A 69976-nucleotide genomic window follows, 5' to 3' on the forward strand; every position below is an offset into this window, starting at 1 on the left:
ACCGACCGCCGTACAAAGGCATTAAAGGCCAGCTACTCCGCCACGGCTCAAAGGACGGGCGGCGTCAGACTGCCACTCCCGCAGTGGATGTGACCGGCGTCCCGTCCACTGACCCCGGTCACCGCTCTGCCACCCCAGCCGCTGTAGCAGCACTGTGGGGCATTCAACGCGGTACAAGACAAGTTGGCGCCGCCCCCGTTACTGTTCCGCCGACATCAACCATCCGAACTCACCTCCCGCAGGGGAAGGGTCTGGCGATGGCACGTGTCCTCCCGAGAGGGGCACTCTGCATGCGTGGGCAGGGCCCCGGACCTCTCTCTTGTGGGGTCCGGGACTTTTATGCGCCCCCGGACCTTCTAGTACGCACGCTCGCACCCCGACCAGGGGGTCCGGGACCGTCCCACGCCATTACTACCGCTGGGACACTGCGGGACGACCGGCACAATCTTCGCAGGGCCAAGGACGGAGCCCAGGACGACAGCAATGCGCGCCGCCTTCCCACAGTACACTTTCTACAGTGTTCGACCACTATACCCGCGATTCGGGGGAAAACGACGACTTCCGCGCCCCTACACTCATGTACGCCGCCCCTCCTTACAACTATAAAAGGAGGGGGTGGGCTTCCTTTTGCGCAGGCTGATAAAACTTTCTCCAATCTAAGGTGAGCAGCAGGTTCTCTGGTCTTTCTCCCTCAGAAAGGTCTCTGCACTACTGAGCACTCACCTCAACCGACTCCACTCCTAGCAGAGACTTGGGAGCTTCCCTCCCTATCTCGCTTTGCTTGTATCCCCTACTACAAGCACTCCGGGTGCAAGATAATACAGTGCCCTCGCACACCCCCTTTGCTGGACGTACGGCCCCGCGGCCGGAACCAGGATAAAACTGTGCGTTACTGTGTTGCCTCTTGCATCATCATCTGGGACGAGGAAACACGCGGCATTTACTAGTTGGGATTCAGGCCCCTCGGGTCGGAACACCGACAGGACCGATCCGAGACCTAAAGGGGGTACAGAGGGTCATGGGATGCCTAGCATCCCTTAGCCGTTTTATCTCGCGTCTCGGCGAAAAAGGCTTACCCCTGTATCGACTCTTGAGGAAAACCGAGCGCTTCACGTGGACCCCCGAAGCATAAGAAGCACTCGAAAGGTTGAAGGCATCGCTCACTCGAGCTCCCATTCTCACACCGCCTACGGACGGCGAGCCCCTCTACCTGTACGTAGCCGCGACGACCCAAGTGGTCAGCGCGGTGATCGTGGTCGAAAGACGAGAGGAGGGTCATGCTCTGCCTGTCCAACGACCGGTATACTACATCAGCGAGGTGTTGTCTGAAACTAAGACACGCTATCCACAGATTCAAAAGCTGCTCTACGCAGTGGTTTTGGCTCGGCGCAAGCTGCGCCACTACTTCGAGGCTCATCCCGTCACTGTGGTCTCATCTTTCCCCTTGGGAGAGATAGCCCGCAACCAGGAGGCCGAAGGTAGAATTGCCAAATGGTCTGTGGAGCTGATGGGAGAAACACTCACCTACGCCCCTCGCAAGGCAATCAAGTCCCAAATTTTGGCTGACTTCGTGGCAGAGTGGACGGACACTCAGCTGCCCCCATCACAAATCCAGGGCGAATGCTGGACTATGTACTTCGACGGGTCGGTGATGAAAACCGGCGCCGGTGCCGGCGTCCTCTTCATCTCACCCCTCGGAGAGCACATGCGGTACGTGATCCGCTTGCATTTCCCTGCTTCGAACAACATGGCGGAGTATGAGGCCCTCCTCGGTGGCCTCCGCGTCGTTGTCGAACTTGGCGTCAAGTGCCTCGACATACGCGGGGACTCTCAACTCGTCGTCGATCAAGTCATGAAGGAATCTAGCTGTCATGACCCAAAGATGGAGGTGTACTGCAACGCAGTACGCCGCCTCGAGGACAAATTCGACGGCCTCGAGCCCAATCACATCCCGCGCAAGTACAACGAGGACGCCGACGAACTGGCCAAGATAGCCTCGGGGCAGACCACCGTCCCCCCGAACGTCTTCGCTCGCGACATCTCCAAGCCCTCCGTCGAGTTCAATCAACCGACGGAGCCAGGCCCCTCATCCGTCGGGCCCTCCGGCGGGAGCCCCCCAGCGGACGGGGTCGAGCCCATGGACACTGACTTCGGGACAACCTCCGCGGACGAGGCCGAAGCGATGGAAGTCGACGAGGCCCCCACTTCGCGAGACTAGCGCGTCCAGTACCTTGACTGGATGATTCGAGGGATCCTACCCTCGAACCGCGCTCAGGCGCGGCGCCTCGCCAGGCGGGCCAAGTCCTTCGTTCTAATCGACAATGAGCTACACAAGCGTGGCCCCTCGGGTGTCCTGCAACGATGCATCCTCATCCCCGAGGGCAAGGAGCTGATCCGCGACATCCATGCTGGCGTTTGCGGCCACCACGCCGCGCCACGCACCCTCGTGGGTAACGCGTTTCAGCAAGGCTTTTACTGGCCCACCGCGGTCGCCGACGCCACTGACGTCGTGCGGACTTGCGAGGGATGCCAGTTCTACGCTCGAAAAACACACCTCCCGGCCCATGCCCTACAGACGATCCCCATCACGTGGCCGTTTGCCGTGTGGGGACTAGACCTCGTCGGTCCGCTGAAGAAGGCGCCCGGGGGCTTCACCCACTTGCTGGTGGCGGTCGACAAATTCTCCAAGTGGATCGAGGCTCGACCCATCGGCAAGATTAAATCCGAGCAAGCAGTCCAATTCTTCACCGACATAGTCTTCAGGTTCGGGGTCCCGAACTCGATCATCACCGACAATGGCACCCAGTTCAAATGGCAAGAAGTTCTTGGCGTTCTGCGATAGCTTCCACATATGTGTGGACTGGTCGGCTGTGGCACACCCACAGACGAACGGGCAAGTGGAGCGTGCCAACGGCATGATCCTCCAAGGACTAAAGCCAATAATCTTCACCAAGCTGAACAAGTTCGGCCGGAGGTGGCTCATGGAGCTACCCTCGGTCATCTGGAGCCTGAGGACGACCCCAAGCAGAGCTACGGGTTTCTCTCCATTCTTCCTCGTCTATGGCGCCGAGGCCATCCTCCCCACCGACTTGGAATACGGATCGCCAATGCTCAAGGCATATCAAGAGCAACGAAACCAGCAAGCTCGCGAAGACTCGCTGGACCAAGTGGACGAGGCTCGAGACATGGCGCTCCTCCACTCTGCGCGCTACCAGCAGTCTTTACGAAGATATCAAGCGCAGAGGGTCCGGCGCCGAGACCTCAACGAAGGGGACTTTGTGCTAAGGCTTCGACAGGACAACAAGGGCCGCCACAAGCGCTCACCTCCATGGGAAGGACCGTACATAATCGCCGAGGTACTCAAGCCCGGCACGTACAAGCTGGCCAACAAAAAAGGCGAAGTCCTCACCAACGCTTGGAATATACAACAGCTACGTCGTTTCTACCCTTAGCATTTCAAGCTATTTCTATATTGTTCGTAATCACATTTTCAATTTCCCGAAATAATAAGGAAGCACGCTTCACTTATCACTTTCTGGGAACCTTCCCGACCCTCGAGGGCTCGGGCGCGCACGAACACTGAGGTACGCCCGGCTTTACCCTCGGCAAAGTCGAGCCTCCCTCGGGGGCTACTACGGGGGGAACCCCCGAACATCCCCAAAAAGTCGCCAATGTTTTTCGAAATTTTCCGTCTCGACCCTAAGCTTCTCGCATCCTTGGAAAAAAACGGACGCGAGGCGTAAGCAACTACGGTACGGGGCTGGCCGAGTCGTGGGGCCGCCTACGCCTCCGGGACACGGTACCCCCTCACTACCCTACGCCTACGTTGCTTATGAATACGAACTTCCTCGCAGATGTTTATCTACATCGCATACGAAGAACACGGAAATAAAGTAAAGAAATATAGGCTCGAACGCACAAGGTCTCGACGGGCCACACATTCAAATTACGAAAACAAATTTCTTATATTCATAAGGTGCGATTACAAGGCACGACTATGATATATTCACTAATCTATTTACATGGGCTTCGAGGCCCAACTGTCCTACAGGCTACCATCCCCCCTTGCGGGTCTTCAGGGGCGTCGAATTCGGCGATGGGAGGGATGTCCGCCTCAAGCTTCTCGGTGAGGACGGTGGCGAATTCCTCCGCGGCTGCGTCGGCTTCATCCATGATGGCCGATGCGGCGTCTGCGTCAGCATCATCAGGGACGACTTACCCCGACGACACCCTCTGGAGATCCATGAGGTAATGTGTCGAGGCCACGGCGAGAGCCCGCAGGACACCGAGGCGGAAGGTACTCTTGGCGTGTTCGGCAATCCGGCCGCCTAGCGCACGCAGGCGGCTGATCACCGAACTGCCCGAGACGGCGCCCTCCCCCTCGAGCTCTTGACACACGCTCACGGCGGTCTGCTCCAGCTCAGCAAACTCCATCTGTGCCGCCATGAGCGTGGTGTGGACCGCTTCCTTCGCCGCGGTCTCATCCGCCACCTTTTGCCTCAGCTCTGAGCAAAGGAAATCGACATTAGCCACGAAAGAAAGCAAATCGACGGAAAATCGATGGTACTCACCCGCCATGTTCTTCTGCGCCTCCTCCCTCTGGGTATGGGTGGCCTCCTCGAGCGAGGACAAGGAGGTTTCTTTTTCCTTAAGGCTAGCCCCCATGTTCTGGAGGGCCACCTCCCTTTCTTCGAGGGCCACACCCTGTTCCTGGAGGGTCCCGGCGAGCGCAACCACGGCCACCTCTTTGTGGAGGAGCTTGGCCTTCTGCTGCTAGAGAGTGGCGCTGAGGCATTGCAGCTCGGCGCTCTGTGCCTCAGCCTCCCGAGCTCTTTCCTCGAGCGCCGTCCGAAGGTGCTGCAGCTCGGCAGCTCATGCCTCGGCCTCCCGGGCCTTCTGCTCCGCTGCCGCCCTCTGTGCGTTCCGCTCATCGATGACCCGCGCTAGTTCCTCCTCCAGCGCCTGCTGACGCGCCCCCAGATCGGCCATTTTTGTGTTGGCATCGATATTTTTGAGCACCAGCTCGGCGTTGTGTTGCCCGAGCTGGCTCTTCTGGGAGTACAGCCGGTTCATCTCGGCGCTCTTCTCGCGCGAGATTTCCCTCAGCTGCTGCAAAGGGGGACGGCGCAGGTGAAGACGCGCAAAAGCTAAAACCGAACCCGAGCAATTTCCGGGGGAAAATACTTACCTGGCTGACCTGGTAATCCGCATTCTGATGGAGCTGATAGGCGCGGTCGAGGGCCTGCAAGATCTCGCACCCAACGCCCATCTGCTTGTTCCAGGCCTCCTCCTCCTCCTGCTCCTTGCGAAGGAACTCTGAGGGGACACCGGACGGGACGATCACCCCGAGGTGGCTCCCCTCGGACGACCCCGCTTCGAGCACGCCCGCGCTGGCCGACGCGATCTCGGCGATGTGTGCGGCAGCACTCGCCGCAGCAGCGGGGTCGATATCCATCGAGTCCCCGTACTCCTCGCTGCTGTCCGGCAGCTCCACCACCGCCGTCGCGCTGTCCTGCGCCGTTGGCACGGGCACTATCGCGACGGTACCCTCGTCCCGGGCCTCGGTGGGCTCCGAGAAGGGGGCTCCTTCCACCCCTGGCGCCTCTTGCGCCATGTCCTCTGTGAGGCCCTCGCCCTCGGCCCTCGAGGGCTCGAAGACGAGGGTCTTCTCCGCTGCTTGGCCGGCTGGGCGCTCCTGCGCGTCCCCGCCAGCTTCTCCTTCTGTGTCCGGTCGGGCGGCGCTGTCCACGTTGCCCTGACCGGCCTCAACTTCAATGGCCGCTTGGGCGGCACCACCGGCACCGCCCTGGCCGGTCTCCTCGGCGTCGGCCGCCTGAGCAGCCGCCTCGGTGCCACGCTGGCTGGCGTCGCTCTGACCGGCGTCACCCTCCTCCTCCCGGGCTCGCTGCGCCGCCTGGGCCCCTCGGGCCACGGCCTCCCGTAGCCTAGCGGCCGCCGCCTCGAGATCCACGGCGGGCGGGGGCTGCGGCGCCGTGTGCGGAGTGCTGCGAGACCCGGTCTTGAGAGCCTTGGCCGGGGCAAGCCGCACTGCGTCCTTGGGAACGGCCCCGAGGCTGGAAATCAAGAGACGCAAGTTGAGCAGGATCGATAAATTTACCAAATACATAACAAAAAACGGAATCCAAAATACTTACCCAGATCGAGCACTCATGCTCCGCTTCCTCGTGACGCTCCTTCGAGCCCGGGGCATCGAGCTATCCCTCGAAGACTGCCCCGAAGGCACCCCCCTCGTGTCGGCCCGATGGCTCGAGGCTGCCAGCGCGGACGACTCCTCTCCCGCCGCAGCCTCGTTGCCACGGATCAGCACCTGGGGCGCAGGCGACCCCTCGCCGGCCGCCGGTGAGGATGAACCCTGCGCCGCACCCTCGAGGGAGAGGTTTGCCAATGACCCCCCCTGCGGCCCTCGGCTCCTCTGGCGCCATGGTCGCTCCCTCTTCTTCGTCCCACAGGTAGAACGGAGGGGGGGCTCGCGCGCGCACCTTCCCCGTCGCTCCTCAGAGCGTGGTCCTCGGCATCCGAGGCCTCCTCCTCGTCCTCCTCCGAGGACTCAGGTGTGGAGGGCTGCGGCTTCCCCTCCGCGCGAGCGAGCTTGCACGCCTTGTCGTGCCTCGCTTTCCTCTTCCTTTTCCCCTCGACCTTCGCCTCCGCCGCGTCCTTCTGCCTCTTCATCTTCTCCGCGTGGAGGCGATTGATCAGGCGCTGTTCTGGGACCGGGGGCCTCGAGGTACCGCACCTCAACCCCAGCAGAACACGCCCGAAGATGGGGTCAGGAAAAGGGGACTAAACGACGCACGACGAATTCGAAACCCAAAACTTACCAGAGAAATGTACCCCGGCTCGAGGCGCATCTTGATCCTCCAAAGATCCTCAGGATTTTGGGGGAAATCCGCCACCGCATACTTTGCCCTCCGAGCGGCGTTGGTGTGGGAGAGAAGCTTGCTCTACGTCCTCGAACCTTCCACCTTGCTCCCAGGGGTGAGCTCGAAAATCGGCAGGGCCCTTTCCACGAGAGGGATAACTCTCTGCCGGTGGAAGTTCGCGATGATGGCCGCTGCCGTCAGCCCCTTCTTCGCCAGACGCACCAGCGCGTCGATGAGGCCCTTGAGTCTGTCCTGCTGCGTTGGGGGCGACACCCCCCAATCCCACTTCGGCGGTCGCTCACGAAGAACCCTGCCGGTGAACGCCGGGAGCGCGCCATCGAAGTTCCGAAGGTAGAACCACCCCCGGCTCCACCCAGCGTTGTTCATCGTCATCCTGCTGTGGATGTAGAGGTTCCTCCGGGAGTGGCGCATGTGGAAGGTCAGGCCGCCGGCGTGCGCGAATCGCCTCGGCTGGCCCCGCCCGCTCTCCACGAAGAGCTCGCCGCGGAACAGATGGATCCAAAGATCCCAATGCACCTCTATCCCCAGGTACCCCTCGCAGACGCCGACGAAGACCGCCGCCTGCGAGATGGCATTGGGGCTGAAATTGTGAAGCTCTGCTCCGTAATGATCGCACAATGCCCGCATAAACTTGCTGACAGGGACGCCGAAGCCTCATTCGTGGAGGCGCATGAAGCTTACGACGTAGCCCTGCAGGGGCTTTGGCTCGGTCTCGTCTGGGTGCGGGGAAATCCACGCCGGCGCCCCCGCGTCGGGGTTCCGCGGCAGCAGCTGGTCGGCGACCAGCTGCTCCAGAACCGCGACGGTGGCGGAGGACTTCCCCCACGGCAGGGGCTCCTGGATGTCCGACATGTCTTCGATTCGAGGGGGAATGCGGGAGTAAAGGGCTCAGGGATGACTAAGGTGTGCTTTCTCTCCCTCTCCTTCCTCTTCCTCCTTTCGCTCTTGGCTGCGGGCTTAGGATGCAGGGGAGGCAGAGAAGGCGAAGTGGGATGAAGGCAAATGGCCAGGTGAGCCCAAACAACCCGTCCCTCTTCGTTTTATTTCACCACGACGGGCGCAGCCGCAGCCGCGGCCCAAATCTACCGCATTGAATGCGGTAGATTTTGCTATCGCTGACAGCTGGGCCCCACGACCGCGGGGTCTCCCACGCGCGCACGCAGCGATTAATGCGGCGCGATAACCGGCGGGCACGGCACGACTGTTGCGCAATCCCATCCGTCAGCCGCCGCCCACCCCGCTTCATCTGCCCGAGGCTGTCGCCTGAAAAGGCGCGCCCACACCGCACCGCACGAATCGGGCCACGTCGCCCACCACCGGCGGGAGACCCGCCCGCGCGTGACTCACGATCTTGTGATGTTTTCGAATCAAGACAGAATATTCCTTCGGGGGTCTCTTTACCCTCGAAGGAATCGCATTCCGAGGCCTTACTGATCAGGGGTTCGAAGCCTGGCCCTTCAGGGGGCTCGACAGGCGCCCCAGATCGCTAGAGTCAGGGACTGCAGGGATGTGCCATACAAGCTACCCTCGAACGCGGAGTTCGAGACATCCCACGCAGTGTTCAAGGCCAGTCGAGGGTGCCTAGAAGGGGGATCCCATCGAGGGAGAGCATCGAGCCCTCGGACCCTATCGAATGGGTCCGAGCCCCGCCTAGCGAACCCTCGCAAGCGCTTTATAGGACGTGTCTACGGACCACGAGCCGACCCCTATCGAACGGGGCACGGACGTCCGCTTGAACAACCCGCTAATAGCTCACTGAAGCAGCCATAGCTCGCGGCCCGGGCATGGGTAACATGGTGCGCTTCACCCCTCCTCCCTGCGGAAGGGCGACGAGGGTCGTAGTCAAAGCCGAGGGTTTCCCCTGAACGCCTTCACACGGGCCTGGGCTCGGGGGCTCCTCGCACACCATGGTTCAAAACCACACCCTCGAATAAATCGACAACTGTCAATCGTGAAGACTCCACGTGTCTGAACCAAACCCTCCGCTGTTGACGTTGCTCCCCTGATGGTTAAGCTGAACGCCGGGCCACTGTACCAGCAGAATGCCGAGGCCGGCTGAAAAAGTGCCGATGCCGGCTGAAAAAGATGCTGGACGGCCATCCCAGCAAAGCTACCCAGCGGAACAATGTTTTTTAGCCCTTGGACGAGTACAAACACTCCTCCAAGGCCTCGGGGGCTACACCCGCGGGTGCGCTGACGCGCCCCCGCGAAGGTGACTTCACGCATATTCAAGGGTCGTAACTCTATGTACGCCCCTATACCCTCGGTAATCCTCCCCATGGAGGAGAAAGGGGACTTTATTGCTCAAATACGAATAAAGATTACAGACGGTTACCGGCGCGAAGCTATCGAAAGATACAAACAAGTTGCCACCTACGTGGCAATTTTTCCTGTCTTGGGGAGGAGCAAGCGACGAAGAAAGGCACATAGCCCTTAGCTGACGCAACAGCGAGGCTGCTAGGGATGCGAGGACCAGCCCCCAGACCACACGGGTCCAGCGGGACGTTTTCCTCCCAAGCCTTCTTCTAGCGTCTTCTCCACCGAAGACCATGCGGGGGGTCGAGCTGGCGGACAGCGCCCTCCACGCCGTCTCCCCGAGGGCAACCTCGTCGCCTGGGGGGACAATGCAAAGAACAGCCGCCCAACCTGGCACTAACGCCATGGTCAGGCGCCTCCATCCCCCTTCAGGCTAGGGGACATCGCAGGAGCAGGACCCCACGGGCCCAATGCTCTTCTGCTGATCCCACTGAAGCTGAGGGATGGAGCGCACGCCCACTCCGGTCTTCCCCAACCGCTCGCAAGCATTCCTCTAGCGCCAAAAGCCTAAAAAAGCCAGGCCGCCCCATCTGGGGCCGGTCACAAAAAGGCAAAGGAAACATTACAAGAATTGGGCAATGCTGGAAGAAAGAGCTGGGAGGTTGGAGAGGACAGGGAACCCCACGATCCCTATTTATAGCTGCGCCAGGCGTAAAGCTTCAAGCTTGTCGAAGAGCGGAGGCTTGTATCGCCCGTGATGACGCGGCGCTCCACGAGCAAAGGCTGTCCTCGGTCACCGCGCCGAGACACGACCGAATGAAATAAAGCGGAGCTGAGCCCCTCGAACGGCGCGCCGCAAAGCAACCAGGAATGCCGGGGCCAAGGCCCTACGCACGGGACAGCTCGATGAAAGCACCAGCTTCCAAGCAGCGGGTGCCACCGTCGCCCTGGCCCCCCTCAGTGCACGGACACGTCTTGTCCTTGAAACAAACAAACAAAAAGGCACGCGCCTCGAAGTACACCCCCCACGGGCGTACTACCCTGACCGGCGTGTTGTCGCATCCGCCGGGCTGGCGCTCAGACGCGTCTGACGGATGCGCAGGCACTGACTGATCACGTCAAAAGGGAAAAATCGTTGAATCACCCTTTGGCCGAATCCCCTGACTCGACCAAAGCCTCGGGGGCTACTGTCGGGTACCACAATTAGGGACACCCTAATCAGGGTACTGAGATCGCCTAAAAACACAAACACCTGCTGAGACAACTGGGCCCACGAAGGCCCACGGCCTGCTTCCCATACGGAAGAAAGGAAAGGACTCAAAGAAGCACAGCATGCGGCCCATTCGCATCCCCCTCGAACCCGTGAAACTATCTCCACCGCGCTCGAGGGTCCCTCTAGGACCAACCTCCGCCTCGCTCGAGGGAAGCGGATCTACCCTCGAGCGGGTGACCAACCTCCGCCTCGCTCGAGGGAAGCGGATCTGCCCTCGAGCGGGTGACCAACCTCCGCCTCGCTCGAGGGAAGCGGATCTACCCTCGAGCAGGTGACCAACCTCCGCCTCGCTCGAGGGAAGCGGATCTACCCTCGGGCGGGTGACTCATCTCCGCCTCGCTCGAGGCTGTCTCCCGGCACAAGGGACAAACGGCCCCACCGCCCAATCGCCCGCCGTACAAAGGCATTAAAGGCCAGCCACTCCGCCACGGCACCAAGGGCGGGCGGCGTCGGGCCGCCATTTCCACAGTAGATGTGACCGGGGTCCCATCCGCTTACTCCGGTCACCCTTCCGCCATCCCGGACGCTGTAGCAGCACCTTGGGACCTGCGACGCGGGACAAGACAGGCTCGGTACCGCTCCTGCCGACCTTCCGGGCCCGCCTCCCACCGGGAAGGGGAGGGGGGTCCGGCGACGTCACGTATCCCCCGGACCTTCTAGTGTGCACGCCTGCACTCCGACCTGGGGTCCGGGACCATCCCGCGCCATAACTACCGCCGGAACGCTACAGGACGAGCGGCGCAATCCTCGCAGGACAAAGGACGAAATCTAGGACGACAACGACACACGCCGCCTTCCCACAGTACACTTCCTACAGTGTTCGACCACTGTACCCCGCGATTTAAGGGAAAACGACGACTTCCATACCCCCACTCATGTGCACCGCCCTTCCTTGTGACTATAAAAGGAGGAGGTGGGCTTCCTTAGGCCGGTGTGGGAATCGGGTTCTCTGATTTTCCCCTCAGAGAACTCTCAGCACTACTGAGCACTCATCTCAACCGACTCCACTTCTAGCAAGAGACTTGGGAGCTTCTCTCCCTCTCTCGCCTCGCTTGTACCCCCTACTAGAAGCACTCCGGGTGCAAGATAATACAGTGCCCACGCACACCTCCTTTGCTGGACGTACGGCCCCGCGGCCGGAACCAGGATAAACTGTGCGTTACTGTGATTGCCTCTTGCATCATCATCTGGGACGAGGAAACACGCAGCATTCACTAGTTGGGATCCGGGCCCCCGGGTCGGGACACCGACAGATAGTGAAGTTGCGTGAACCACCTCACGAATGGCTCGTCCTTGTGCAGCAAGCGTAGCACCTCCACGAAGTCCACACGTATGGAAAGAAGTGTCGCACTCCGGATTGCTAGATCCGCGAGAACAACTAGGGCTTGATGCACGGAAGAGAGGGCGGCGGCCAGCAAAGGGGGCTAGGGTTTCAAGGGGTGGGCACCCCCACCCTCTCCCTTCTGCTTATGTAGCCCTAGAGGCGCCCCCTTTGGTGCGCTCCTATGGGCCCCATCTTGGGCGCCATGGGCCCCACCTTCGGCGTCCCCCAATGGGCCAACTGAAGCCCATTAGTGCATCTAAGTCTAGTCTAATTTGGATCTCATTCTCATTAGGCTTCTGGCCCTTAAGTGTGTGACCCTATGGGCTCACGCGTGAATAGACATGGCCCAATACTCCACTGGCCAATAGTTGATAGCGGTCTCTAGCAAGACGTGTCAACTCCTAAGCACGCGCGAATTCTATCTGTCGAGCCGTCACAATCTTATACATGTTGTTCCCTTTGCCTCACGATATTTGGTCTAGCTTGAAGCCGACCACTCTTTCTCGATCCTGTGATTCGGAATCCTTGGTTAACTCTTAACTCTAGCATGGCCATGCATTTCTTGATCCGAATCACTCGAGGGGTCTAGAGATATCTCTCTCTTGTAGAGAGGGGCAAATCCCATCTTGACCGACTATGTCTCACAGCATGCTTCTTGACAGACTCGAAAGCCATCTTTATAACTAACCAGTTACGGTGTAGCGTTTGATGGCTCCTAAGTAAGTCGATTCACATCTTGAGTACATACGACGATCTCAGGTCTTAGGACACAGTGTACATATTGTGTAATGAGAAGTCATCATCTTGTGTTGCGTCAGTTCAGTCTCATGTCTCACATGAGCCCACATTATTAGTTTGACCTCCCCATGTCCATGACTTGTGAAACGTAGTCAATCAACTAATACATGTGCTAGTCTAATATTCATGTGTGTCCTCACATGAACTCCGATTAGGAACACTTTAGAATATTCATACAAGTAAAGAGTTTCACAAATACTTCACATAAGCATTAATCGATACAAGTTGTCATCCATGAATATTCAAGGAACACTTTATTAATCATGAATACAAGGAAATATGATTGTCTCTAGGGCATATTTCCAACAGTCTCCCACTTGCACTAGAGTCAATCTAGAATGTATCTAATACCCATTGCTCTTGTGTGTCTCATGCTTGGGCTGTGGAAGGGGTTTTGTCAACGGATCTGAAATATTCCGGTCCGTGTGTATTTTGCATATCTTGATCTCACCACAATCGATGAACTCTCGAATGAGATGAAATCGCCGCATAACGTGTTTGCTCTTCTGGTGATTCCTTGGCTCCTTGGCTTGCGCAATAGCTCCACTGTTGTCACAGTAGAGATCCAGCGGGCTAGAGGCATTAGGGAACACACCAAACTCAATAAGGAACTTCCTTATCCAAACACATTCCTTCGCAGCTTCTGAAGCTGCGATATACTCGGCTTCTATTGTAGAATCGACCACCGTCACCTGCTTGGAACTCTTCCAGCTAACCGCACCACCATTTATTTTGAACACGAAACTGGACTGAGACTTTGAATCGTCTTTGTCGGTTTGGAAGCTAGCATCAGTGTAACCAGTTACAACGAGCTTCTCCTCTCCTCCACAGACTAGAAACACATCCTTAGTTCTTCTCAAGTACTTGAGGATGTTTTTCACAGCTGTCCAGTGACTCTCACCTAGATCTGACTGGTACCTGCTCATAACACTTAGAGCATAAGAAACATCTGGGCGTGTACTTATCATTGAATACATGATAGATCCAATTGCTGAGGCATATGGAACTTTGCTCATGCGTTCTCGCTCATCAGTCGTCGTAGGATACTGAGTCTTGCTAAGATGTATGCCATGTGACATAGACAAGAACCCTTTCTTTGCCTCTTCCATGTTGAACCGCTTCAACACTTTGTCAATGTAAGTATCTTGGCTTAATACTATAAGCCTCTTTGATCTATCTCTATAGATCTTAATGCCCAGTATGTATGCTGCTTCTCCTAAACCCTTCATCGAAAAACTATTTTTCAGTGAAGTCTTTACGGACTCAAGCATAGGAATATTATTTCCAATCAGCAATATGGCATCTACATATAGGATTAGAAATGCAACAAAGTTCCCACTTTCCTTCTTGTAAACACAAGCTTCTTCTTCATTTTTAATGAAGCCAAACCCTTTGACTACTTCATCAAAATGAATATTCGAACTCCGAGATGCTTGCTTTAATCCATAAATGGATTTTTGAAGCTTGCATATCTTTCCAGCATTGGTCGGATCGACAAAACCCTCGGTCTGCATCATGTACACGTCCTCGATCAGATTTCCATAAGGAAAACTGTTTTGACATCCATCTACCATATTTCATAATCGAAATATGTAGCAATAGCTAGAATAATCCGAACAGATTTAAGCATCGCTACGGGCGAGAAAGTCTCATCGTAGTCAACTCCTTGAACTTGTCGAAAACCAAAATGACAATGGTAAGTCCGACTGGCTCATCATTGATCGAACCATGTCCAACCGAGTTCGATTACGTCGCTCGGAAACTCCGTTCCTTTGAGGTGTTCCTGGCGGCGTAAGTTGTGGAACAATTATGCAACTCTTCAAATGATCGCTAAATTCATGGCTCAGATATTCACCTCCACGATCTGATCGCAGGGCCTTAATCTTTTTGCCACGTTGATTTTCTATTTCATTATGAAATTCCTTGAACTTTTCAAAGGTTTCAGGCTTATGCCTCATCAAGTAGACAGAGCCATATCTACTTAAGTCATCAGTCAAAGTAATGAAGTATTGGAATCCTCCTCTAGCAGTCGAGCTCATTGGTCCACACACATTAGTATGTATGAGTTCCAGCAAATCCAGTGCTCTCTCTTGAAAACCTGTGAATGACGTCTTGGTCATCTTGCCCAGCAAACAAGCTTCGCATGTCTCGTATGATTCAAAATCAAACGAACTTAGAAGTCCATCCTCATGGAGCTTCTTCATGTGTTTCTTGCTTATATGACCGAGACGACAATGCCACATGTAGGTAGGATTCAAATCATTTAGCCAAGGCCTTTTAGCACTTTTATTACAGACAAGAGAATCATCAAGATTTAAAATAAGTAGCCCATTCTTAATGGACGCCAAAGCCACAAACATATTATTCTTAGTGATCACACAACCATTGTTTTCACTCGCAAAATAATAACCATCCTTCATCAAACATGAAGGAGACACAATTTTTGACTCAAACTAGGAACAAAATAACAATTATTAAGCTCCAAGACAAATCCTGACGTTAGGTGTAGTTGCATCGTCCCGACGGCCAAAGCAGCAACTCTTGCATTATTGCCGATGCGGAAGTCAACTTCTCCTCTTTCAACGCTTCTACTCTTTGTCATTCCCTGCATCGAATTGCCTATATGAGCAACCGATCCGGTATCAAATACCCAAGAATTAACATAAGAGTCAGCGAGAAATATTTATGTAATATGAACAAAAAGTGTACCTGAGGTGGAAGAACGATTCTTCAACATGGCTAGGTATAGCTTGCAGTTCCTCTTCTAGTGTCCTGGCTGGTGACAATGAAAGCACTCCTTGTCTGCAGCTGGTCCAGGTTTGGCCTTGGGTGTAGGGTTTGGCTTGGGTTCGCAACCTTAGCCTTGCCCTTCTTCTTCTTCCAAGAAGAACCTTTCTTCTTGAAAGTAGGCTTATTCTGGACAGCCATCACATGGCCGCCACCTATGCTTTTCTTGATGTCACTCTCTGCCGTCTTGAGCATGCTGCACAGCTCATTCAAGCCCTTCTCAGCCCCGTGCATGTGGTAGTTCGAGACGAAGTTTCCATACCTCGGAGGTAAAGAGGCAAGAATGAAGTCATTGGACAACTCTTGGCCAAGTGGGAAGCCCAGCTTCTCCAACCTCTATGTGTAACCAACCATCTTGATTACATGTGGCCCTACTGATGGTCCTTCTGCTAGCTTAGTTTCAGCAAAGGCCTTGAACACATTGAATCTTTCAGTCCTGACCTGTGTCGGGAACATGTCCCGTAGCGCCACGATCATATCGTGCGCTGCATGGTTATTCTCAAACTACATTTGCAGCTCGGGTTCCTTGCAAGCTAGCATGAGACAGCTCACTTCACGGTCGTTATAAACCACTCTCCTGTAAGCATTCCTCTCAGCAGCAGGGGCACCTGCACCAGGATCTTCTGGCAGTGGGTTATCTAGAACATCTTCCTTGTTAGCTACCCTGAGAACAATCTCAGGTTGCGGATCCAATCCGCGTAGTTTGTCTCATTCAATTTGTTGCTCTCAAGTACGGAACGTAAAGCAAATGGTTGGTTTTGAGCCATTGATCTACAACAAAATAAATGCAAAATACTAAGACAAAAGCATTCATGATGGAGTAAACGACATTAAACAATTTAGTAGAATTTACTCCCACCAAAATCAATATCCCTCTTTTGATTCTTAGTGATTCAAGACGCACAACTAACACGTATACTAGTGAGCTTTTGCATCACCACTAGAAGACGAGGTAGATCGGTAAGCAACTCTTGCTAATCATATCTCATATGACTCTTGTTGTTGGGTGATATCTCCATGTCTCGCTCCCAACCTTTATGCCCCAAGGTCCTTAACCATTAAGATGACCTTGTCAAGCTAACCAACCCTTTATGAGTGCATGTATCCGATACAGCCTGTCTAGTCAAGGAAAACCAGTGGCGCCCTAATTTCATAGAACCACCACCAATCGTACAGGACATGGGACAGTGCAAGGTTTAGTTGGTAGGGCATGATTGCTCTAAATTAATGAGGGATCATTCTACTTCTACTATTACACCTAATAGCTAGTAAATAAAATTACATTCACGACTTGGATCATCACAGGTTGGCACACATGCCATTACATCAAATGCGACAATTCATATGGCTTCGGCCGAATTGTCATAATCATGACACACAGGTCATGAAACAATTACACACATGTATCATATACACATAGGGGCCATACCGATCACAAAACCTGCAAAACAGAGTTATGCGATTCCGACACCCGAACTTAAAATGCCGAAAACCCTATCTTCTAGGCCAAATTTCGCAAATCTAAATTTCTTTGTTTTTAACCAAGTCTAACTTTTTCTATAGATACAAATCGATATAAAATTCGCCTCAATCCGAGTTCGTATGCAAAAGTTATGACTATTTTACTGTAAAACACGCTTTTGCAACAAAACAGAATTCGCAGTAGATCCAATCTACTGCCCTATGCATCTCATGCATCAGGCTTATGCCCTAAATTTCGATTCGACCAATCACATTGATCTCCAACCGCAGCGATCGGGTTTATGTGCATCACTTAACTCCGATGGCGGAAAACCGACCGGTAGGAGTATGTCGTTGCACAACCTTCACAGCAAGTTTACGAAACTAGGTCATAGATCGATATGAAACTATGCATATCTCTATATGCACATATCCGAATCTATGACGAGACAAAACTAGCTCTTGATACCACTGTATGAATATGGGGTAGCAAAAACAAATTTTTTTTACCGCATTAACCAGGATTACGGCAGTTATAGATCACGGGATTACCACTAGACGCACGGTTGCAGAACTTCTGTAGCGTGTCAGTGTAATGCAGATGGAAGTCGATAGTGAAGTTGCGTGAACCACCTCACGAACGGCTCGTCCTTGTGCAGCAAGCGCAGCACCTCCACGAAGTCCACACATACGGGAAGAAGCGTCGCACTCCGGATTGCTAGATCCGCGAGAACAACTAAGGATTGATGCACGGAAGAGACGACGGCAGCCAACAAAGGGGGCTAGGGTTTCAAGGGGTGGGCGCCCCCACCCTGTCCCTTCTACTTATGTAGCCCTGGAGGCGCCCCCTTTGGTGGGCTCCTATGGGCCCCACCTTGGGCACCATGGGCCCTACCACCTTCGGCGTCTCCTAATGGGCCAACTGAAGACTATTAGTGCATCTAAGCCCAGTCTAATTTGGATCTCATTTTCATTAGGTTTCTGGCCCTTAGGTGTGTGACCCTATGGGCTCACGCGTGAATAGACATGACCCAGTACTCCTACTGGCCAATAGTTGATAGCGGTCTCTAGCAAGACGTGTCAACTCCTAAGCACGCGCGAATCATATGTGTTGAGACGTCACAATCTTATACTTGTTGTTCCCTTTGCCTCACGATATTTGGTCTAGCTTGAAGCCGACCACTCTTTCTCGATCTTGTGATTCAGAATCCTTGGTTAACTCTTAACCCTAGCATGGCCATTCATTTCTTGATCCAAATCACTCGAGGGGCCTAGAGATATCTCTCTCTTGTAGAGAGGAGCAAATCCCATCTTGACTGACTATGTCTCACAGCATACTTCTTGACAGACCAGAAATCCACCTTTATAACTACCCAGTTACGGTGTAGCGTTTGATGGCCCCTAAGTAAGTCGATTCACATCTTGAGTACATACGACGATCTCAGGTCTTAGGACACATCGTACATATTGTGTAATGAGAAGTCATCATCTCGTGACGTTCCTGGCTTGGGATTGACCGACGAGGACATCGGTCTCTTAAGGGGGGTGAGCATGTGACACCCCAGCCCAGGGCTTAATAGGATTAATAGGATACTCATACCAACAAGTTGCAACTTCTTTTCCGGAAGCTAATCTCGAAAGAACTCCAAAGTTAAGCGTGCTTGGCCTGGAATAATTTTGGGATGGGTGACCGACCGAGAAGTTCTTCCCGGGTGCGCACGAGTGAGGACAAAGTGTGCAGAAAGGACTGGTGTTGGTCTGTGAGGACAGTCTATGTCCTAGAGAGCTGACAGATGTAAGCGGGCCCGACCTCGGGGAGGCGGGACGTTACATAGGGGTCCTTAAACTAGTTGACCTGTTTTGTTTAGGTCCATGAACTTCGAAAGTGCATTTTTAGGTCCACAATCTATTCAAGTGTGTCACTTGAGGTCCAAAACGCCTCTTACCAGCGTTGACTGCCTATGTGGACCGCCACGTAGATCCAACGAGGACCGTATATTTGCACATCACCCCTCCCAAGCCGAGCCCTCCTCAATTCTCCCCCATCCTTTCATCTCCTCTGCTCCCGCACCGCCGGGCCGCTGCAGCCCCGCTGCTCGGCTCCCGCCGGGCCGCCGCGCGTGCCTCGTCGGCTCCCGCGCGCGCTGCCCTGCTGCACCGCTCGCTGCTACGTCGGCGTCCTCCCGAGCGCGAAGCACCACTGGCGGACCCCGGCAGCACGTGGCGTGCGTGCGGGAGGCAGAGCAGGGCATGGGGTCTAGCGGCGCGCGCCAGGAGGCACGCGAGGGGGAGGCCCAGGAGCGGCACGCGTGGCGCGTCTCGGGCTTGTAGCAGGGGAGCGGGAGCGGCGCAAGAAACCGGGCGGCGGCCAGGCGGGCCGGCACGGGACCAATGGCACGCGGGAGGCGGAACGGCGGATGCGAGCTCGTGGGCTTGCCGAGGCACGCGTCCAGGCACGAGCAGGCGCGCGGATCCGGGCAGTGGCTGAGCAGGCGGCGACACGGGTCCTTCCCGACGCGCGCGGGCTCTCCCCATCCGGCAGCGGTGCTTCCCTGGCCGCGGAGCAGTGCTGTGGCGGCGGATCCCCGGCTGATTGAGTGCGCAGTGGGTCGCGGAAGCACAGAGCTCCAAACCCCCCCCCCAAATTTCCTTCTGTTCCTCCATTGCCGCCGCCACGAGCTCCTTCCCCGACACCGACCACCGTCGATTCGTCTTCTCCGGTGAGCCATTCGTCGATTCCTTGCACCCACGGCTCCTCCTCCCTCCTCTCTACCTGTTTGAGCCCTCACCCGGCCCTTTGCCGCGTTGTGCAGAGCTCCCGCGCGTCGAAGCTCCGCCCGCCGCCACCATCCTCCATCTTGGGCCGCCTCCTCGCCGCCGTTACCCGCCCTGCGCCCGGCCGGTGAGGCTCGCCACACCCCCACACGGCCCATGCGCGCGCCATCCCTGCCCTCGCTCGCCTCCCTTGCTGCCTCGTCGCTCGCCACCGCTGGTCCAGCGCCGGCCGAGCCGCGCCACGCAAGGCCTGGGGGAACAAAGTGTAGGGATGGGTAAGTTTGGGAGAGGAAAGGGGTGATTTGCAAATATACGGTCCACGTTGGATTTACGTGGCTGTCCACGTAGGCGGTCAACGCTGGTAAGAGGTGTTTTGGACCTCAAGTGACACACTTGAATAGATTGTGGACCTAAAAATGCACTTTCAAAATTCATGGACCTAAACAAAACAGGTCAACTAGTTTTAGGACCCCAGTGCATTTTACTCATTAAGGTTTAAGTCAAATTTGGCGAGTGGATACAGAACATGATGTCTTGTGTACATTCTTGGGTTATTTTCTCTCTTTTACTTTAATTTCATTTTATGAAAAATAGCATGTATGGACGTTTCTCTCTCTTAAAAAAAAAGAAAATAGGATACGGGAAGGACCCAAATATCCACTGCCAAAACCGGACGGACCAAATCCTTGGTCTTTCTCCATCGAAGCTCTCTGGGTGGCGGCGCCGGCGCATCCTCTGCAGATTGCGGCGGAAGGCGGGCGGAGCCATCGGCGGCGGGGCTGGTGAGGTATCCGCAGGAGCGGCCGATCCAACAAGGGAGAGGTCCGATCCACAAGTCAGATTGGAGCCTGACACCACCGTCCCTCCTTCCTCTGCATCTAGGGTTTATGGAGATTGAAGAATCTGGGGCGACCCCTGGCCCTGGCCGCGGCAAGAAGCGGCCGCCTTCCCCTTCTACTCCGGACGACGACGAATCTACAACTAGCATCGATGACACTGAATGGTTGGTCAGCGACAGCGACAGCGACAGCGAGGAGGGCGAGGACCACGATAATCAGGGTAAGACTCAAATCATCGGCGAGGCTGCAACTTAGGACTTCACATTATGTTTTACTCACTTCTTCCCCCGATGTTCTAGGTTAGTTGATCATGCACAATTCTCTTAAGCTGAAAAAAAACCCTTAGGAAAAATAACTCAGCATAATCTGTGATACGGAATGAATTTTCTTTTGGCATTTCTGCTGATTGGATTAGGCTCTAGGTTTCAAATTGTGGCCATTTTTACTGGTATGCTTTGGATTGAAATCCTCAATGAACTAAAATTTGAAAATTACTGGAATAGTAATTAACGTCCCCTTAATTTACTTACTCTTACGCCCTTTATATAAATGATGCTACAGTTCAGTTCAATTTGCATATTAGAGTCATCTCTACTGCGACAAAAATAATCATTAGCAAAATCCAGAATCACTGCGTTCGGCTGGTCTTCTCCCCTCCAGCGCTACAGTAATTTCCTCTCACACCACTCCAGCCACCAGCTCCAGCCAGCCCAACAGTATTTTTCTCTCACCCCATTCCAGCTCCAGCCTCCAGCTCCAGCCTGCCGAACGCGGTGAATAAGGAATTAATTTTCTGCTGGCATCTTCCACTGATTGAAGGTGTTTTAACCCTTCTAGGGGATATTTGTTTGTATGCTTTGAATCAAAATCTTTAAGGAACTAAAAAATTGAAGAATTCCTGCAACAGTCCTCATTCCAACACCGCCCCCCCCCCCTTAAATGCCTTTCTCATAAATGAATTCTTCTTGATTCGGCTACTTATTAATTGCTATTGTAATTTAATTCGATATGCAAGTGGATTCACTTTCTGTTGCCACAAAAAAAAAGTAGACCTAAGGAATGAATCTTCTGTTGGTTCAACAAATCTCTATGTTTTTCCTTCTAGGATATGTGAATGTCTTCTGCTATGCTTTTGATATAAATCCTTAAGGAGCAAAAATTGATAATCCCTGCAATTATTACCTTAATCACCGGACCGGAATGAATGCTTCTTGTCTCGACTACTTATGCCCTGTACATAAATGATACTATACTAAAAAATTGTTACTGTTGCTAAAAATCTTTAGCAAAATCCATAATGGGGAATGAATTTTCTGCTTGTTATGCACACTGATTTAATAAATATCTTGGTTTCCCCATGTAGGGCATGTTTGCTGGTGTGCTTTCAATTGAAACCCTTAAAAACAGGAAATCCAATCTAAGCACCCCCTTGATCGTCTGACTCATAAATGAATGCTTCTCCGTTCAGTTACTTATGTGCTTGCTTTAAATGATATAATTTAGCATGTGGAATTTGACTGCAAACAATTTCTACATTTTGCTACCTGAAAAGAAATATTTACGCATTTGAACCATCGAGTGATGGCTTTCACATAAAAAAGTATGTTGTTTCCATAGCTTGTGCAAAATAGTTTTTTGGGGGTTGATTTGAGTTATTTTATCGCAGGGGCAAACGACCCTTTTACAGTGGATAAATTTCCAACGGCTACTTGTGATCATGAGGAGCAGATCAATGTGCTTTACATTGATCCAGAGACTAGGCTCCGAGGACCTTTACCAATCAGACGTTATCCTCCATTCAGAGGTGGCTATCATTTATTCTGTGCAGACTATAAGGTTAACGACAAATCAGAATGTATGTGTGCCTTTTTATAACCCCACTCCACCCCCTCTTCTCGTCATCTTGGGCTTTAGCTATCATGAATCATATGCCATCAGGTACGTACTAAAAAAATATAATAATTTTGCAGTAACTGTCAGCAGTGCTGGGGATTGCTTTAATGGATCTCGGTGCCGTCCTATGCAGTTGTTTCAGTTGGTTGATATTAAAATTGCGGGCTACCGACATGACCAGTCTGGACATGCTAACATCTCTGGCTCTGTCGCTATGCGGGATACAGTCGAGCCCTTGCGCAACTATGTGTATAAGCGTGATATTAACAATTGTGAAGCTATCTCTGTGAATCAAAAGACGGTAATGCCCTTTTCTTGCAAGCCTGGTGTTGATTTCGATCCCTTCTGCAACCATGGAACTTTTTTCCTTCTAACTAACAGTAGGGGATGAAGGCATTTTGTCGTTCAATTTTGCAGCTATACCTAGGTCTGGTTATCATTCTTTTTTAAAACAAATTTGTGAATCAGCTCCAATCTAAAATATAAAAAGTACCAATCTGCATTGTAATTCATTTTTCAAACTTTCTACATCCACCTTGACATTATGAAAGGGAAATGCATTAGACATTATTTGATATACATCTAATACTCTTCTATTTCATTTTAATAATTCTATTGGTCTCTACTCTCTAATCAGCAATTCATAATATTACTGCACTGCAGGGTGTGGCACGTTTGTCATTTACCAGCCCTGCTCGAGTTATTTCAATGGTGAATCGTGTGTTGATTGAGTTTGAGCTCTATGTCCGGACTGATGCCCTGCCCGAAGATAAACCCAAGGGTGAATGCCTCATTGAAGGATGCACTGAGTTCAGCGACTTCCACGAATCCAAGTCATTTATTCAACACCGACGCATGTATGGCGAAAGGTGTGCACTGGATGTCAAGTACATGAAGCTGATCAATGCGGTGGAGGCCCGAGTTGAGGTCAAGGTTCTCCACCTTGGTGCCATTGTTGGCGGCATCAACATGAAGCTGCTTGCCAAGACCGCTGGCTTCGATGAGGTGATCCGACTCTTCCGAGGTGTTGCTCCGGAGCCACACTCCATCATGACTTTCGTTGTCGCGGCGGAGAGGCGCAAAAACTTTGATCTTTACATTGAAGCTGCTCCGAGAGACAATCCTTTTGTTGGGAAGGAGAAGTCCATGTCATGTTCTTGGCGGGTATACAGCTTTCAGCCTGTCTTCCATGGGACTGATGAAGAAGAGGTGAAGCTGGGCGAGTTTGCAGAACTTTCACTAAAGGTTATTTGGAAATCATACGGGTATGCTGGTCACCAAAAATTTAGTTTACAACTTCAGCTATTGCAGATGTACATCAAGTTGCATTTCATTGATTAGAATGATATTGTGAACCCATTTGCTTGCCACAAACTAATGCCGTTGAGTATCTTTTACATGTGCTAGTCACTCTTGTTCCCTTAACCTGCTTATAATATTCCTCTGTTTTGTTCTTTTCCCATGCATTTGTTTTTTTATTTAAGTTCTATCTGGTTTGGCTTTCATGTGCAGGTTCTAGTGAAAAGCAGGGTAGTCAAGAGTTTATGGCTAGCAAAAATCTGCCGAAGGATCTGAACTGTTGAGCTCACATCGGACTGTCCAAGATCATTTCAGTAGTAGTTGTCGCCAGCGCCGTTGCTGTATTCTGTCACCTATTTTCATCTGTTCATGTGGTCATGCACATTCAATTAAACTTGCTAGTGTTATTCTTGCTTTAAACTATCCGTGCATCTCTGAACCTCGGCCCAGACTGAGCAACGACGTGTCCAAGAACAGTGCATTTCTTTTCTTGTTATGTGGTAACCTGCTAATTTCATTTACTATAACTAATAATAGCACGGATGTCAAGGAGTACATTTGATACCAGCAGAGGTATAAAGCGGTCACCGAGACTGGCCTAACAAATCTGTGGAGGCTAACTGAATTCTGTTACTTGAGATTACTCATGTAGAGCATCTCTTGTTGACACATCACCCTTCACTTACCACACGCAGTTTCCTGATCAACTAACGATCATTTTTTGGGAGAAATTATAGATCAAACTGATTGCTCATGTCCTGTATCAAACTAAACTCTGGTAGTATCGCCAGTTTAAAAATACTAATCAAGCGTAATTGTGGAATCGTTTTTTGAAGCAATTTTTTTAAGCAAACAAATTTTGGAATCGTGAGCAGGAGCAGAGGACAAATTACGGGAGGGTGGGAGATCGGGAGAGTGGAGGGACACAGAGGAGGAACGCTCGGCCCGATCGGCCAGGTGGCTGGCCCGAGTGCTGAAATGGGCCATGTGGGCTGTCGGGTGGAGAGGGATGTGTGATTTGGGCTGAAGGAGAGAATAAGAGATTAACAGGCCTGTATGCTGTGTTATTTTTGTGAATTATATACATGGGATATACTATATACAAATTCTTTAAATAAAAATAATAGGTATTCAAATAAAAATCTTTGAATTAAAGTAAGTCCGCCCATGCACGGTATCCCGACGAACCCACCTCACGAATCCCTGACTTGCGGAACGAGAAATGGTACTGGGGGCCAACTGGCTCTATCAAAATCATAGTCTTTGGAGTTTTAAAAACTTCACTCTAGACCTCTTTTTTCTAAATTATGTTTTTGCACGTATTTAGCTTATCTCTACTTATTTTTAAAGCAGACAATGCTTTCTTGGTTCGTTGATCAGAATACGGACAAATTAATCGGAATTAAAATCAAAATCCGAACAAATCTATTGGAATCTCGATTAGGAATGAAGATAAAATATTAATGGTATTATGTAGATCTATCATATTACCCGTAGCAATGCACAAGCGCCATACTAATAATAAAACTACAGTTTCTTGATACTTTAGTTTTCTAAAACCACAACGTCCAGACAGGCTCTAGTTTTTTAAGCTTTTGTTCAGTCACTTAGCGTGCCACACACGTCCTATGGCTACGGCTTGCGTTGCGTCGGACGCTCGAGCTAGAGCTGAAAAACACAGACATTTGAAGGGTTATTTCAGGTTCGAGTTTGATGACCCTTTGTCTATTTTCAGTGACATGTGGGTCCAAGATCACACATTAGTGAAATATTAAATGATAAAACCCCTTAAATCTAATGAAAGACACAAATGCCCCTGGCCTCTTTTCCCTGCAAGACAGAAGAACCCGCCTTCTCCATCGAAGCGCTCTGGCGGCGCCGAAACCTCTACTGGTTGCGGCGGAACACGGCTGGGCCGTGTCTGGGGGTCGCCGGGAGGTGTCACGGTGGGATAGTGGTGACAATCTGGAATCCGTAGGAACATCCGAGGAGGGAAGAGATGGATGATTCCACCGTCCCTCTTCATCTCGGGTTTGTGAAGGAGAGCGAGAAGCAGCCAATGGAGATTGAGGGAGGCGGTAGCGGATCGGCGGAGACCCGTGGCCCTTCCCGCGGCAAGAAGAGGCCACTTTCCCCGCGGGGCGAGGAAGTCGAGGATTCACCCAGGTCTACCACCATGGATACTGACGATGAATGGTTGGTCAGCGACAGCGGCAGCGAGGAGGAGGAGGACGACGCCGACGACGATAATGGGAATCAAGGTAAAATCTCCAAAACCAACCACGACTGGCCACTTATACCTTAATGCTTGTGTTTCATTCTTCTGTTTCCTTTGAGTGTGCTATTTTAGTTTGATAACGCTGACTCCTCTGTGTCGAAGAAATTCATTGTCAGTATAAAACGAATGCTTCCGTTTGGATGTTCAGTGGTTGACTGAATCTTAATATTTCTTCTTCTAGTGGCCGTCCTTGGGTAGTGGGCTTTTGAAGTTTGGATCGAAATGTTTAGGAACTGAATTCTGAAAATCCGTACAGGAGTTTTTTCATATGAACGCTTCCTTAATGTTTTTTATGGTGATAACTGGGCACAATGAACCATGCTTGTTGATTCTGCTGCTTTTTTAAGCTTCGTCACTTCAGAAAAAAAATAAAAATCTGTTTTAAGCAAATGTTTCGAACAGAATTTTTTTAGGAAAGAAAAGATCTACCGAGTGGGTGTAGAGAAATCCTAATTGTGATTTGTTTCATTCTTCTTTTTTTCAAATCTAAATTCTTGCTTACTTATTTGTAAAATATTGGTAATGTTACCTCTCCTATTTCCCTATGTCGCAGTGGTTCAGACATTGTTTATTTCTGATATCAGAACTAGATTCAAGACATAACAAGTCATATGCTCTGTTTTTCTCCCAATAAGAAGGTTTGTCTTTTCCCCCCATGACATTCAAGATCCTTGTGTTTCTCTTACCTCCTCAAAACCTACCCACAACACCTTTGTATAATGATATAATTAGCATTTGTAATTTGAATACATGGGTGAAACTTGTGAAAGCCACTAATTCCATCATCTATGGTTGCTGAAATAGTTCCTTTTAGTGATTGTGAACCATAAGATGGCATAAACATACTATATATCAACAGTAGGATATGATGCTTGCATTAAACTCTTGAGATTTAACATTGGTCTTTTGTGCTGATTTTTGTGATCTTTGGTGTAGGGTTGTATCCCCCTCTTACAATTGAAAAATTCCCAAGGGCTAGTTGTGACCCTGACAAGCAAACTGAGTTGTTGTATGCAAATCCACTGACTAAGCTTCATGGGCCTACACCAACCAGGCTTTTCCCTGCATTCAAGACTGGCGAGCATATATTCAGATCAGACTACAATCTTGCTGATCTATCTGACAGTATGTTAGGCTTTTACCCCCCCCCCCCCCCAACTCCTCCCTCTGTTTGTATCTGCCATAATCAATATATTCATCAACTAGCCGGTAATACACCTTATATTTTAATATTGACTTTGCAGTCACTGTGAGCAATGCTGGAGATTGCTTAAATGGATGCTAGTGTGTTTCAATGGTATTGCTTCAGTTCATTGATGCAAAAATTGCTGGTTATGAACATAACCGTCCTGGTCGTGCGAAGATCTATGGTTTGTTGCAGCACGGGACAAAATCAATCCCTTGCGCAACTATGTTTATAAGCATGGTATTGACAACTGTGAAGCTGTTTCTGTGAAACGAAAGACGGTAATTATAATTGCTTCATCCTTTTAGGCCTTTAATTGTCTATGTGCGCTCTGTTTTATCATTCATAACATCCGTATATGTGACACTAACATATGTCAAAACTACAATTTGCCATGTTAAGATTTAGGTTCTGTTCATTTAACTTTGGGATATGGTCTCAATTACTAATACAACAGATTTACATTTGAACTGATAGTGTTTGTGAAAGCAAGTGTGGTATTTTGGTTTGCAAACTGCAACTGTCTACATGTATGCTCCTTTTATCATGGCAAAAGCAGACGTACATTAGGATGTCCAAATTTGGGCATAGTTTTTCCGTAAAATTTGTGGCTGCCATCTTAATTAGGTGCTGTAAAAAGTTAACAGCAGTAAGTTTTTTTTTTTGCAAACTTTTGCAACTATCTACCTGCTATCAATCTGAAAGTACATATTAATTTATATATATATTTATATATATTAAAATTATGCGTTTATATGAATTTTTGTACTTGTCTGACATCATTCCACTCCTTTTGCTCTATACACATTCTTACTTTGGCATATGCACATGCTGTATTGGGTATCATGAACAGTAATATCCCTCTGCTAGTAACTGATAAAAAATTCAAACTTATGACTTTGTTGCAGGGCGTGGCACGTTTGTCACTAATCAGCCCCACTCGAGTCATTGGATTCTCATTCCATGCATTGATCGAGTTTGAGCTCCATGCCTCAACTGAGGATGAGGCAAATGGTGGTGATGGTCCAATCATTGAAGGCTGCACTGAGTTATACAACATGGTTGAATCGAAATCGTTCATTGAACACCGACGCTTGTACGGCGAAAGGTGCGCTCTGGACATCAAATACATGGTGTTGATGAATGCAGTGGAGGCCCGGGTCGAAGTCAAGGTCCTCCGTCTCGGTGCCATTGATGGTGGTGTCAACTTGAGGCTGCTCGCCAAGACCAGCGGCTTCAGTGAGGTGATCAGACTCTTTCGCGGAGCCGCTCCAAAGTTGGGCATCATGATGAGCTTTGCTATAGCGGTGAAGAGGCATAGTGGCTTTGATCTGTACATTGAAGGGTTTCCAGGAGAAGATCCTACCATTGGCCAAACGGTGGTGCCAACAAATGCACGGTGGAAATATAGTTTCGCGACTAGCTACCATAGGACGGATGATGTAGTGGCAGAGCTAGGGGAGTTTGCTTCAGTTTCAGTAAAGGTGACCTGGAAATCCTATAGGAAGTTAACCTCACAGGGGAGTACAATACCTAGTTTAAAATTTTATTTATCAACTTCAGCTACGGTGCATGTTAAATATGTTAAGATGTACAAGTTGCTTCTTACTGATTATTTTGAAGTCTCGGTCTCTGTTTACGTAGCATAGTCGTTCTGTGGTGTGGAGTATGGTAATATCTACATGGAATTGACATGCAATACATAAGTATCTACAAGTTAATACTGTTGTAAGAAAATTAAGGGTAAGTGTTGCTCTCGAGTTGTCTGTCTTCATCTGCTTACAAAATGCTTGGTTTTGTTCCAATCTCTATGCATTCTCTTCAAGCATTCTCGTTCAAGACCATGTGAACTGATAAACTCGATACGATGACTCCTAAAAAAGCTCGATTTGCTTACCATGCACCGGGAATCTAAATTCCGTTGTGTCAAATGTTGATCCTTTCTCACCAAATTAGCAGATGTTCAGTATGATCGCATACGATGCAACAGTTGGTTATACATCGAGTTCATTTGTCGTGAACCTGTTGCTCCATTAGAGAGAGACGATGAACTGCGCTCAACACATCCACATGTTGGCTGAAAGGATCACCGAAACCATTCTTCTAGCAAATGTGGTCCAGTGATTTGCAAATCCTTGGACTTCTGACTACCTTCCAAAAAAAAATTGATCGACAGTTTTTACCCGAGTATAATCGTTAGGAACACCGATTTCCAAATATATCTCTCTAGGTTTCCTAAAACAGATTCTCTTTGAGCAGGCGCGTATCCTCTAGGGCTATTTGAACTATTTGGAGGGGGGTTAAAAGAGAATCAATGGAGCTCACCCGAAATAGCCCCAAAGAGCATCTCTTGGGAGGGATAATTTTTAGGGGTGAGCTATTTGCAAATAGCCCTCCTATTTGGCTCCTCTAGGGCTATTTGAACTATTTGGAGGAGGGCTAAAAAATAACCCATGAATCCAAACAACCAATATATATACAATTCACTGACGTGGTCGGACAACTCATTTAATTGAGAAACAAACAATTTATACATATTCTAATGTACAACTGCTATTATATATGTGAATATTCTTGAGCCTTTGGAGATCTTCTGGGAGTTACCACCTTTGCTTGTATACATAACCAATGATAAAGCAATGTAAAAATGTTCCTAAAGAATGGCAGAAAATCATCTGTCATGATCAAGTGTGCATGCTACATAGGTTATCTGTTAGTAAAAAAGTAAAAATTTTGAATCTTGGGTGTTGGGTGGGTGCACGTCTTGAAAAAGAAAGAGGAAAAGGAGAATGTATTTTGAAAAGGCCCAAATGCCCGCTTCCTGCTTGCAAAAGGCCCAATACTCCAAAGTCCAAACCGCGATTTTTTTATTTTTATATTTTTCAAAATCGTTTTTTACAGAAATATATTTTCGGTTTCATAATTTACAGTTTTGTACCCCTACCGCCGGCTGCGGGGCGGCCGGCCCCTGCCGCCCTGCTGCCGGGCAGTAGGGACCTGAATGTAAATAAAATTTATTTTTATTCGCATTTTGGCCTTTGGGGGGGAGCCTGCCGCCCGGCAGCCAGGCGGTAAGTACCCGCTGCCCGGTGGAGGGGCGGTAGGCCTACCCGCCGCCCGGCAGGGGGGCGGCAGGCCCCTCCCGCAGGTTAAACTTTGCCCGTCAGTGCGGTAGTGCGGCATTACAGGCACCACCACGACATTTCGGTAAACATATAATCCATATCTTAATTTCAAATAATTTTGGTATGAAGTCTAATTCCTTTTGCATTTACATATAGGATCGCAACACTTATATGATGCGGGACCTTCTTCGTATTATCCTATGGCGACAGCAGAAGGAACGCAAGGTAAATACATAATCCGTAACCCGAATTTATCATGTTATTCTTATTTCTATGAATATTTTAAATAATTTGAACGGTTTACAGGATCGCACCACCAGCTTCCTGATATGGGTCCTTCTTCGTATCCACCACCAACAGGTACGTATGATGAATATGTACCCAAATAGATTACTTATAAGACGATGATTAAGATATCTTAATTGCTACTGCATAGGGGCCACACAAGATACCTTGGAGGCGAACTTCGAAGACTGGAGTCGGTTATTTTCTACACCTAACCAGCAGGCCGATCCTACCTTCCAGACACATGTGGCCACCGGACGTCCAGGTAGAGACGTAGGGCCTCCAGACCGACACACATACCCTACAGACCACGTCCACGCACAACGTAAAAGAGGTCGACATGGCCGGGGTGGTTAGGATGTGCTTCTAGTTGTTTCTGTATTTTTGTTATGAACATGTCGTCATATTATACTTATTTCGTTCTCATGCATCACCTATTTCGTTCTCAGTTGCGTATGTATATGAATTGCTAAGTTATACTTTTCATATTCATCTACTTTACTAAACGGTTTTTATTTCTATCCAAAATATTTAAAACCACATCTAATGCCACACTACCGTACTGACGGACAAGATTTAACCTGCGGGAGGGACCAAAATGGGATTAAAAATAAATTTTATTTACATTAAGGTCCCTACCGCCCGGCAGGAGGGCGGCAGGGGGCCGGCCGCCCCGCAGCCGGGCGGTAGGAGTATAAATCTGTAAATTATAAAACCGAAAATATATTTCTGTAAAAAACGATTTTGAAAAGTAAAAAAATAAAAAAAAATGCGTCCAAACCCCTGCCGGGCGGTAGGGGTATAAATCTGTAAATTATGAAACCGAAAATATATTTATGTAAAAAATAATTTTGAAAAATATAAAAATAAAAAAAACGCGTCCAAACCCCTCTCCTTGGCTGAAAAAAAAAAAAAAAGACCCCAACTTGTCGTTGTCCATCGAAGGAAGGTCTGGGCTCTGCCGATGCCAACCCTCCAGTCATCGTGGCGGAAGCCCGCAAGCGTACGGAGACCGTGGAAGGCGGCGGATCGTCGCCTCGCCGCTCGTCGGTGACCTCTACTAGCCCTCGCAGCGGCAAGAACCGGCAGCCCTGCCCGCGTACCCCTCCGGACGGCGACGAGGATTCATCCGAGTCTAGTCCATCGGCGACGGCCATGAATGGCTCGTCAGTGACGAGGATTCGGATTTCGAGGCTTCGGGTGAGACACTGAGACTCAAAATCATCCGTAAAAATCAGGCGATCAGCCATTGCTCAATTCGTTTAATCCCCCCTCATTTTTGGAAACTGCATAGAGCCGCTGATATATAGAACAAAAAAAAAGCATGTAATATTCTAAAAAAGGAAAATCTTGGGTTGATTTCCTAGTCTCCGAAACCAACCTTTTATGTAATTTTAAACTCTCTTTCTCTTAATGAAAAACATGCTCAGTCACGGTCATTAAAATATTCTAAAAAAAGGAACACCCCTACTATTAAGTTTGTGTGGAAACAAGGTACTCTATGAGGGTAATTAAAAAAAAACATGTGATTCATGTGAAAGGTACCGAACATATATATGTTCACATGAATACTTTGTTCTATTATATTAATTGTCGGCTTTGGATTGAAAGCGGAAACAAACCCACTACTGATCCAAACACTGAAGAAGTCTAATTAGATTCTGCTCCAATTATATGGCTAAAGTAATAGGAGAAGTTTAGGTCCCCAAAGTACCATGGACATATAATAGTTTCACGGGATCGTGACAGGCTCATAAACCCTGGGTCGGTTATAGAACAGAAATAAGATAGAATATTTCAGTTCACAACCTACTGCATCAGAAATACACCATTTAACATCAGGTTCATTAAGTTGAGACACTTATCTGGTAGATAAAATCAGATAAAGTAGAGAATATACTAGAGTTTCTCATTTGGCCCAAATTAAAGTAGATAACATAAAGTCAGCGGTTCGTTTAGAAATTAAAAAAAAAAGATTTTCTCATTTGGTGCCCCTGCACACTGTAGTTAAGACTAGGCCCAAAGTCTAGCAAAAAGCCAGAAGAACTTTAATATGGGAAGACTAACCTGTGTTATACGGTAACAGGTTGGTAACCTGTTTTTGTACGGTTTACTCATAAAATTTTTTTTTTTTTGCTTGGGTGGCGGCATAAGCACCTGCTTTTTTTTCCTGCTCACTTTTTGTCTACAGTTTTGGAAGCTTAGCCTGTTGTGGTTTTGTGTGCTTATCTGTCTATGGAACTCAAGGCGTGAGCATGCGACTATGTTTAAAATTGAAATAAGCAATTATGCTGCATGCGCATGCCCTCGGCATTTCTCATGGACTGCAATTGTTTTGCACATATTTGTTAATAAAGCAAGGGATTTTGAACTATCTTGTGATGACCTTCACATCAACAAAATATGATACTTCAATAAACTCCGAAGCTTGTTAGCTTTATCCTTTTGGCTGATTTCAGTGACTTTTATGTAGGAGTAGGACTTCACCGCCCATATGCACTTGATGATGTCCCAAAGTTTAATTGTGGCTACGAAGAGCAGAACTATGTGTTGTATAGGAACCCAGATATTGAGTTTTTTTTTCCTCGAACACCGATATTGAGCTTCGAGGTCCTTCACCAATTAGACTTTCCCCTGTATTCAAATATAGCAACTATGTGTTTGGTTCTGATTATAATCTTGGTGATAAATCTGGAAGTAGGTGGTTACTTTGTTTGTTCATTGTTATTTTTATTTACAATACATTATATAGTCATCAACTACTGTAAATCTGTATGTATCCTCTTTAATATTTGATTTTGCAGTCAGCATCAGCAATGTTAGGGATTGCATGCTCAACTCAATGCCGCTGCCTCCCAATGTTTTTGCTTTAGTTCATTGATATTAAAATTGCTGGATATCTTCATACCTGGCCGGCCCTGGTAAGATCTTTGGTTTTGTTGCAGCATGGGATACGATTGAGCCCTTGCGCAATTATGTCTACAGGCATGAGATTAACAACTCTGAAGATGTATATGTGAAACAAAACACGGTAAAAGCATGAAATAAGGTAATTTTATTTCTTATATGAACTTTGAAAGCTTGCAAGTATCTGTACATGCTCCTTTTTAGCATTCTAAAAATCAGAGCTGCATATCTTTTTAAATAGGCTTCAGCCTTACAAGTTTGTGAAGCTAACATCAATAATCCCTGCTACAACAAAAATAAAACAGGCATTCTAATTTACAACAACATATGCGAAGAGAAGGGGATAGTTTGGTTTGCAAATTCGCAATTGTCTACCTGCACACTGCTTTACATCATCATGAAACTAGTCATCCCTATTAGTTGTTCCACATATATGCTATCTCGTATATGTGATTGGTGAACAAGAGCGCCTCTGCTACAAACTGATGATCTGAATATGATTGCACTGTAGGGCGTGGCACGTTTGTCACTGACAAGCCCAGCTCGAGTCATTTCAATGTGTATCCCAGGCATTGATCAAGTTTGAGCTCCGGGTGCGGACCGAAGGCTGACCTGATGAAGATGAGCCCAAAGGTGACTGCCTGATTGAAGGATCAGATTCCTTCATTGAACACCGGCGCCTGTACGGTGACAACTGCGCTTTGGACGTCAAGTTTGCAGTGCTGATCAATGCAGTGGGGCCTGCATCGACGTCGAGGTCCTCAGTCTGGGTGCCATTGCCAGCGGCATCATCCTGAAGGTATACGTCAAGACAAGTGGCTTCAGTGAGGCGATCCGTCTCTTGGAAGATGCTGCTCCAAAGCCAGGTGTTGTGATGAGCTTTGTTGTTGCAGACTTGCAGTGGAGACACACAACTACCTCGATGTCAACATCGAAGAGTCATCGGAAGACAATCCTGTTCTTGGGCGAAAGGAGAAGAAGCCGGCGTTGTGTTCATGGTGGAAGTGCAGCTTCGGTTCTGATTATCATGATATGGACAAATAAGTAGCAGAGCTGGGCGAGTTTGCAGTAGTTTCAGTCAATGCAATTAGAAATCCTATAGGAAGAAAGAATCCTCAAGGGAGTAACTGAAAATTTTATTAAGCATGTAACTCTATAACCAGAACAACTAGAGGGGACGATGACTAGGAGTCTAGGAGTATCTAAGTATCTACATTTTGGCAAGCCCTATGCTCCAATCATGCTCAACACTCCACTACTAGAAAGAAATGATGATTACTCATTTTGAAAATCTCATTTCAAACAGACTATTATCTGTATGTTGCAAGGCAGCGTATAGCTCTCCAAAAAAGTTAAGTATGTATTCTTCAATTCGCAGCCTCGAAGAGATTGATGCACAGATCAATAATAATAATAATAATAATAATAATAATAACAACAACATCATCATCATCATCATCATCATCATCAAAAAGTTAAAAAAATCAATATTTCCCTTTCATCGATCATTTTACACTGCATGACATCTCAAAAGCAATGCCGTATAGTCCAGTGACCTATTGATCCACAGAAAACTGAAGTTTTTGGGCGTTAATGAGTACAGGTGAACCTTGTTTAGTTCTCTCTACAATCTGCTGAATCAGCATTTTACTATCATCGTCGGTCTCGTCTTCGGCATCCCCATCACTCTCTTGAGCTCTGCTAGCATCCACACTCTTCAGAATTTGCTCCCAAGTGGGTATTTCTTTCGGCTTCCTAGAGATGTCCTCCAGGCCCCAGATCAAGCCACGGTCCACCAAGTAATCTTCTGTCACCTGCGGTTTTCCGTTTGTACTTGTGGTGCAAGGGGAGTCAGCAATTCTCATGAATTCTTCGTACGCTTCATCATAAGCTTCTAGTGCATCTCCGGATAGGTTTAGACAATAGGGTTCTGCTGTGGAGCTAGTTTCCTGTATGAACATGGGACTTTCCTGGTTGGACGAAGAACCTGACTCACTGTTTGAGCAGATTCGTTCATCGAAGATTCGATCAGCCACCATCATCTGCAGTTGTGCCTGCTTCTGTCTATGGGCAAGTACTGACTCAAGCTCCTTGATTCGGTCTTCAAGCCTATGTTGAATCACCTTGTGGAGACGAATGCTGAGATCTCTAGGTGAGACAGGATAATTTGCTCCACGTGTATAATCTGGGGAACTTTCTCTGCTGTCCCTGCCATGGTAACTTTCACTGCTGTAATCTGTGAGGTCGCGAGGGACCATATCAACTTTCAGTTCACCACAAACAATGTCACCAATAAACTCTTGATCAACCTGTGGATGCAGAATTTCAGTAAATAGAATTGTAGGCTACTTCAAATGTATATGGAGTGTTTCGGTGAAAGATCATTACCTCATTGAAGTCGGATGTTTCTTCTTCCAAACCTTTCAAGGTGATATTCAGTTCCAGTCTCGCAAGCTCGGCTTCAAGCTCAGCTTCGATTTTGCTCATCGGCTCCGGATCAACATGTATTTTGTTATTATCATCTATTATTAGCAGATAAAATTGACAGTAATACATAAGCTTTTGCTTTGAATAAGTTACAAAATGTCCTCAGAAAATTATAAAAAGTTGACACTTTACCATAATGTTTGCTAGTAGTTTCATTTGGCAATTCTTTCACAGTTAAACCCTCTTTCATCTCCAGCTCATCTTGTAAATCCTGAACCAAGTTCTCCATGCGCTTCAGTGTGCCCTTCAAAATATCAAATTCCTTCTTGTTTGACAGAGAAGATGCTAGAATACCGATGCTCAACCCAGTGGAGAATAGGAGCAATCGATCACGTAAACCTGCAGATCGAATGTCCTTATTTACGATTTGCTAAATGCTTCAAAGCAGAGAAAAGTCTAAAATAACATGAATTCAGTTAAGAAGGATGCCATTCATACAGGAAAAACACCATTTCATTTACAGTCATTAGAACGACAGAGAAAGAGGTTACTGTAAGACATGAGTGTCTGCAAAACATCATCTGAATTATTGTCCTCTGGAATTTGACCTCTGAATTGTAGTAAGCAATGTTGCATAGGAAAGAATGAGAAAAATCACAAGTAGTAATATGAATGAGAAAGTGAACTCAGAGAACTGATAATATAACATTACAAGTAGAGTTTCTTTAAAAAAACCATGGAGGTAGTACTAGTGAAGAGGAGTCATAACAATTAACGAAAGGAACAGAAGTTCCCCAACGAGTTATCAGAAGTTCTCTACTAGTAGTATTACCTGACCATGGATGTCAAGAGTTGAGTTTGTACAAAGATGACAGATGGTAGTTTCAATGTGATGGTGCTGGTGCTAGTAACAGGACAAAGGACTGGATGCTGTGTACTTGGCTATGCAACTACTTATAACAGAATTCTCAAAATCTTATAGTATAACTGTAATATTTCCATTTATCTTAGCAGCTAAGCACTTCAATTGAAATGTTTAGTTTTTATTTCAAATTGGATTGGCAGACATAATAGGCATGTCAAACAAGAATTCATGAACCATGCCCATCATGATATCATAATACATCAGGGTGTCCAAATGTCCAAGGAACGCAGTATTTGACTCACTTCCATTTGATGTATAGTATATGACAAGGAAAACATCATGGAAGCAAATTATTTGAAGCATGGAATTACTCCGCAATAATTATATAGCCAACATCGAGGAATGATGCTAAAAAGTACCTGATTGTCCATATGATTTGCTACTTCTCTGAGAACCAGACAGGCCAGGCCTTGCAGTGCGTGATTCTCTACCCTCTTGTTTGAATTTCTTCAGCTCAGGCAGAGGAGCGACCCCAATCACGTTTCCTGGAATCATCGAGGTGTCTCTAAATTCCTCCTTGTCGAATCCAATATTAAAGGGTACAGGCACTGGTTCGTAGCGTGATTTACTAATTATTCTTCCCCCATCTGTTACAACAAATGGCCTAGCAGAAACTGGGGACGGAACCGGAGCAAATGTGCATTCTTCAGTTTCGAAGTTCTCACAGTAAAGATGTGGTACACAGGGGTTGTCCGTCAGCACAAGTGGCTCCACCGAATTCCCACAAGATCTGCTCCTAAGAGCTCCACAAACTCTTCCAGGCCCAGAAACAAGGCCAGGTCTCCTTGCAGAAACTTCAACAGCTTGAGCATCTCGAAAGCAATCCACCAGATTCTTGCCTGTACCAAATGGCCTGCTGCCACTGGCATGCATCCTTTTGTTATTGTTCTTCTTTGAGCTGCTTGTCTTAAAGATCCAAGGCTGTAAACTCAGTATGGATCCAGGATCCCTCAGATACTCGCCTGGGCCTGGGCTCACTGAACCAGTGTTATGGCTGCCGCTAGTAGAAGCAACAGCCCTGCCTGATGAGCCACCAAACGAGGAGTGAACAGAGCTTCTTGGAGTGTAAGGCACATTCTCCTCGTCGAAACTGATGTCCCCAGCAATCTGATTAGGAATCATCCTGCGAAACACATTGTTATCCGCCTCCCCATTCTTGGGGTTGCCATGCTTGTCCATCAGGAGAAGTCAAAGACTCGCCCTAATTCTTCAACAGCAGCACCGAAGGCTCTCCATCTCCACACCTCAATATGATTGAACAATCCTACATGAAGAAAACCTTATTAGACTAACAGCATTAGCATAAGTGAACACCCAAAAGGAGTGGAATACCCTATACGCTCACCTTGGGCGCCTAGCCCAAGATGTCAACGACTATCCACCACGCGAGCTTAAAATGGAGGAGCCTAATCAAAGCGAGCCACGGATTGATGGGTACGAACTACGCATCACACAAATCCACAACTAACCGACGCAGCGCTAGAGAGAGAGATTTGGATTTGACTGCTCTCACTCACAGCAAAGAAACGAGCTTCTAGAACAATCCATTCAAAGCAAGCAAGACTCACCCAAAACCAATCCTCCACATCCAGGTGGATCTCCACTCCACCAGAGTACCAGACCAGGGGAGCGGCGGCGGCGGCGGACCGAAGATCCCGCAGAGGAAGAGAAGCCCCCCAAACTCGACAAGCTAGCTCGAATTCCGCCGGCGCCAACCTCACGAATTGGCCCCCAAGAACATCAGAAACAGAGGTAAATGGATTTTTTTCCCCAAGAAAAACAGGGGGCCAGCAATCGCCAAGGCCGGCGGCTTGTCTCGCCCCCAAGAAAGGGATGAGGGTAATAAGGCGCCGCCCGCGGCCGCCGCCGGCCCCGCAATGCGGCGACAGGGAAGCCCGAGTGGCGGAGGTGGAGCTAGAGTAGGAGGGGAGCAGCCATCATTGGGCATCAGGCATTTGGTGGGATTTGGGGTGCTTGGGTTTGGGGTTTGGTCTGGAGGAGGCAAGAAGAACATCCCGAGGAGCCAAACCACCAGGAACAGGACCACGACAGCACAATAAAAGGATTTTAAAATGGAAACGAAATTGCTGGAATTCAGTTAATTTCCGATCCACGTATAAATGCATAAGATAAGATGGTGTAGTATTGTTCAAAAAAAAAACAACAGCCACCACACAATTGGTCAGGCAAAAAGTTGTAAGACCTGCCAATCTTTCTTTTAGCCTGCTACTTTCAAAACGGATGAACACAGATTTGTCCCATGAAAATACCACGAGTAGAACCATCGACGAGATAAATTCGTGAAGGCTTTTTGTGTGCATCTTTTAGAATGGACACGTATTGATGTCGTTTGAATTGGCACTAACCCCCTTAAGTTCTTGCTAATTTGCCTCTCCGAGCATTAATTAGAGGCTGTTAGGATGAGTTGTTTCAAAAGTTGTACATGAATCATTTCCTATTTGGTTGCTGCACCAATCTTATCTAATTCAGTAAAAATTAAAGGTAACCACATTTTTTACACATCATCCCCATAATCTTTTTCATCCAAAGAGTTGGTTTTTCTCGTGTAATTTATCTAATTGACCTTTTTGTCCTTTCAATGATGGCGGGGCCCGGCCCTTGTGTACAGTGTCCAAGGACTGCACTTTGTTTTCCGGGGAACAGGCAAAAGAGATGCTTAGCCTTTACATCATTGCCAAAGCAAAAGTTAATCGTCTTCGATCCCAGCCGTCAGTGTCCTTCTCTGTGGTTTCAGCTCTTGGATGGCATGAATGTGTGCAAGGCCCACATCTTGCTCCATGTATGGTCTGGTCAGCTGCACCTTGTCTTTGATTTTTTTCTCTCTCACACAATTATTCATTGCATGATATAAAATGCACTCAGCTTCATAATTTAAGTCCACATCTCGCATAAAATAGGGTTTATCATGTCCACATCGACTAGCATGTTTCGATAGTACCTATGCACATCCATCAGCTAACAGATTTTCTCACGTTTTGTTCGGTAGTGTTTGGTTGTTGGGTCCAACTGGGTTAGGACGGGTTGGACCCATATTTGCATGGGAGTTAGTATAGGTTTAGATTCCGAGTGCCCGTAGCAAATTAACATTGTATACTTACTGTGATATAGTATTAGCCATCTCTAAATGTTGTGAAAAGGTTTCACAGTTTTGTAGATATAGACATTCCAATCTTAAGCCCATTCAGAAATTTCATGCATGCATAACATGACTTTGTGTATGGTAGGATCACATAAACATTTCTTTTGTACGACAAAGAGTTTATCCAATATTGTGAAAATGATATGAAGGGTGGATCTTTTTTTCTTCTTCCTAAACTCCTCTTTCTTTCTATCTATGCATGTAAGCAAATATTTGTGTACGTATAATTGTGCGTGTAACCTTTGCAATTTGCAAAAACAAGGGAAGGGTCTCAGTCTCTCTGATTTGCACAGGGTTAAGCAATGCTTGGTTGGAATGTCTCTGATGGGAAGAGAGTTACTACCCAACTCAACTGATTCAGAATCATTGAATATAAGGAAGTGTAATTCACAACTTGGATTTGTAGATCATTCCTGAAAATGTACACACTTCATTTTGTTTTATTTGCACTATACAAAATATATATACATAGATTGGAAGAAGAAGTATGCCCATTTCATTTCTCAGTTGTACACCTCATAAATGCTTATTTCATTTTTCATCTCCACATTTTGTTTTGGCTGATTCATATATGGATAGGATGTGGCACGAAATGATATTTGCAAAGCTACCAAATATTAGCATCTATCACTAAAATCTGTACATTTGCACAGAGGATAGCACTTCGGTAGCACTCGGAAAAAAAATGAGAATTTAGCTGACTTATTCAGAACCTAGTATATACAAAAAGCAATCAGGAAATTCAGAGATAGTTTGGACTGGTTCTTGTTAGTTTGGACAGGTTCTTGTCATAGATCATGCGACTTATGCAAGTATTCCATTGGATCACAATGTCATCGTGTTGAGCAGCAGCCAAGCTGCCAAAGCACCGCATAGTTGTTGCATTATTGCATTTGGTTGATATATTTTTGGAGTGAACATGGCATGTTCTAGAATTCCGGTGCGGATACAGGTAGAACAGTAGGCCTGTTTTATATAAGTGCAAGTCTGACCGTTCAGCATGTTGATGTATTCATCCATAAGATAATTGGATATTGCAACATTACACTATCTAATGCACAATACTAAATCAGAAGATCAACATAATATTAAATCAGTAACATAAAATAAACAGCAGAACAAAATAAAATTGATATAAAAGTAATCACCACATTATTTCCTTGCATGTAGGATAAAAGGTAGGATAAAATTTCTGAACCTGAAAGGATCTAATAAAGCACAAATAGGTTATCCAATACACAAATTGGATTTATATTTATGTTCTGAGCAAGGGGGGAGAGGAGGTATTGACTTACTGGATGCAAGTGCTTGACATCCTCTGCAAGCAATGAAAGCATGGAATTGTTTGTCATCAGTATCAACTGCAAGCTTGTTGGAACAATCATCTATGTCAAAATTAGTAGTCGATATCAATGCAAGTTGAAACTTTTAATCAGTAAGACAACACCAAATCAACAATTATACCGACTGCTACTTGGGCATTTTCTCGAACAGCTAACCTACACTCCATATGTCATTTGAGTCAGCCTCCACCCCACGGGTGTGCCGTAGCTGCACCTCCTGGAGGCCATGTGTGCACCCTCTCAGTCTGCAGCACTGCAAAGGGAAGAATTAGACACAAGTCCATGACCAATCAATAGTCCAAAATTATTATCTTGCTGCAGCCAATACTGAAACAACGTGGGATTATTTTTTCTTTTAGCAACCACACCTTAGTCAATCAATAAGTAATCTATTGTTTCTGAACATTAGATATCTGTTGTTGATTGGATAGTAAAGCTTCTTGATCAAGCTCTAGGCAAAATTAAGCATTCTATCAAACACCTGGTGGGTAGACAGTATCGTAGACCTGGAGGATGCCATTGATGATAAGATTGATATCATGCTCCAGTGGATTGTAGCTGGCAACTGCATAGGAATTGCGGCAACAAAGATGATGCACTGAAGTAAATTCAGTAACCCGCATGCTAATATAGATGATGCAGAAGTTTACTTCAGACATGCTTACTTGCTTCCCTTCGATTCCCTAGTGAACCACTAAGCAAGCAAGTGCAGAGTAGGCAGCCGACATGCGTGGAGGGGATCGTTTTACCTGCGGGGTGAGGCGATTGCAGTGGCTGCACCAGGGGGCGTAGAATTCAACGAAGAGGCAGTCCATGGCGCGCACCACCGCATCAAAGTTGCTCTCGTTTAGCTCCACCACCGTCCCGTCCCGGGGGATCTCGAGCTCCGCCGACTCCTCTCCAACTCCGCCTATTCGGGATGGGACAAGCTCAGCCGGGGCTGGGGTGCGCGGTGATGCCGCTCCTGGGTTGGGCGGCACGTTGGGGGGATAGCCAAAGCCACAACAGCGGCGATGCGGTGGGGCAGCATGTCGAGGTAGGGCTTCGGGGGGCGCCTGAGTCACGATGGGGCAGCGCATCAAGGCGATGACGCGACAGCGGAGGTCGTCGGGGAGGCGGCTCGTCTTGTTGACTCCTTCAACGTCACGGGGGCCGGGGCGACGGAGCAAGAGAGGGCGGTGGCGGCGGAGATGGGCTGCGCAGTGGGGTTGGAGATCTAGACAGGAGGTCGTCTTGCGGAGCTCCACCGCCGGCATCGCTCCGCTTCCTTTCTGAGCCTCCCATGTTCCTACGAATGTTACGCATCGTGCGGCGGAGCAGATGGAGGACTTTTGGTTCCCGGGTCCACACAACCTGAGGGCGGTGGCGGTGGCGGGGCACGGTGAAGGAGTGCCGGATCTCGGTGTGGTTGGACTGCGGGTTGTTTTTAGAACATCTAAGGGTTTTTTCGTAAAATTACCAGAGAGAGGAGGTGGGACCACGGATTGATTTTACTAGAGTTCAAGGGGTTTTTTGAAAACAATCGAAAAAAGGCACGATCTCAGTCGTCCGCCTGGCCGATCTGACGGCCGGGAATAGCCGACGACGTGGCTCAATCATAGCTCAGGGAATAACCCAGGTTTCGATTTTTAAAGATAAGCTGAAATGGGCAAATCACCGCACCTCACATACATACCGATCTTATTTACCGCTGGGTAAATTTCAGGTACAACAAAATAAAAGACAGACAAAAATGCTCATTTATTGATGCACTCCTAAGAAAAAAAGTTATATATGTACAACTACTAAATTGTTCCAAGAGACCCCATGAACTGAATTCCCGGTCTGAAAACTACTGGGACTTCAGGAAGCCAGCGTAGTCCGGGGGCAGTTGTCGATAGAGCAAGCGAGGATGTCCCGGTAGTCCCGCGAGATCGTGAAATGGTCGTACACGTTGCCGTCGCGGCTCTTCTTGTACTCGAACAGCAGGGATGAATGGTTGAAGGCCGTGAGCTTGACGAACCCATGGTCGAAGTCGGTGAAGTGGCTCCATTGGATCTTTGAGGTGGTGAACTCCGAGAGGCTGGCTCCTGCGCCGCCAACGACAACGTGCGTCGTCGCCTGGAACGGGCCGCTGTAATGGTTCGATGCATTGACAACGCATTGGCTCTGCAAAATTCAGAGGTCAAAAAAATTCAGTTTTATTTCACTGTAGAATTCCGGGCAATACAAACTTGCGAGATGCCATACCATGTAAAAGAATTTTCTAATTTGATAATTCGATCTGATGCAGAAGTACCTGATAGACTGGGCATGTCCTCTCATAGCTGTGGACGTGGCCATAGAAGGCAAGATCGACCTTGTACTTCTGCCAGAGTTCCTGCAGAGCTTCCCTCCCCATCGGTTCCTCGAACGTGCCCTCGGATTCATAGTATGCACAAGAGGAGTACCCGAGAACACGGTGTGCAAGGAAGATAAGCCATGGCTGCTTCTGCCTGTCGACAGACGACAGGCATTGCTCGATGAACTTGTACTGCTCGGTCCCGGGCCTCCAGTCCTCTTCTGTGTGAGCAATGCAGAACCTGAACATGCCGTAGTCCGTGGCGTACCTGAAGAAGGATAACAGTTCTGTTAGTAAAACTAGGGAATGACATCTGAATAAACTGCTAGTGCTATGGTGTTACGGAGCTATACTTTTTTTTCTTTTTTCTGAAAAGCAGTTACTGAGCTACACTACATTTACCAGAATTTTGCACGGTTCTCAGCAGGAGTGTAGAACATGGTTTGAGCAGGAACACCGCATTCTCCACCGGAATCAAGGTTACCATAGAAAGACCCAGTCCCAGGCCAATCCCTTTCATGATTACCACTGCAGAAACACTCATTCATTTGACCATGAATACAAGTGAAGGAAGAACATATGAAGTAAAAGTACTGAAATGAGGCACTCAAACTGACCTGCCAATCATGTATGGCACTGTCGAAGCAATCGGCTCGACCTGTGCAGTGAACTGATCCCACTGTGACAAATATCCATTAGCGTAGCAAATGTCCCCAATGTGGACCACCATGTCAATGTTTTCCAGGTCTCTGATGATCTGGTAAGTAGTGTTCAGTGATCCTGGTTGGAAGTTGTTGAACTCGTTCGAACCATCTGCTTCTGCCTGAAGAATTTGTCAGAAGAAGATTCAGTACACTTGCAAATGAAAATACCGAACTGTTATCTGTGTGAAGTAGGATAGAGATGGAAGGAAAAAAGAAAAACCTTTCCCATGTCCCCAAATATGACAACTCGTTGCAAAGAATCTTGTCCAGGATAAGGCGATGCCTTGAAGCTGTATGAATTGCTCCAGATACGAGTACCGTTCATTAGCCTATGACCAAGCCTGTAAGTATACCTGTAATTTTGCAAATCAACATGTTGCTTAGTAGCTGGATCAGCCACAGTTCTACAATAGGTTAAACATAATTGGAATGTACAAACATATATATGGAAGACAGAACACATACAGTGAGTCTGGCCAGAGATCCTTCAGGTAGCTAGTATGAATGTAGCCAGGATGGCGCCAACCAACAGTCCGTGCTGGTGCGCCTGCATTTGCAGGTGAGAATGAATCGGCATTGTAGACTCTGAGCTGTACAAGCTTCTTTGTTCATCTCTCTAGGGAGATTAGGAAAATAATGACTTACCACACATGCTATTTTTGTCAAATGTTAATGTGCCAGCTGGAGCAAGAACCCGGCGTCCTCCTTTCTCACCCCATTCAACAAAAGGAACTGCTTCTGTAATGTCATAGCCACTTGTCCAGGTGACTGTCATCTGCAATAATAACAATATACTATTCGATATTTCCATCACATTCTTAGGTTTGTAACTACAGTTAATTCCCAGAGTGGATATTATCCGTGTTCATTCAGAGCTGAGTTGAGCACCAAATATCACAGTAACTTACTGTACAACCAAACACCCAAACATTGCACACTGTTTTCTAGGATCCATACAACAGAAACGATTATCGCAGTCGTGGATGACAGGAAAGCTTACTTCATTCCAAGACTTCCCTTGCGCCAAACGCGGGTACACTGGGGCCTTTGGATTCGCAAATGCCACTTTGTTGGAGACAGCAACCAGCTTAGGCTGTTACAGGAGTGTATTTTCTTTTTCAGATGGAGAACATAAAGGAATGCACCTTCAGTATCATACTGGAGCTGCTGTTTCAGAGGATGCAGTGCTTTCCACTTACCGACAAGAGACCTCCTGAAAAAAGCGCGAACGAGAAATCTTCCCTCTGGTTGATCAACTGAAGCTTCAAAGATCCCTTTCCAGTCCTATTGTAGTCATCATTTTTGAAATTTGCAAATTGGTACTGAAATGAGGATATGGGGGTGAAATGAATCAGGGTTCGATACTATGGGCCTTCAGGAAGTGAGGTTAAACTGCACAGGCTGCACGCTAACCTTAATAGGTGCAGTGCAAAGCACTGGGGGATACTGCCTCTGATTCTCAGGCTCACAGATTGCAGAACTGAAATGCCCAAACAAGAAACATCAATTTTGTTTTTTCAGCAAGAGAAACATCAAATCGAATCTGGCCTTTGGATGCAACATTATAAGCACATTTATCCCCATTAGGTTGAGTTTGTTCTGATCCAATTGATTTGCTTACATCGAGACACCAACACTTTTACCTGAAATCTGCAGGAGAGAAAACACCGATCCAATCGTCACCAGATGGGCTCGGATGGAAGAACTCCACATCCACCCACTCAGTATTCTCACCCTGCATCATCACAATTCACAACCCACAAGTTACCCAGACTGTCAAGAACCCATGAACCCTGCAACTGTCAAACAGCATCAGTCAGAGTCAGGGCCTCAGGGGACATCAAGGCTCACCGTCAGACCAAGAACCAAAGGGGACGCCTTGACGTGCGCCGCGTCGTCGATGGCGTGGACCGTCCTCTCGACGGCGATCCTCGACAGCGGCTGCTCCCCGCCGGTGCCTCTGCCAGGGTGCGCCGCGGCGCTGACGGCCAGCCATGTGGCGGCCGCCCACAGCAGCAGCCTCATGCTCCTCCTCCTTTCTCACAACTCTGATGGATTCCTAGCTGCAACTGAAACCCGAGCTGGCCAGCTCCAAGAACCCCTCCAACTCCAAGAAAAAAAAAGAAGGCAGCGACTGAATGACGCCGACGCCGACGATGACGAAACTGTGCAGGATTGGCCCAAAAAAATTGCCACATATATACCCAATCATTGAGGAGGGCATGAGAAGAATATTCCCGGTAGCAAAGTGGCGTGTGGAACTGAACGCCCGAATGCAGAGCGGGAGGTTGGGCCGGCGCCGTTGTCAGTCAGTGTCATTGTGATCGAGTGCAATTTTGTTCAGTAAAAAACAAATGACAGCACGATAATTTCTTTGCCGTACGTGCAAGTGTGCCATATGCATACAAACGAAGTTACACATTGGTGAAGACCATGGTCGATTGGATCGAGAGTGGATCTGTGCTGCGGGGTGGCACTGTCATAGTGTCACGTGAGTTTGTTCAGTTCAGTGTGTAACGACCATGACCTCATTTAGATCATTTCGAGTGATTTTGGTGATCGAGTGACAACGTAATTATTGAGACTAATGTGTTTGTTAAGTGTATCTCATCAGGGCCCAAGAATAAAGTAAAAAGTCATAGCAAAGCAAAACATGAAGAAAGAACTCAAAGAAACACTGCATTAGACGAGTTCTGCAAAACACAGTGGGCTCGGATAAACCGACGACCTTAAGGTCGGCCTATCCGACCAAAGCAGCAGGATGATCCAACGCAAGAAATGAAGGTCGGACTTTACGTCGGGTGATGCACCAGAGAGCCTGTTTCTCGAGTTGGAAAATTAGCTTCAGGATCGGATGATCCGACATGAGGAATTTGGAGCGTCGGAGTAATGGTCGGATGAATGATCAGAGATGTTGCATTTGAATTGGAAATCAGTCTACTGCACCGGATGATCCGACGCTGCGTTGAAAGAAGGTCGGACAAAGGCTTTGTCACACCCGGTTTCAAAGACAAAATCAGATGCATATATTACATGTGCGCCAGGATCAAAGTTTACACACATGTAACGACTCAGTGTATACCAAAAGACAGTGCCAAAACGTAAAGAGAGTATTATAATTATTACATGACCGAAAGTCTCATAAACTAAACAAATAAGCGAGTACTAGCAGTGGAAATAACACGGACGTCTCCACATGCAGTCGACTGAAAGCACGCTCGCCTAGAACTCGTCGAAATCTCTAGGAAGATTCTCAAATCTCTCGTCTGAGCAGCAGTCCGGATAGTGTAGATGCAAATAAATAAACACAAGCGTGAGCACATGTCGTACTGAGCAAGAGGAGAATAGTATAATAAACATGCAAAGCTTTATAAGAGGAAAGGCCGATGGGTTTAAGCAGTTAGCATTTTAGTTAGTCAAATTTTATTAAGCAACTTAATTACTAGCAAGTATAAGTGTATACCATCCCACAATTAATGTAAAGCATCATCAACATAAGTTAAATGCACAATTTAAGTCCATCTTTCATAGTTTAATCATGTGAGGGTCCAGGCCGCTCTTGGCCGTGAGCACGGCTAACCGGTTAGTTTTACACTCTACAAAGGTGGCACATCTTCACCCACAAATCGTGTTTCCCATATTGCCCGGGTTTACAAAGCCCTTAAACACTTCCTTTGGTGAGTGGCTAGGGATTCACTATGAGGTCTTTACAAAGATCCCCTAGTGCGGACTGCTCACTAGATTTCATGAACAGCGCAGTGTATAAAGCTCCCTTAAAGGTAACGTGTCTTAGCTAAGCCCACAACCCAAACGAGCAGGTCTATACACCAACTATCGACACCCCCCAGTCCTTTTCAGGTAAAGCATATCACACACTAAGGTTTCTAATTAATTGACCAAGCCAGAGCCATATAGCCTTGTGGTTGAACTGTTGTCTTGAGTGGTCGTTCCATGTTCCGATTAATATTTATGGTCTTCTAATTACATCATCATAGTTGAACATAGAGAATAAATAAGTACTCATATTGTTTAATACCATCCCAGTTAAGCAAACTAAGCAACATCTACCATCAAAATTAATTAAGTAACCCGGCTACAAGGCAAGGGTAAAGGAATCTAGTCATCCTTGGTAGGAATCCATCAAAATTAATGCAAGCAATAAATAAATAGTGTAATTGAAATGCATGTTATATAGGTAAAGCGGGTATGCATCAAGGACACTTGCCTTCCACAGGATCTGGAAGCTGCTCAGAGTCTTCAAAGTCTTCACCTTCAGCAAACTCCTCGAACTGCTCGTTCTCTATGCATCACACAACGATACATACAAGCACACAAAGAATAAAATAAGAAAACAGTACACCAATCAATATAAACAGTACAAAAAGACATTACATAATTGTTGTACGCGTTACAATGATCGCGTGAGCGCAAGAATCGCTTAAAACGGAGTTAAAACAAGTAAGTTATGGCCAAAACAGGGTTCTAGGGGTTTATCTGCGAAGAAATTGAAAAAACAGGGGCTCTGATAAAAAACTGAGGGCATAAATGTAATTAAACATTAATTACAGCGGCTAGCAAGAGAAACCACGGCTAAGGACGGCGGGTTTGATTTTATGAAACAACAGGGTTTAAAACATAAAGAACAGGACTAGTTCGCAATTATTTTTGAACAAAGTCGGACTGCGGGTTGATTTTGAAGAAGTAGAGGGTCTCTTTTGCAAAAGAGCTCGGGGTTGACTGGTATCTGGTCTAGTTGACTCGATTTAGAGCAGATCAGGGCCGCCGGATCGGGATTGGACGGTTAGGGTTAGGTTGGGACTAATGACGTTAGCAATTGGTTTGAAAGTTAACGGCTGCCGTGGAGAAAACAATGGGGTCGGATGATCCGATGCCCTTGGTCAGGCACCGTCGGATTATCCGACGCCCTACGCAGGAAAAAGATCAACGGCTGTAAACGGCTAGTTCAAGTTGGAGGGCTATATATATGGGTTCCCCCCGGTCATTTAAAGTTGGCTGGAGTTCAGAGAAGACCCACACACATCCAAGAACATCTCCAAGCCACCCTAGAGCTCGAGTGTTCAAATCCTTAGTCCTTAGCACACAATTGAGAGAGGTAGTGCTAGGTTAGCTCCTTAGTGAGTAAGGCAAGGTTGTGTACCTTGTGAGCTAGTTCTTGAGTGAACCAAAGTGTATCTTGGTGAGCCGGCCATCCTTAGAGTCTTGGTGACTCGCCGGCACGTCTTTGACACTCCGGCTTGGTGTGGAGCGGCGACGACAAGCTTTGTGTGGGGGACGTGGAGACCCCCTTCCTTGGTGGAGAAGTTCCTTAGTGGAACCTGGGATCAAGGTGACCGTGGACTCGGTGTCCTCGGAAGAGACTTGATTGCCGGGAAGCAATACTCTTTGTGAGTGCTTCAACAACGTGGATATAGGTGTGCCTTTGTGGCTACCCGAACCACGGGATAAATCCTCGTGTCACAAAAGTTTGCTTTCTCTCATCCCCATTTAAGCTTCTGCATTTACTTATTGCAATCCTTGTGTGCCTTTATTTTCTAGAGTAGAATCTTGATAGGATTGGCTATAGGTGCATAACTCTTTTGGGATGAGGATTTTCACACTAGAAGAACTCTAGTTGCACATCTACGTAGTATGACTTACTTTATTTTATGTGCAAATAGTTGGAGTTTGAGGTTAAGGTTACGAGCCCCCTCCCCCTCTTAGGCTATGAGCACCCGATTCTTTTTAATTGGTATCAGAGTCGGGACTCACATCTCTCACAAAGAAAGCCAATTCTATTGACAATTTGTGTTACCGGCTCATAGGATCGGTATTAGGCTTCACCGCCTAGTGAGTTAGCTTGCTCGGAAAGGGATGGATTTTTTAGGACCTCCTCCACGGTTCGATGGCATGAGTTTCCAATGATGGAAGATTTTAATGCAATCCCATCTCCAAGTTAAGGGTCTAAACATTTGGAGAGTAACTAGTGAGGGCATGAAAAACAAAGGTCAACAAGAGAAATAATTTGATGCTATTGCTAGATGTGCTATTTTAAGTTCTCTTGGTAACACCATGTTCAACCGTGTGTTTGCTTGTGAAAAAGCTAAGAATCTTTGGAAAACTAATAATGATAATCATGGGGACACAAAAGATGTTGCAAATAAAAAATATCATGTTCTCATTGATAAGCTTAATATTTTCAAGCAACTTGATGATGAGAATGCCGAATCTATGTACTCACGGTTGAATACTCTTGTGAATGAGATTAATTCCTTAGATGTGAAGAAAATTGATGATACGGAGCTCATTCGCAAGATTCTTCACTCTCTCCGAAGACCGGAATATGATTTGGTGACAATCATTCTTTATGACAAAGATCTCTCAACAATGACACCAAATGAAGTCCTAAACAAGGTGACCGCCCATGAGCTTCGCAACGACATCAAGCCAAGGGCTCCACCTTCTTCACCAACTCATAGTGCTCTCACAAGCAAACAAGAAAGATTGTTGAAGAAGATGGCAATCAAGAGAAGCTCAAGTGAAGAGGAAGAAAGCCAATGCTCCTCAAGTGATGAAGATGTTATGACCCCCAAGTTTTTCAAGCAAGTGAAGATTATGAACAAAAGTTTAAAGAAGATCAACTTGCTAGGGTACATGGCCTTCCTTAAAGATGGGCCTCACCATCAACTCATGAAGGTTGAGAGGAGATTCAAGAAGAAGAAGAAGGAGAAGAAGTCCAAGGAAGAGGCCTTCATCGTGCTTGGCGAATGGATAAGTGGTGGTGAAGAATCAAGCACAAGCTCAAGTAATGAGTCAAACAAGACCTTCACCACCCGCTTCAACACGGGCGTGGCTTCATCATCCAACGTATGCCTTATGGCTAAAGTTTTAGAAAGCGATGTAAGTGATGATGACTCCGACTCTCCTTTCTATGAAGAGCTTCTTGACTTAGTACATGAGCACCAAAGAGCAACTAAGAAACAATCTAAAAAATATAATGCTCTTAATGATTTTAATGCTACCCTAGCTACGAATTATGACAATTTGTTGTGCAAATTCCAAATGCTTAGCAAGGAGCATGAAGAGCTCAAATTAAAAATTGAGAGCATCACTAAAAAAACTAATGACTCTTTGAAAACGGAGCAACCTATCCCTTGTGCAATTTCAATTTCTAAGGTAGATGCTTCAACTTCTTGCATTGATTTAATTGATGAACCTTGCTCTAACTTTTGCAATGAGAACTATGAGAATGTTATTGTAGAATCATGTGATGATCTCATTGCCAACGTGAATGATGAGCTCAAACAAGAAGTGGAAATACTCATGAAGGACTTGGCAATATTGAAGGACAAGAGCATTGTCCAACCTTCTCAAGATAACCGTGAAGACATGATGAAGAAGCTTGAGAAGGTGTCCACCATGACATGCTTCAAGTGCCATCAAGAAGGCCACAAGTCCAACAAGTTCTCTCAACCAAAGGAGAAACTTCCGGATGATAAGAACAAGAAGAAGATCACAATCAAGAGTTCTCTCATCTACACCAAGTCCAACCGCAAGAACAAAAGCAAGAGCACCACCTATGTGATCAAGAAGAAGAGCAATGGCAACGTGGTTGCTCACAAGGTTGGGAAGAAGGATTGGAGTTGGAACCGCTCTATTTGGGTGCCCAAGGAAGTCATCACCAACATGAAGGGGCCTCAAATGGTGTGGGTTTCAAAACATACTTGAAGTCCAAGATCGGCTTAGGGGGATTTGGAGGCTTAGCTTACAAGATAATGAGAAGATTCAAGCCAAAGAAGCTAAGCTCACAATTTGGACATTTGGTGCCCAAGTCCCCATAAAGTAATGATAGCTAAATTTCAATTCATGCATCATATAGCTTCATTACTCTTGCTAGGATGTTTGCATGCATTGCATTTCCTAGTGTCATGTATGGTGGGTTGCTTATGTCTTACTCTAACCCATGAGCAACCTATATAGTTTGATAAGTGTGTAGAAAGCTACACGTGGTTACCCTTTCCTGGTACTTGGACCTCATGAGGTATGTATTTCATTTTTATATCATGAGCACAAGTTATAGGGTAAGCTTCCCATTGTTGTCATAAATAATGTGCATACATTTACTTGGTGATTCAAACACTAAATGCACACTTTTAGGGGGAGTTCATCCTATGGTTTGTGATTTTAGAGACTAACGTGTTTGCAAGTTTATCTTTTGTAGTCTCTTTCGAGTTAACACTCTAAGAGAATGTTGTTCATACTTAATGTGAATTAACAACTCTATAAGAGTGATTAGATAAATTTTGTGCTTTCATGCATATTGAGTCATGCTCTATTGAACTTAAATTTTCATATCTAAGTTTGTAGGCTATGTGCTCATACATTTGTTCATCTTGGTGTACCCAAGTGCCTCCCACTCATCTTCTTTCAAGTGGTACAACCAAGGTAACTAAGTGACCCCCGGAGATATGCAATGCTCTAAATCTCTTTCAATTGGTATCTTTATCATTTCTTTATTCTTTAGAGCTACCTCCGTGCATGATATGATCTATGCTTTTTTTGTCCAAACATCTAGTTGTGCACTTGATTTTCACATTATCATTTTGTGCACATACTTGCGGAAAGCTTAGCTCATGTCATGCAAGTTTCATGTTTTGTGATCCACCTTAGTAATCATTCAAGTGGTATCTTCATCGATATCATACACATTGGATCATGATTTATGGAACTAACTCCCTAGGCTACTAACTTTTCCCTTTGAGCTATATTATTTTGCAAGGCCTTTTTAGGTGATTTGACTCCAAAGGGGGAGAAATGTGGCTCAAAGCAAGTATCTCCCAAAGGGGGAGAAGGAATGTCTTCCAAATGGGGGAGAAATATGGGGAGAGGCAAAGGGGGGAAATCATGGATTTAGGGGGAGGTCAAGCCGACATTGGATGGTGTTAAGCATCCAAGCAAGTGTAAGTGGTTCAATTTGTCAATTTTTGCAAAATTATGTTTGTTTTGATTGTGTTGTCATCAATCACCAAAAAGGGGGAGATTGTAACGAATATGACCCCATTTAGGCCATTTCGAGTAATTTTGGTGATCGAGTGACAACACAATCATTGGGACTAATGTGTTTGTCAAGTGTATCCCATCAGGGCCCAAGAATGAAGTAAAAGGCCCTAGCAAAGCAAAATACGAAGAAAGAACTCAAAGAAACGCTGAATTGGACAAGTTCTGCAAAACACAGTGGGCTCGGATAAACCGACGACCTTAAGGTCGGACTATCCAACCAAAGCAGCCGGATGATCCGACGCAAGAAATGAAGGTCGGACTTTACGTCGGGTGATGCACCAGAGAGCCTGTTTCTCGAGTTGGAAAATTAGCTTCAGGATCGGATGATCCGACGTGAGGAATTTGGAGCATCGGAGTAATGGTCGGATGAATGATCAGAGACGTTGCATTTGAATTGGAAATCAGTCTACTACACCGGATGATCCGAAGCTGCATTGAAAGAAGGTCGGACAAAGGCGTCGGACTAATGACGTTAGCAATTGGTTTGAAAGCTAACGGCTACCGTGGAGAAAACATTGGGGTCGGATGATCCGACGCCCTTGGTTAAGCACCGTCGGATTATCCGACGCCCTATGCAGGAAAAAATCAACGGCTCTGTCGGCGTCCTGACCCGGCGGCCCGGATCCAACTAGTGATGATGCTGCGTGTTCCTTGTCCCAGATGTTGATGCAAAAGGCAACATAGTCACGCACGGGTTTATCCTGGTTCCGGCCGTGGGGCCGTACGTCCAGTAAAGGGGTGTGCGAGAGCACTGTACTGTCTTGCACCGGAGGTGCCTATAGTAGGGGGTACAAGCGAGGCGAGAGAGGGAGGGAAGCTCCCAAGTCTCTGCTAGAGGAGGAGTTGATTGAGGCGAGTGCCAATATCGGGGCTCAGAAGAGCGTATGTGCTCTGTGAGTTGTGCTGAGAGTGGTGTTCTACCAGATCGCCCCCATTAAGATAAATCCTGCCTCCCCCTTTTATAGACACAAGGAGGGGTGGTGTACATGCACATGGAGATCGCGGAAGTCGTCGTCTTCCCCCCGAATCGCGGGGGTGCAGTGGTCGAGCACTGTGGAAAGTACACTGTGGGGTATGACGCCTGGCATGGCAGTCATCCTGGGCATCGTACTTGGCCTGGCGGAGATTGCGCCGGCGTTCCTAGAGTCCTACAGGCCAGGGTCTTGTCCTGGTCAAAGCCAGAGCCGCTCCGAGGGTCGTGCCCATGCCGTTCGATGGCTCCACAGAGGGGAAAGTCTGAAGGAGGTATGGGGAGTTGGCAGTACAGTAGCTGGAGCAGTGCCGAGCACTTCTTGCACTGCGTCGCATGTTCCCACAGTGTTGCTACAGCGTCTGGAATGGCGGAGCAGTGACCGGAGTTGGCGGACGGGACTCCGGTCACAGCCACTGTACGGAGTGGAGGCCTGACACCATCTGGCCCGGGCGCTGTGGAAGAGTGGTTGGAATTTAATGCCTCCATACGGCGGGCGGGTGAGAGGAAGGGCCGTTTGTCCTTCCTGTCAAGTGGTGGTCTCGAGCGAGGCGAAGACGATCCGCTCCCCCGAGGGTAGGCTTGCTACCCTCTAGCGAGGCGGAGACGTGGTGCGTGGTCGAGGGTCTCGGCGAGGAGCCCTCGAGCGAGGCGGAGATCGCCCCGCAGGTTCGAGGGTGGTGTGGATGGGCCGCATATTGGGCTTCTTTGAGTCCTTTCATTTCTTCCAGATTGGAAGGAGGCTGCAGGCCTTCGTGGGCCCGGTTTGCCTAACATGTGTTTGCGTTTTTAGGGCGGTTTTAGTCCCATGACTAGGATGCCCCAAATCAAGGTACCCGACAGTAGCCCCCGAGCCTTTGGTCGAGTCAGGGGATTCGGCCAAAGGGTATTTGGCATCCCCCCCTGACGTGACCGATCGGCATTGCGCTCCCACCGGGCGCGTCCGGGCACTTGCCTGGTGGGCGTGACAACTCGTCGGTCGGGGTAGTGCGCCTGCAGAAAAAGCACTCCGAGGCGCGCGCCCCTTCTTGTTTTGTTTTGGTGATGAGATGCGTCAGTGTGCTGAGCAGGCCAGGGTCATGATGGTGCCTGCTGCTCTGCAGCTGGTGCTAATGCTGCACTGTCCCGCGTGCAGGGTCTCAGCCCTGCTTTCCCTGGTTGCCTTGCGGTGCGTCGTTCGAGGGCAGTTGGCCAGCGCCGATGCTGCGCTACTCAGTGTCCAGGGGCTCGGCTTTGCCCTGTCTGGTCACATCTCGGCACAGTAACCGAGGACATCTTTCACTTGTGGGGTGCCGCACCGTCACGGGCAGTCCAAGCCTTCTCCCTGCGATAGGCTTAAGGCTTGGCGTCCGATGCAGCTATAAATAGGGGTCGTGGGACTCCTTTCCTCTCCAACTTCCTTGCTCTTACTTCTAGCTTCACCTAAGTTTCGTAATGTGTCCCTTTGCCTTTCACAGCCGTCCCCCCGGATGGGGGGGTTAGCTTCTTTAGGCTTTGATGCTAGAAGAATGCTTGCGAGCGGCGGGGGAAAGCTGGAGAGGGCGTGCTCACCATCCCTCGGCTTCAGTGGGATTAGCAGAAGAACATTGGGCCTGTGGGGCCCTACCTCTGCGATGTCCCTCAGCCTGAAGGGGCGTTGAGACGTCTGACCATGGCGTCGGCGCCAGGTTTGGTGGCTGTTCTTCGCATCGTCCCTTTTGGTGTCAACGTCGCTCTCGAGGAGATGGCGCAGAGGGCGCTGTCCGCCAGTTTGCCCCCCCCCGCAAGGTCTTCGGTGGAGGAGACGCTAGAAGAAAGCTTGCGAGGAGGGCATCCCACCGGACTCGTGCGGTCTAGGGACTGCTCCTCGCAATCCCGAGCAGCCTGGTCGTAATGTCGGCCAAGGACTCGGTGCTCTTCATCGGCTCTCACTCCTCCCCAAGACAGGGAAAATTGCCACGCAGGTGGCAATGCGTTTGTACTTTTCGACGGCTTCAAGCCGGTAACCCTTTGTAATCTTTGTTTGTAAAGAGCAATGAAGTCTCCCTCTTCTTCGTGAAGAGGATGAATGAGGGTGTAAAGGTGGACATCAGCCCTGCAGAGGCTTAACCCCTCGAGGGTGTGACTCGGGTACTGACCGCGGCGGTCTTAGTTCGCCCGGTGGGGGCACAATGATGCTCCGAGGAGCATTATTGGAGGAGTTTGATCCAGGAGCGGGGTTTGTCGCTAGAGAAGCAGTGAGGTGGCCACTCCGAGTTGCCTATGCAGTTCATAGTAGCCTCGAGCATCATGGTGACGCCGCTGGGCACGTCGACATTGTGCTGCTGAGGGCGTTCGAGCAGGCCTGCGGAGGATTTTGATTCTTGAATATGTGAAGTTTCCTCCGTGGGGGCGCGTCAGCGCACCCGCGGGTGTAGCCCCCGAGGCCTTGGAGGAGTGTTTGCACTCGTCCAAGGGCTACATACGTCGCCCTGCTTGGTTGCTTTACTGGGGTGGCCGTCCAGCGTCTTTTTCAGCCGGCATCGGCATTCATTTCAACCGGCCTCGGCATTTTTTGTGCTGGCACAGTGACTCGGGGTCCTGTTAAACCATCTGGCAGGCGCACATTAAGAGTGGGGGTTTTGGCTAAACACATGGAGCTTCACAATCGACGGTAGTCGATCCGTTCGAGGGTGCGGCCTGAGCCACGGTGTGCGAGGAGCCCCCGAGCCCTGGCCTATGTGAAGGCATTCAGGGGACCCCCCGACTTTTATTACGACCCTCGTCGCCCTTCCGCAGGGAGGAGGGGTGAAGCGCACCATGCTACCCATGCCCGGGCCGTGAGCTATGGTTGCTTCAGTGAGCTGTTATCGGGTGGTTCAAGTGGACGTCCGTGCCCCGTTCGATAAGGGTCGGCTCGTAGTCCATGGACACGTCACATAAAATGCTCGCAAAGGTTTGCTAGGCAGGGCTCGGATCCATTCGATAGGGTCCGAGGGCTCGATGCTCTCCCTCGATGGGATCCCCCTACTAGGCACCCTCGACTGGCCTTGAACACTGCGTAGGATGTCTCGAACTCTGCATTCGACGGTGGCTTGTATGACACATCCATGCAATCCCTGACTCTGATGATCTGGGGCGCCTGTCGAACCTTTGATGGGCCAGGCTTCGAACCCCTGATCAGTAAGGCCTCAAAATTGATTTTCTTCGACGGTAAGGAATCCCCATGGGGGATATTCCGTAACAGTTCGCTAAAACGGTGCGGAGTCACCGGTTGTGAGTGCGAGTCTTCCACTGGTCGTGAGCGACATGGCCCAGTATGTGCGGTGCAGTGCGGGCGCGCCTTTTCAGGCGGCTACCTCGGGTAGGCGGAGCGGCGTGGGTGGTGGCTGACGGATGGAACAGCGCTACAGTTGCGCCGTGCCCGTCGGTTTCCACGCCGTAATTATTGCCAAGTGCGCGCATGGGAGACTCCGCGGTCATGGGGCCCAGCCGTCAGCCGCAGCAAAACTTACCGCATTCAATGCGGTGGATTCAGGCCATGGCGGCGAATCCGCCCGTCTTGATGAATAAAAGCGGAGAAGAGGGGATTGTTTGGGCTCACCTGGCCACTTTGCCTTTGTCTCCTCTGCCTTCTCCGCCTCCTCTGCATCCTGAGCCCAGAGCCGAGAGCGAGAGGAAGAAGAAAGAGAGAGTGAGAGCGCACCTTAGCCACCGTAGAGCTTGTTTCCCCGCATTCCCTGGTAGTTCGAAGCGATGTCGGACGTCCAGGAGCTGTTGTCGTGGGGGAGGTCCACCGCCACCACGGCGGTCTTGGAGCAGCTGGTCGCCGACCGGCTACTGCCGGTGAACATCAACTCGGAGCAGCCGGCGTGGATTCCCTTGAGGCCGGAGGAGACCGAGCCGAATCCCCCTCGAGGGCTACATCGTGAGCCTCGTGCGGCTCCATGAGTGGGGATTCGGCGTCCCTGTCGACAGATTCATGCGGACGCTATGCGAATACTACGGGGTGGAGCTGCACAACTTTGGCCCCAACTCCATCTCGCTGGCAGCGGTCTTCATCACTGTCTGCGAGGGGTATCTGGGGATCGAAGCGCACTAGGATCTATGGATCCACTTGTTCCGCGGTGAGCTCTTTATCGAGAACGTGCGGGGCCAGCCGAAGAGGTTCGCCCGCACTAGTGGTCTGATGCTCCACTTGCGCCCAACCCGGAGGAATTTGTACATCCCCAACAGGATGACGACGAACAACACCGGTGGACCCGAGGGTGGTTTTACCTACGCAACTTCGGCAACTAGCTCCCGGCGTTCACCAACAAGGTTCTCCGGGAGAGACCGAAGAAGTGGGACTGGGGGGTATCGCCCCCATCGCATCAGGCCAGACTCGAGGTGCTCACCAACGCGTTGCAGCATCTGGCGAGGAGGGGGTTGACGGCGGCAGCCGTCATCGCAAACTTTCATCGGCAGAGGGAGATTCCTCTCCTGGAGAGGAGCCTTCCAATTTTTGAGCTCACCCCCGAGGCCTTGAGTGCGGGCTCGAGGACGTCGTACGTGCTGCTCCCCCGCGATGTCGCTGCCCGAAGGGCGAAGAACGCGGTGGCGGAGTTCCCCGACAACCCAAACAATCTCTGGGAGATCAAGTTGTGCCCCGAGACGGGGTACCTTTCTGTGGCAAGTTCCAGTTTCAACTTGTGCTACTCCTCTCCCCACTCCCTGATTCTAACTTGGTTGTGTTTGCAGGGGGTAATCCGCAAGGGCTACACCTCGAGGCCTCTGGTCCCGGAGGAACGCGAAGTCAACCGCCTGCATGCAGAGGCGGTGAAGACGCAGAAGGACGCAATAGAGGCAGCCGCTGCCAGGAAGAGGAAGAGGAAGAGGAAGAGGAAGAGGAAGGAAAAGCACGATAAGGCGTGCAAGATTGCACACGCGGAGGGAAAGCCGCGGCCCGCCACGCTCGAGTCCACCGAGGAGGAGGAGGAGGACTCCTTGGATGCCGATCTCAATTTCTCAGACGACGAGGAGGCGGCGACAGGCGCAGGTTCCCCGCCGGTCTATCGAGGAGCTGGCGACGAGGACGTGCCAGTGACGCTGGGTGAGGCGAGGCTCACATCGGGGTCATTGATGGATCCGCCCCTCGCAAGGATAGAGCGGAGGTCGCCTGCGCCGTCAGCGGGACGAAGGTCGACCACGCCAGCAGCGGGCAGGAGATCGCCCATGCCCGTGATGGGGCAGAGGTCGCCCCCGCCGGCAACGGGTGGGAGGACACCTGCGCCCGCGGTGTCGACGGGTGGCGGCAGGTCCGCGGCGAGCACGGATACGTCCGCGCAGACGGCCTCGAGGCTTCAGGCCGATTCGAGGACGGCACCATCGGGTCAGTCATCGAGAGGCGTCAGTGTGCCGCAGGCCCAAAGGAGCGGCATGGGCAAGCGTAGCATGAGCGCCCGGTCAGGGTAAGTGATCTGGATTTCATCCTTCACATTCGTTTAATCGACCCCCCCAATCCTGCTGACTCCAGCGTTTCTTTCCCGACCACCCAGTTCCGGGACCATTGCCAGGGATGCGGCCCAGCTTGCGCCGACCAAGGCCCTCAAGACCGGGGCGCGCGCAACGCCGCACATGGCGCCGTAGCCCCTGCCCGTCATGGACATAGTGGCGGAGGCCGCGAAGCTTCAGGAGGCGATGGCTCGAGGGTCCCAGAAGGCCCAACAGGCTCGAGCACCGGAGAGTGGGGGCGACGCCGGCCAGGGCAGCGCTGTAACATCCGCTCAGGTTGACGCCGAGGGGGAGGTTGGCCAGGGCGGCGCAAATGACGCCACCCAGCCGGACGTCGAAATCGAGGCCGGTCGGGATGATGCTGTTGACAGCCAAATTTGACACCTGCCGAGGCCGACCGGTCTGACCGGTCTGGTCTGTACAGTCCGAGTAGAATTAGGTTTTTTGTAAAGAGTCCTCATGTAATCCTACTCGTGAAGGGGTATGTCTTCCCCGGCCTATAAATATAAAGGCTAAGGCCGATTGAGGTTATTCCCAATCGAATCAATACAAAAATCGCATTACTTTTTATCTCTCAAACCCTACCCTTTTCCAACCCTAGATTGCTTTCTTCCTTCGTCTCGATGGCATTTGAAGACATCCTGAGTGGCCTGCCGACCTCAGAGCAACCCTATGTTCACGAGCTCCGACAGGGTCCCTCCCGAGCTCGCTGTTCTAGGTCTTCGCGAGCTCCCTGCTTGCATCGATCAGACCGGTCGGCGAAACCGGTCAGACCGGTCCGCCCAGGGTTTTCGCTGTGTTGATCGTTTTGACGATCGTTGCGCATTCTAGTGCATTCGAGTGTGTTGGCGCAATTCTGTGACACCATACTTTTTGGCGGCTCCGCTGGGGAACAGATTAATCTGGTTTTTTAAAACCGATCTAATCTAACTTCTCCGGAAAGATGGGTACTCATGGTGAAATCCACAACGACAACGTCATCAAGGCGACCATGGAGGAGCTCATTGAAGACGAGCGCAAGGTCTACCTCATCGCTGAAGAGCACCTGAGGGAGCACTTCCTTCTGGGATTCAAGAAGGAACGAGGAGGCCTATTCAAGAGGGTCGGGGAGTTTGTGATGCCATCATTCAAGCTGAACCAAGACAAGGTCGAGGTACTTCCTAATGATCCCTCTGAATTAGTTAAGCACTTCTCTCTTATGGTAGATTCGAAAATATCTGCTGCACAAGTTGTCACGGGAGAGAGTTTTGCTGGGCTTAATGATCAGATTGAGGCACTTAAAAAGGGCAAAAGTGTCATGGGTGGCACATATATTCCAGACACGAATTCGGCTGGCACATCTGCTACCCAGGATCAATTCTTTGGGATGCCGCCGAACTTGTTTCCAAGGCAAACACCGTTGCCATCTACTGTCCACGCGCCGCCGGTCCCACCGGTCTCCTCGACCGGTCAGACCGGTGCGGGGGATCAGACCGGTTACACAACCGGTCAGACCGGTCCAACGGGACAGTGTCCAGTGCCCTTTGCACCGCACGCTTCTATTCCCGGTTTGGCCGTCCCTAGCCGAACCAATGAGATAGTGATGCATGCCGGGCCTCATACTACATCACAGCAGGGATCTGGACCTCACCGAGGGCCGATTCCTAATACAAACATGACTTACACCGGTCCTACCACGCAACGAGTTTCAGCCTCTTCGCATACATCGGCCAGCGGTACTTATCAGGCCGATTTCAACAGGTTTAAAGAGAATTTGGCCGGTGTGCTTAAATCTAAATTTGGGATTGATATGGGTGGGTCGCATTTATATCAAAAGCTGTATCCTTCAGAGTTTGATTTTGTTTCATATCCTGCTGGTTGGCGCGTTCCCGAGTTTGTGAAATTTAATGGTGAAGATTCTCGTATGACTTGGGAGCATGTTAGCCAATATGTCTTGCAATTGGGAGAAGTGGGTCTTAACGATGCTTTGCGCGTTCGCTTATTTTCTTTATCTTTGACTGGAACCGCTTTCTCTTGATTTTCCTCGCTGGCGCCGGGATCGATTTTAAATTGGAATCAATTAGAGCACAAATTTCATGATCACTTCTTTAGTGGGGAAGCCGAAGTTAGATTGCTAGAATTAACATCGGTTAGACAAAACCGAGATGAATCGGTTTTGGATTATTTCCAGAGATTTAAAGCTTTAAAAAACCGTTGTTTCAATTCGTCTCTTTCGGAAAAAGATTTGGCGGATTTGGCATTTAATGGCTTGCGTTCTTATTTGAAAGAGAAACTAGAAGGTTTTGATTTCATTACGGTTAATCATCTGCAAATGCGAGCTGTTGGTGTCGAATTTAAGTATAAAAATTCTGAAGAGCCGATGGTGATTGATAAATCGGCTACTTCTTCTGCTCCTCCTGTCCAGAAACCTTTTACTGCTAACAATCATGAGGCCGGTGGCAGCAATGTGGTAGACAAATACCATCAACCTCGTTGGTGTCCCGAGGGATTGACGCATACCCAGAAGAGGAAGCTCCAATATCTTCGCAATAAGGAAAAATGGGAGCAGGAGGCAGAGAAGGCGAGGGATGAGTACTTCAACAAATACAGACCCATGATCCCTCAAGGCAAGGTGTGGCAGGTCAAGACAGTTGACCAGCCAGCAGAAGGACCGGTTGAACCGACCCCGGCGACCGGTCAGACCGGTGCTTCTGACCGGTCAGACCGCCCTGAGCCACCTGTCAGACCGGTTGAGCCTAGTGCAGAGAGTACAACCGAATCAGCGGTGCCTATTTTGGTTTCTCGAGTTGATGGAGTAGAACCAGCTCCTCCAGCGACGGAAGAAGAGGAATTGGTGGATTATGAGGCGTCTCCGGAGCGCAACAATTTGGAGATTAACGTTGTGCATATGTCTTCGGATTTTCTCATAATTCCTGAAGAGGAGGTGGTTCATCTTCAATTTGGGCCTCGTGATGCTGTGTTCCAGAAGCCCAAGGAATTGGATAACCACTTGAATGCTCTCTACATGAGGGGACATCTTAATGGAAAGCCGATTTCTCGTATGTTAGTGGATGGTGGGGCTATTGTAAATCTTATGCCCTACTCATTGTATAAGAAGCTTGGCGGGAAGGACGAGGAGCTGATCAAGACCAACATGATGGTTAGCGGTGTAGGTGGAGGTGATCCCATTGGTGCCAATGGAGTTGCGTCCATGGAGTTGACCGTTGGAAGTAAAACGCTTGCCACAACCTTCTTCATCTCGGAAGTGCAAGGTAACTTCAGTTTAATACTTGGGCGTGATTGGATTCATGCCAATCAATGTGTTCCATCTACCTTGCATCAATTTCTTATTCAGTGGATCGGTGATGAGGTTGAGATAGTGCCTGGTGACACTTCTTCCTTCATAGCTACCGCCGATTCCAATTCCATTGGTGCCAATGACAACATCAAGTGCTTATTGGGCTTGGATCTGTCCGATTATGAACTTATCAGTTGCACCAAGGAGGGTTTCGTTCCTGCAACTCTAAAGCCGATGGAAAATCGGCTAAATCACTTAATGCTGTAAAGATGAGTCCAACAGGCGACTCAGGTGCAACCGGTCAGACCGGTCCTCTTCGGAACGGCCATCAGAGCCGACCGGTCACACCGGTGGGTCAGATCGGTCCAATGCAGAGTGGCTCCAGCAACGCATTGAGCACTATCGGGCGCGTACGAACGATATGTGCGAAACTATTAAAGAATCAGAAGACATGGACAAGCTGGGCCAAGGTTTTATGTCGGCTGATCCTTTAGAAAAGTTAGATCTAGGTGATGGTACTATTTCTAGGCCGACTTTTGTAAACAAGAATTTATCGGTTGAGTTTAAAGCCGATTTGATAAAGTTATTAAAAGAATATATCGATTGTTTTGCTTGGGAGTATTCTGAAATGCCAGGATTGAGTCGTGATCTTGTTGAACATCTTTTACCAATCAAAGTCGGTTTTAAACCTTATAAACAATCGGCTAGATGTTTCAATCCTAGTATTTATGACCGAATTAAAGAGGAGATTAATCGATTATTAGATGCTAATATTCGGTCTTGTCGTTATGCGGATTGGATCTCTAATATTGTGCCTGTTGAAAAGAAAGATTCGGGCAAGATTCGTGTTTGCATTGATTTTAGAGATCTCAATAAAGCTACTCCCAAGTATGAATATCCTATGCCTATAGCCGATATGCTAATTAATAAAGCATCAGGACATTGTGTTATTAGCTTTCTTGATGGTAACGTGGGTTATAATCAAATATTCATGGCCGAGGAAGATACGTCTAAAACGGCCTTTGTGTGTCCCGGATTTGTTGGTTTGTTTGAGTGGGTGGTAATGACTTTTGGCTTAAAGAATGCCGGTGCAACTTATCAAAGGGCTATGAATTTAATCTTCCATGATTTGCTTGGTGTTATCTTGAAAGTGTACATTGATGATATTATTATTAAATTAGCCAGTTTGGATTCTCATTTAGCCGATTTAAGACTTGCTCTTGAAAGTATATGTCGGTACGGTTTGAAGATGAATCCACTCAAATGTGCTTTTGGAGTATCGGCGGGAAAATTCCTTGGTTTCATCATTCATGAGAAGGGCATAGAGATTGATCCTAAAAGAATTGAAGCTATGAGGAAAGTTGAGGCTCCTACTTGCAAGAAAGACTTGCAAAAGTTTCTGGGCAAGGTAAATTATTTGAGAATATTTATTTCTAATTTGTCTGGAAAGATTGATGCTTTTACTCCTATTCTTCGGTTAAAGAATGAAGCCGAATTTACTTGGGGACAATACAACAAGAGGCATTTGAGAAAATTAAATACTATTTGTCTTCGCCGCCGGTTCTTAAAGCACCTAGGAGAGGTGTTCCTTTTAAACTTTATATAGCGGCCAAAGATAAAGTTATTGGAGCTGTTTTGACTCAAGAGACCGAAGGAAAGGAGTATGTTGTTACTTATATAGGCCGACGACTTATAGATGCAGAAACAAGGTATACTTTTATTGAAAAGTTGTGCTTGTCTTTATATCATGCTTGTACTAAATTGCGACACTATCTACTATCTAGTACATGCATAGTAGTATGTCAAACCGATGTGATAAAACATATGTTGCAAAAGCCAATTTTGAGTGGTAGAATCGGCAAGTGGGCATATGCTTTGATAGAATATGATTTGGCTTGTGAACCTTTGAAGTCTATGAAAGGCCAAATTGTAGCAGATTTCATTGTTGAGCATCGGATTAATGATGAGCATGATTTAGAAATCGGCCATATTTTTTGCACACCATGGAAGCTTTATTTTGATGGATCGGTTTGTGATGATGGGAGAGGAATTTGTGCTGTCCTTATATCTCCAAGTGGTGCTATTTTTGAAGAATATTGCACAAATAATCAAGTTGAGTATGAAGCATTATTATTCGGCTTGGAAATTTTACAATCCATGGGCGTGAAGGATGCTGAAGTTTTCGGTGATTCGCTTCTCGTTGTGCAGCAAGTATCTAAGGTATGCCAATGTTATAATGGTTCATTAAATGCATATCTTGATAAGTGCCTCGAAATTATTTCTTCTTTTGATGAATTCATTATAAGACATTTGCCATGAGAAGAAAATGGATAGGCTAACGCTCTGGCTCAGCAAGCATCTGGTTATAATGTTAGAAAAGGAAAATTTAACATTAGAAGACCGATGCAAATGATAGCCGAGTTGCAGTTTCTGGACGAACCGGTCTAACCGATCAGACAGCAGAAAACACTGATTCGGCTATGAAAAAAAGCCAAAGATCAGGATTGGAGAGTTCCTATAATCCTCTATCTTAAAGATCCTGGTCGTGGTGCAGAGAGAAATATTCGGCGTGCAGCGTTCAAATATATTTTAATTGATGATGAGCTTTATCGTCGAACCGCCGAATATTTGATCCTCAAGTGTTTGGACTCGGATCAGGCCAAGGTTGCTATGGGAGAAGTTCATGAAGGCATCTGTGGTACTCATCAATCGGTTCCTAAAATGAAGTGATTGCTTAGGTGAGCCGGCTTTTATTGGCCTTCCATGATTTCAGATTGTTTCAAGTATTATAAGGGATGTGAAAAATGTCAACGGTTTGGGGATTTGCAATTGGTACCTGCTGCATCATTACATCCTATCATTAAACCATGGCCATTCTGAGGTTTGGGGTTGGATTTTATTGGACAAATTAATCCTCCATCTTCAAAGGGGCATCGCTTCGTGTTGGTTGCTACGGATTATTTTACTAAGTGGACCGAAGCGGTTCCTTTGAAGAATATGACACATAGAGAGGTGATTGAGTTTATAATTAAGCATATTATTCATAGATTTGGTATTCCTCAAACTTTGACTACGGATCAAGGCTCTTCATTTATATCAAAGGAGGTACGCGCATTTATCGAGTCTTACAAGATCAAGTTGCTCAATTCATCTCCATATTATGCTCAGACCAATGGACAGGCCAAGTTAAGTAACAAGATTTTGATCAAGCTTATTAAGAAGAAAATAGAAGAAAATCCTAAGAGGTGGCATGAAGTGTTATCTGAAGCATTGTGGGCTCATCGTATATCTCGTCATGGTGCTACCAAGGTTACTCCTTTTGAGCTTGTGTATGGTTAAGAGGCCGTTTTACCCATTGAGGTAAATCTGGACGCTTATAAATTGGCTAAGCAAAATGATCTTTCTGCTGTTGATTATTATAATTCAATGATGGATAATATTGATGAGGTGACTGACAAGCATATGAAAGCTTTAAAGGAGATTGAAAAGGACAAACTTCGGGTTGCTAGAGCTTACAATAAAAAGGTAAAAGATAAATATTTTCAGGTTGGGGATTTAGTTTGGAAGACAATATTACCTCTTGGGAGGAAAAGCAATAAGTTTGGTAAGTGGTCGCCAAGTTGGGAGGGTCCATATAGAGTTGTTAAAGTTATCTTCGGGAATTCCTACATGATGGAGACGCTGCAAGGAGATCGACTACCTAGAGCTATCAATGGGAAGTACTTGAAGAAATTTTACCCAAGCGTGTGGCAAGATGCATGAAGAAAGATGGCTGATTTATGAGAATCATCCTTAGCAGTATTTTTTAGGCCCTAGTATTGTATATAATACTTCTGTTTTTCTTTTTAGCTTGTAAACTCACTAAAAAGCAGGGGGGCATATGTTGACAGCCAAATTTGGCACCTGCCGAGGCCGACCGGTCTGACCGGTCGGGTAGACCGGTTAGACTGGTTTGGTCTGTACAGTCCGACTAGAATTAGGTTTTTTTGTAAAGAGTCCTCATGTAATCCTACTCGTGAAGGGATACGTCTTCCCCGGCCTATAAATATAAAGGCTAAGGCCGATTGAGGTTATTCCCAATCGAATCAATACAAAAATCACATTACTTTTTATCTCTCAAACCCTAGCCTTTTCCAACCCTAGATTGCTTTCTTCCTTCGTCTCGACGGCGTTTGAAGACATTCTGAGTGGCCTGCCAACCACAGAGCAACCCTATGTTCACGAGCTCCGACGGGGTCCCTCTCGAGCTCGCTGTTCTAGGTCTTCGTGAGCTCTCTGCTTGCACCGGTCAGACCGGTCGGTGAAACCGGTTAGACCGGTCCGCCCAGGGTTTTCGCTGTGTTGATCGTTTTGACGATCGTTGCGCGTTCTAGCGCACACCATCCTAAGAGCAAGAACTCGCTCGCCTATCCGGGAAACGATGGACCTTGCCAGGTGCACTACGCCCAAGAAAGGTTCAGTAGGTGTGCCTGCCAGTACATCCTTAGTTAACAAACCGCCTGGTGGTTCAAGCAAGATGAAATGTTGCTTCAATTGTGGGAATCCTAACCACTTTGCTCGAGACTACTCCCAGCCCAGACGACCAAAACAGGGTCAAGATTCTATACAGAGCAACAAGAATAAGGACATGAGACAGACTACTCTGCAACAAAGGGTCAAAGTCACCACACTTGTCGATCTTCCTGAAGGTACACCAAAAAGGAAGGGTACGTTCTCCTATCCAACCCACCCAGCTCCTTAGTTAGTATTTCGAAGATGAGTAAAGGTGCTTCCCTCGGATGACTTACAGGAAATCTCAGTTGCTCTTCTTGTTCATATAATTCTGTTGAAAACTAAAAATGGTGCATACAAATACGAGAATATCATGAAGGATCATTAAATGCATGGTTGTGGCATTGCCATTGCCAAATCACCTGGATTTTTGGGGCTCCGTCTCCATTAACATCATATGCATCTAGGAAGGACTTCTGATTATCACCTGGCTCTATCTTCCTTCCTAGTCATGCACATTATTTGGGTTGCTATATGCTCATCTTGTCATGGTGTTTGTCACTGACATATGGTGCCGCGACGGAACCTAGGGCCTCGTATGCGCTACAGCCATACGCTTGTGTCACTAGGTGCGCGCTGGTACCATAGTCCGCGATAGCAACCCCGCGACATACTATTTTTTTCGCAACCTGCATAATGTGATGACTTGGGTTCTAATTCGGGTCAAAATAAAAATAATAAGGAGTACCTGCATGACTCCCATGGTTGCTAACATGCATTCCAACACGTGCACCATCAGTCATGTATCATGACCGGCACATCATAACCAATGCAACACACCATGTGCATGATTTCATAAATGCATAGGTCATCGCATCCATGCATTGTATCATCGATCTCCTTGCATATTGGCAGGTCCATAATACATCATGGCATTGAACAAGTGTGCATCTTTCTCAAACAAATATCAACTCCATTAAAATAAAAGCAACTTTGAGCAGGAATGTCTTGAGAAAACCTTGCTTATGCCACATAATAAGACCTCGAGTTAAAAATGCCTCATAGTAGTACAGTTGATCCTGTTGTTTTCCATGCTACGCATGTGCCAGTGCAACTATTCAATTATATACATATAAGATCCTCAGGAGTCACCATACCGAAGACGAAGCCACGTGGGACACTGAAAGTTACCTAAACCAAAATTTCCGTGTTTCCCCAATCTCACTCCAAGGTACACGCACGTTCCCCTTTAATTTTACTCACCCGAATCTCGGGACGAGATTCTATTTAAGGGGGTAGGCTGTGACAGCCCAGATTTTTAATTAGCTAATCTAAGGTTGTTAGCACCAAATTATGCATTATTAATCAGAAAAACTTTGAAACAAATGCCTGAATGTCTATGTGTCCAGGTGTATATGTGCATAGGTCGAAAACTTTAAATAGTTTTTAAACTGATGAAAGTTTGCTTGTGAAATTTCATAGGCACCTCACTAAAATCATAATAAACCAAAGTCTAGTTGAAGCCATCAGAAAAAAGTGAGTTTTTGCACATGAAATGATAAGTCGATCCACATTACATTTTCTCCCATAATTAATTTTAGAAAATGCTGAAAAGATCCGAAAATACAAAGTGCATACCATAGCTTAAATTAATTTATGCCCAAAACAAAAGTTGTAGAGTTTCATATAACAACCAACTTTCATGTTCAAAGTTTTTCAAGTTAGCACGCAAAATTTGGTGAAAAATTCGAAAAACAATATGTATAGGGTAATTTCTTTTGTACTTAAATTTGAATTTGTAACTTTCAAACCAAACCTCAAATGGGAAAATGGCTGAAACAAAAGTTATAGATTTTGACATTTTGAACAACCTTCGTATTCAAAGTTTTTTGAGTTTCAATTGAAAATTTTGAATTTAAATTGAGTCAAACAGTTGACTTTCAACCCTTACTCTCTCTCCCCTTTCCTCCTCCCTGCGCGCGCGACAGAGCACTCGAGCGCCGCCCTCGCTGCGCCGCCGCACCGCCCGCGCTCGCTGCCCTGCTGCCGCCCTGCTGATGCCCTGCTGAGCTCCATCCCCACCCCACTCGAGCACGCACACCCGCCCTCGCTGCGCCGCCCGCACGGCGCCGCGCTGCTGCCTCGCCGCTCGGCGACAGCCGCGTCCGGCCGAGCGCCGCGGCCGCTACCCGCGCTGCCCAAGGTGCCCGGCTTCCCTACCCGCGCCCATCCCCTCCTCCTTCACCATGCTCGCCTATAAAAGCCGAGGCAAGCCCCTACTCGCGCGCCCACGAGCCACAGCCGCCGCCATTGCCGCCGCCGTGCCCAACCTCACCGTGGAGGTCCCCCTACAGGCCACCGCCGAGCCAACTCAACCCAACCACGAGCATCTCCTGCATCAGGCGAAGCTCATTGGCCTGTTCCCGCCCCCAGACCGCCACCGGAACACCACCTCCGCCGCTG

The 69976-nt window shown here is 48.1% G+C and overlaps 5 protein-coding genes across 8 annotated transcripts; 2 read left to right on the forward strand and 3 right to left on the reverse strand.

Moving 5' to 3' along the window:
* Positions 1-20191: 20191 nt before the first annotated feature.
* LOC120666561 lies at positions 20192-24083 on the forward strand. The gene is made up of 6 exons (XM_039946428.1): positions 20192-20358; positions 20459-20635; positions 22082-22270; positions 22386-22609; positions 22972-23573; positions 23821-24083. The coding sequence occupies exons 2-6, from the start codon at positions 20464-20466 to the stop codon at positions 23825-23827; spliced, it is 1194 nt and encodes a 397-aa protein (XP_039802362.1). The 5' UTR covers positions 20192-20358; positions 20459-20463; the 3' UTR covers positions 23828-24083.
* A 1371-nt stretch (positions 24084-25454) lies between these two features.
* Positions 25455-28124, forward strand: LOC120663732. The gene is made up of 4 exons (XM_039942630.1): positions 25455-25868; positions 26822-27010; positions 27130-27352; positions 27980-28124. Exons 1-3 carry the CDS (start codon positions 25607-25609, stop codon positions 27168-27170), a joined length of 492 nt encoding a protein of 163 aa, XP_039798564.1. The 5' UTR covers positions 25455-25606; the 3' UTR covers positions 27171-27352; positions 27980-28124.
* Positions 28125-34827: 6703 nt separating this feature from the next.
* On the reverse strand, positions 34828-38774 carry LOC120666562. Its single transcript, XM_039946429.1, has 5 exons — positions 38309-38774; positions 37100-38004; positions 36008-36214; positions 35777-35910; positions 34828-35697 (listed from the first exon to the last, which is right to left on the reverse strand). Exons 2-5 carry the CDS (start codon positions 37917-37919, stop codon positions 34945-34947), a joined length of 1914 nt encoding a protein of 637 aa, XP_039802363.1. The 5' UTR covers positions 37920-38004; positions 38309-38774; the 3' UTR covers positions 34828-34944.
* Positions 38775-40987: 2213 nt separating this feature from the next.
* Positions 40988-42601, reverse strand: LOC120663733. Of its 4 annotated transcripts, XM_039942632.1 has the most exons (4): positions 41993-42601; positions 41400-41496; positions 41196-41285; positions 40988-41108 (listed from the first exon to the last, which is right to left on the reverse strand). In XM_039942632.1, the coding sequence occupies exons 1-4, from the start codon at positions 42497-42499 to the stop codon at positions 41053-41055; spliced, it is 750 nt and encodes a 249-aa protein (XP_039798566.1). In that variant the 5' UTR covers positions 42500-42601; the 3' UTR covers positions 40988-41052. The 4 variants fall into 4 exon arrangements, with proteins under 4 accessions (XP_039798566.1, XP_039798568.1, XP_039798565.1 ...); XM_039942634.1 differs by having other exon boundaries at positions 41008-41285; positions 41365-41496; positions 41993-42600; XM_039942631.1 differs by having other exon boundaries at positions 41008-41285; positions 41993-42598.
* A 261-nt stretch (positions 42602-42862) lies between these two features.
* LOC120666564 (probable inactive purple acid phosphatase 1) lies at positions 42863-46440 on the reverse strand. The gene is made up of 12 exons (XM_039946431.1): positions 46119-46440; positions 45911-46002; positions 45681-45747; positions 45467-45589; positions 45268-45360; positions 44913-45042; positions 44733-44814; positions 44488-44620; positions 44181-44386; positions 43966-44091; positions 43522-43831; positions 42863-43391 (listed from the first exon to the last, which is right to left on the reverse strand). Exons 1-12 carry the CDS (start codon positions 46290-46292, stop codon positions 43086-43088), a joined length of 1842 nt encoding a protein of 613 aa, XP_039802365.1. The 5' UTR covers positions 46293-46440; the 3' UTR covers positions 42863-43085.
* Between the last annotated feature and the right edge of the window lie 23536 nt (positions 46441-69976).

The sequence above is a fragment of the Panicum virgatum genome, chromosome 3N (assembly GCF_016808335.1).
Source record: "Panicum virgatum strain AP13 chromosome 3N, P.virgatum_v5, whole genome shotgun sequence".
NCBI classification, from domain to species: domain Eukaryota; kingdom Viridiplantae; phylum Streptophyta; class Magnoliopsida; order Poales; family Poaceae; genus Panicum; species Panicum virgatum.

Coding starts and splice junctions, on each gene's coding strand:
- LOC120666561 (XM_039946428.1), top strand. CDS start 20,464: ATGGAGATTGAAGAATCTGGGGCGACCCCTGGCCCTGGCCGCGGCAAG. Junction 20,636..22,081: donor CGAGGACCACGATAATCAGG/GTAAGACTCAAA, acceptor ATTTTATCGCAG/GGGCAAACGACCCTTTTACA. Junction 22,610..22,971: donor TCTCTGTGAATCAAAAGACG/GTAATGCCCTTT, acceptor ACTGCACTGCAG/GGTGTGGCACGTTTGTCATT.
- LOC120663732 (XM_039942630.1), top strand. CDS start 25,607: ATGGATGATTCCACCGTCCCTCTTCATCTCGGGTTTGTGAAGGAGAGC. Junction 25,869..26,821: donor CGACGATAATGGGAATCAAG/GTAAAATCTCCA, acceptor TCTTTGGTGTAG/GGTTGTATCCCCCTCTTACA. Junction 27,011..27,129: donor TCTTGCTGATCTATCTGACA/GTATGTTAGGCT, acceptor TTGACTTTGCAG/TCACTGTGAGCAATGCTGGA.
- LOC120666562 (XM_039946429.1), bottom strand. CDS start 37,919: ATGGACAAGCATGGCAACCCCAAGAATGGGGAGGCGGATAACAATGTG. Junction 35,911..36,007: donor AACTACTAGCAAACATTATG/GTAAAGTGTCAA, acceptor TGCTAATAATAG/ATGATAATAACAAAATACAT. Junction 35,698..35,776: donor AAACATCCGACTTCAATGAG/GTAATGATCTTT, acceptor CTGCATCCACAG/GTTGATCAAGAGTTTATTGG.
- LOC120663733 (XM_039942631.1), bottom strand. CDS start 42,499: ATGCCGGCGGTGGAGCTCCGCAAGACGACCTCCTGTCTAGATCTCCAA. Junction 41,497..41,992: donor GCAATCGCCTCACCCCGCAG/GTAAAACGATCC, acceptor TTCCCTTTGCAG/TGCTGCAGACTGAGAGGGTG. Junction 41,286..41,399: donor AAATGACATATGGAGTGTAG/GTTAGCTGTTCG, acceptor ATTTTGACATAG/ATGATTGTTCCAACAAGCTT.
- LOC120666564 (XM_039946431.1), bottom strand. CDS start 46,292: ATGAGGCTGCTGCTGTGGGCGGCCGCCACATGGCTGGCCGTCAGCGCC. Junction 44,815..44,912: donor TGACAAAAATAGCATGTGTG/GTAAGTCATTAT, acceptor CTGCAAATGCAG/GCGCACCAGCACGGACTGTT. Junction 43,832..43,965: donor GAGAACCGTGCAAAATTCTG/GTAAATGTAGTG, acceptor ATCCTTCTTCAG/GTACGCCACGGACTACGGCA.